The 72,089-nt window shown below is 37.1% G+C and overlaps 2 protein-coding genes across 2 annotated transcripts; both read right to left on the bottom strand.

Annotated features, from left to right (window-relative positions):
• Positions 1-25,719: 25,719 nt before the first annotated feature.
• LOC127091315 (cysteine-rich receptor-like protein kinase 10) lies at positions 25,720-28,710 on the bottom strand. The gene is made up of 7 exons (XM_051029927.1): positions 27,835-28,710; positions 27,363-27,497; positions 27,152-27,273; positions 26,855-27,065; positions 26,503-26,740; positions 26,235-26,385; positions 25,720-26,157 (listed from the first exon to the last, which is right to left on the bottom strand). Exons 1-7 carry the CDS (start codon positions 28,658-28,660, stop codon positions 25,843-25,845), a joined length of 1,998 nt encoding a protein of 665 aa, XP_050885884.1. The 5' UTR covers positions 28,661-28,710; the 3' UTR covers positions 25,720-25,842.
• Positions 28,711-54,783: 26,073 nt separating this feature from the next.
• LOC127091314 (NDR1/HIN1-like protein 26) lies at positions 54,784-55,910 on the bottom strand. The gene has a single exon (XM_051029926.1). The coding sequence runs from the start codon at positions 55,671-55,673 to the stop codon at positions 54,984-54,986; it is 690 nt and encodes a 229-aa protein (XP_050885883.1). The 5' UTR covers positions 55,674-55,910; the 3' UTR covers positions 54,784-54,983.
• Positions 55,911-72,089: the final 16,179 nt, after the last annotated feature.

Raw genomic sequence — 72,089 nt, 5'->3', positions numbered from 1 at the left:
GGTCAAAAGGGGATGAGAAAGTCAAAACAGCAAGTGGAATCCAATCAAAATCATATTCAAACAATCAAGAAGCAAACTCAAGTGGTTCCATGTTCATATCAATCATCATCATCATCATTTCATAAGCAAATTAGGTCAAAGCATGGCATATGGAAGCTCATAGAAGTCAACAGCAAGACTCAACTCAAAACCAATCATAAACAATTCAATAAATCATCAAATAATTCATGATCAAACATAATCCATAGCATGATAAGCATATCAAATTTCAGCTCATTTGGATAAAGGGAAGTTGGTCAATGAAAATCAGAAAGGCAAGGCAAGTTCAAGCATGCACAAAGAAGTCAACCAAACATGCACCAACTTCAATAAATCATAAATCAGTGACAACATATGAGAAATGAATGGGATTAAAACCATGATAAACCTTAAGATGTCTACTAATCACATGTCAAATTTCATGTCCATCCAATAATGTATGAGAATTTCACAAAACATATGGCATCAAGTGTCACAAAAGTCAACATTTTGGTCAAACAGGGGAGAAATTATTAATCAAATAGAAAATGTATTCCAAAATTCCAAAAAAATTCATACACATTCTCAACATCCATAAGCATGTTCATGAAACAAATCAGACCAATTTGAGTTCATTAGGCAAGGTAATAAAAATCATGAAGTTGGACATCAATGGTGTGACACAAATTGTCACACCCTAATTCAAAAAATCATAACTCACAAACCAGCAATGATAAATTCACAAACTCTATACCAAAATCACCATGAATGTGTCTAGTTTAAGCACAAACAATTTGAGAATCAATGGATAAGGTATCATCATTTCACAATTGATTTGGCAAAGTGTACAAAAAATGGTCAACATGAACAAACCCTAACACCTTTTAAAATTCACACGTGCAAAAAATTTGGAGAAAATATCATAAAAAACTAGAGGTCAAGAGAAACATTTTTCAAAAAATCCCATGAAATTTGGATTAAAAATGAGTGTTCTATGATTTTTGTAAGATTGTGATCAAAATGAAACAAAATTGTGAAATAAAATGATTTAATGGAAAATAATAAGCGACCGGTGGCAAAACGGTAATTATGGAGTCCCTTAAGTGAAACGCTGCGTTTCACTTAAGGGAACGGTGCATTCTGATTGGTCATGGCCAATAGCACAGTATATTCTCATGCAAAACAGAAAAATCACACAGCCAAACGCGACCTGGGTTTTCAACTAGGGTTCATCGCCACTGTTCATCATCATCAACAATTGAAATGAAAATTTGGTTATAGTTTTGGACAACAAGCATAGCATTCGAACCATCTAACAACATACATCCATAATCCAACAACCATTTTCATTAAATCATGCTAACTAAGAAGAATCATGCATAAACACAAATGACAACCAAACTTTAAGTCAACATAACTCTCAAAATATTCCACCATTTTTCTTGGTTCAAAGCTCAAAACACTCATGGCAAAGAGATCTATAAGAAGCATATCATGGTTTGGAGAATAGAGAGATTCGAAAACTCACTTGATTTGAAGTGCAGTGGCTATGAAAGGTTGAAACAGATGTTCAACAAGCTTCCAGATGATGATTGAGTGAAGGAATTTGGCTCAGCTACCTTGGGTTTTGCTCAAATCGAAAGTTGCCATGGATGAGCTCTTGATGCAACAGTGCTTGCAATGGCTTTACAGCTGGGAAATGATCCTTGCAAATGCTTCCAAATGGTTGGTAAATGATGGAACCAAACTCAAAAACACGAGCTCTTTGAAGATTTTAGGAAAAAAGTTTAGATGAAGAATTGATGTGATTTGAGAGCAAATGAGTTTTTTCTGTTTTGTGGAGAGTGTGGCTAGGGCTTCTCAGAATGGAAATGAAGAATATATACCCTGTTTAACATCTGTTAATCCTGATTAATTGAAGTGTAATTGGACATGGCTTAATTATGTGTGTTTTGACCAATTTGCTAAAATCCATCAATTTGCATGGGGGTGCATGCTCATGCACGAATTTGGGCTTCAAACATACCCCAAATACCAATTCTGAACATTTGCCAATGGTACAAAATGTTGGAAATGATTATTTTAAAAGTCCATTTTTTTTACTTCACTTAATTAATTCATGCTACTTTGAAAATGGCCATTTTGATTGGTAAACTTTTGATGAGTTGTGATGACAAATTTGGAAAGAGGGCATCAAATATGACTTGTAGCAAAAAACCCCACCCAATTTGGCCAAATGGTTTGGAAGATATGCCACTTTGAAGTTCAAAATTTTTTGAGAATGATTTGATCATAACTTGCCAACCATACATGGGAATTGAGTGTTCTTGGACTTTTTGAAAATGGGAGAACAAGATCTTCAACTTTCATGTTGGGAAAAAATTCATTTGAAGCTTTTATCATGATGTAATTTTGAGGAGCAAGACTTTCCATTTTTGGCAAATTCCAATTACAGGTCAACTTTCTATTTTTGGAAATTTCTTGTTTGACTTCAAATTCTTCCATGATGATGTTTGACATGTTATATGAGGCCTATATGGACATGAATGAACCTCTCAAACCAATTCCCACCATCAAATCCCTGATTAAATGCATAATTGACCAATAGTTGACTTTCTAGGGTTTCTGGTGGACTGCACACTGACTGATGACTTCTGAGCATCCAATACTTGACCAAAACTCTTCAAAAGGACCCCTAGGTCATGTGAACATGTTGGACCAACCCTAGGGCCTTGCCTCCTTGGAAATTGTACTTGCTTGCTTGACTGACTGATCTCCTGACCAGTTTGACCTAATTTGACTGATGATCTTGCACTTGGGGCAAAGGACAATGCAATGCTATGCAGTGGACTATGTTAAATGTTATGACCTAATATGAGAATGTATGTACAAAAGGTAGGTGCAAATTTGAGGTGCTACAACTAGCTGGAGTCGGTAGTTTCAAATGTACACACTAGCCATGCGTTAGGTTTCACCGATTATGACCTAACATCTGAGGGCAGGAATCACAACAAAGCCCTGCATATCACAATGGAATGCAAAGTGACGATGCTTTCCCATGTTTTGGTTGATACAGGTTCTTCTCTGAATGTTCACCCAAAGAAAGCCTTAACGAAGTTGGATTGGGATGACGCCACCCTGAGGCCGAGTAATTTAGTTGTAAGGGCTTTTGATGGCTCTAAGCGAGCTGTTTGTGGCGAAGTTGAGTTGCCAGTTAAGATTGGACCGCAGGTATTCAAGAGTACCTTTTATGTGATAGATATCCAGCCTGCCTATAGTTGTCTGCTAGGTCGACCCTGGATTCATGCTGCCGGTGCTGTTACTTCTACTCTCCACCAGAAGCTCAAATATGGACTAGAAGGTCAGATCGTCACCGTCTGTGGTGAAGAGGATATTTTTGTTAGCCACATGTCTACATTTAAGTATGTGGAGATGGATGGCGAGATGCATGAGATGCTATGTCAGGGCTTCGAAGCCATAAACATCAGTGAGGTCGCGCCCGAAACTGTCTTTTAACCTGAGTCTGAGAAGGTCGGGACTTCTATCTCTTCATACAAGCAAGCTGTTGAAGTGGTTAAGGCTGGTAATACCCAAGGCTGGGGTAAATTTGTGGAGCCAATCATAAAATAAGACAAGTTTGGATTGGGGTATACTCCGGGGTCTCAGAAGAATGAAGCTGGTACTTTCTCCAGCGGGGGTTTGGTTTCTCCCCACACCGTCAATGCTGCAGATGAAGACAAGGCTGACAGCGACTGTGACTTAGATAGCTGGATTCGCCCATGTGTCCTAGGAGAAAAGCTCGACAATTGGTCGTCTGAAAAAGTCGTCCGGTTTACTCTACTGAAGGAGTAATTTTTATTGTTATCCTTTTATCACATGCATAACAAAGTCTTACACTTTGACCAAGGTGTAATGACTCATCTGTAGGGCCATCCATTTAGTTACATTTCGCAATTATTTTCATCATCAATAAAGGACAGCTTTTGCAAACAATTTTGTGTTCTCTTTCTTTCAATTATTTTTACTTTTACAAAAACGGCAATGTTTCTTTTTCATGTTTCTTTTTCGTTTTTCTTTCCAAAAAACACCTCGTAAAACTGATCACCCGGATCTCACTGCTAACGACACTGCTATGGCCAAGTATGACTTCGACAATCCTATCTATCAAGCCGAAGAAGGGGTTGAGGAAGATTGTGAATTGCTTGAGGAGTTAGCCAGGTTGTTGAAACAGGAGGACCGAGCTATCACACCTTATCAGGAGGTGGTTGAGACCATCAACATTGGTACCGAAGACGACAAGAAAGAGATCAAGATCGGGGCCAATCTATAGGCCGAGAGGAAAAGACCGTTGATCATGTACTTGACTATGTAAGAAAGGTCAATGGGTTGTGTGCTCGGTCAGCATGATGAGTTAGGTTGAAAAGAGCATGCAATATACTACCTTAGCAAAAAGTTTACCGACTGTGAACAAAGATACTCACTGCTCGAGAAAACTTGCCGCGCTTTGGCATGGGCTGCTCGCCGACTAAGACAGTATATGTTGACTCACACGACTCTATTGATATCAAAGGTGGATCAAGTCAAGTATATTTTTGAAAAGCCAGCAGGATTGCTAGGTGGCAAATGATGCTGACAGAGTATGACATCCAATACACTTCACAAAAAGCCATCAAAGGAAGTGTCTTGTCAGACTATCTTACCGCGCAACCGATTGATGATTACCAACCTATGAGGTTCGACTTTCCTGATGAGGACATCATGTTTCTCAAATCGAAAGATTGCGAGGAACCACTCCCAGAGGAGGGGCCTGACCCTGAATCCAAATGGATTATGATGTTTGATGGGGCGGTCAACGTCAATGGTCGCGGAGTTGGTGCAGTGTTGATCACATCGGAGGGGGTTCATATGCCATTTTGTGCCAGAATAACTTTTCCCTGCACCAACAATGAAGCCGGACGAAGCAGAATGGGTCCGTTCTCGATACAATCAGCTAAGCCTAGTTGAGGAAAAGAGACTAGCAGCTATATGCCATGGCCAGCTATATCAGAGGCGGACGAAGAGAGCGTTTGATCAGAAAGTGCGCCCTCGGGAGTATCGAGTCGGTGAATTGGTACTCAAAAGAATTCTTCCTCCCAACACAAATCATAGGGGCAAATGGACACCGAACAACGAGGGTCCATACGTGGTTAAAAGAGTTTTCTCTGGCGGAGCTCTGATGCTAACAACCATGGATGGCGAAGACTTCCCGTCCCCTATCAACTCAGATGCAGTTAAAAAAAATACTTCGCATAAAATAGACCCGCTGGATAGTAAAAAGAATAGTCCAGGCAAAAAAGGGGCATCCCGATGAACCAAAAAAAAGAATGAAGAGGTTCGGGCAAAAATTAGGGATATAAAAAAAAATGTACACCCGGTGAGTCGAAAACCCGAAAGGGCGGCTCAGGCAAAAAAAGAGTATCTCGGTGGATTGAAAACCCAAAAGGGCGGTCCACGCAAAAGTTAGGGAATAAGCGAATAACTACGATCTGAGTTCATCTGTGTTATATCACCGTTTCATTCAATCCAGCAATCTTCGAAGGTAAAAGATCGACTAATCATCCACTTCAGAAAGCAAGATGAGCAGAGCGTCTTGAGGACATATGAGCCATAGTAGAGTCGAAACTCGGTGGGACCCCGTTTCCACATTGCCATTAGGATAGTTTCTCTTGTTCAATTTATAGCGATAGCCTCTTTCCAGGGATCAGCTTCCCGATGTACTCGCCTATTCAGTTAAAAAGCCTCTTTACTTTTCATTTATCAGTTTGTTTGCAAAAGATGTCTGAATTCTTGAGGAAACATATTGCATCTGAATGTAATGGTGGCTTTTGCAGATGACTTGCGCCGGAAAACCGTCAAAATTTCTTTAAATGTGCTTAATCCCGGACGGTGAATTCAAACCGAGTAATTCCCCGGGGCATACGCGTATTTTTTGGTTACAGGTCACAGGAACCGGATGCCAAGTCATGAATCCTCACCCCCAAGCGGTTGACAAAGCCTCTCCTCTGCAGAGCAGGTTCCCTAGTAGAGTTGACAGTATCCAGACTATATCTTCCCAGCAACAGCGGAGTAGTCGCATACCCAACAGACAAGCGGGTGGTGTTCCCAGTGTTCATCTCGTCCCCAGCAGATTATTTTTTTTAACTGATTTGTTTTAATCCCCAGCCTGAGGACGATTAGCAAGTTCATATTCCCAACAAAGGTCGATTCCTACGACATTTCCCCAAGAAGTGCTTTCCTCACAGACTCTCCTCACAGAGCCTCGCCAAGCAAAGTTTCCATAGTTGATACTTCCCCAACAAGGTCAACTTTTCAAAAAAGGCCGATTTATTTTCGGTGGCCCCCCAGTCCCGGCAGACGGATCGTTCCCCACAGAGCATTCAAGGATTGATACAGCGATCCTCTCCTTGTCAGAGTTGCTTCCCCAAGCAGATTTCTTTTTTCTTTTACACCATGCATAACATTTGCATTTGCATTTGCATGCATATCAAACATACACATAAGCTGATAAACAGGTTCTTCAAAGCAGACTGAAAAATTACTTTACAACCAAAGTCATGAGATTCGGCCAGAGGATCAAGTGTGTGTGTGTGACCCAGCATGAGGGTCATTTCGAAGATTCAGCCTGAGAATCGTTTTCCAGAGATCCAGCCTGAGGGTCATTTCGAAGATTCAGCCAGAGAGTCGACTACAAGCGTTATTTCCCCAGCAAGCCAGCTGGAGGAATAGATTGACAGCTCAACAGAAAATCAACCTACAAGAGGATCCAGCCCGCGGATTGCATTAAAAAAAACAAAGTCTAATCGAAGAGTCGTTATAACATGTTCTAGCCTGAAGAATATGTACGAAGCCCAAAAGTGGGATATTCTCGAAGCTGCATATCTAACATGAAGACTGTAGATTTCGAAAGAGGGTCAACCAGCGCATGCCCCAGATGCGAGATCCTGATGATGGGAATTTATCATCAAAACAATCCAGATCTAGCCAGAAGATCAAAGTCAGGTCTAGCCCGAAGATCGAAAAATATATAGATTCAGCCAGAGAATCAATGAAAATAGATTCAGCCAGAGAATCGAAACAATTCAGATCTAGCCAGAAGATCGAAGTCAGGTCTAGCCCGAAGACCGGAAATAGATTCAGTCAGAGAATCGAAACGATTCAGATCTAGCCAGAAGATCGAAGTATATTCAGCCAGAGAATCAAAGGAAATAGATTCAGCCAGAGAATCGAAACAAAGGAGATCTAACCAGAAGATCGAAGAAGATCTAGCCAGAAGATTGAAACCGTATCCAGCCCGAGGATCAAAATTAACATCCAATCAGAGGACTAAATTGAGTATAGATTCAGCCAGAGGATCGAAACTCCAGATTAAGTCAGAAGACTGATTCATATTCAGCTAGAGGATCGGAAGAGAAATAAACAGCGCGGTGTATTTCAGCATTTTTGTGGTGTTCTCATAGCGCAAATTTTCGGTCTGTCTTTGGTATTCAATCACAGCTCACCCTGTTTGTCTGATAAGCTTTTCGCTTTCATCCTGCTTGGGTTAGCTAATGACTGAATAGGGGCAGCTGTAACACCCCAAAATTTTCCCTCCTTATTCACGCATTCATTTTTAGGTCATTTAACATTAGATACATTGCATTTCATCATGTCAATCGGGATTAGCTCCAAGAAGCTTGAACATCATCCAGGACACTTTGTGGGTTCTATTTAGATGATCAGTCAACACAAGGGAAAAACTTGAGTTACTTCCAACAGGGGTCTATTCGTCAGTCAAAACGTTAATCTTGAAGGAACAAAGGTTTGTTCATGAGCTGTCATGCTCGTTAGGCGAAGCCCACGTGTTATGCAAAAAAAAAAAACGAAAAAAAAAAACGAAAAAAAAAACGGAAAACAAAAAAATAATAATAATAAAATAATTTAAATAAATAAATAAATAAAAATATAAATAAAAAAAATATAATAAAAAAATTTAAATAAATAAAAAAATAATAAATAAATAAAAGAAAAAATCTCAGACTTGGACCTCTCTCAAAAGCCCACTAAGCTACCAATATTAGGCTATAAATATTAGAGTTTTCATTGAAACAAAACCCTGGATAAAACCTGGGGAGAACAGACAGAAGAAGGAAGAGAAGCAAAATACTCTGAGGTTTCCTTGGAACAAAACCCTGGAAAACCTGGAGAGAAACCTAGACAGAGAGAGTGAGAATTAATCTGCAGCAACCTCCAGGCAACTCTGAAAGGTTCATTCTGACTCACACACTTTCAGCTCAAGCAAACCCTGACATTGGTTTGCAAATCCAGTCGTGCCATTTGATTTCAACCGATCTCTCCAATCAGGTTTGCCCTTATTCCCATTACCTTTGCTCTAATCTGACTTTGCTTGTGGGATGCCATTTGGGAGATTTATTCTGATTGCCTTGTTGACACGTTTACTTTATACATGTTTGTTTTGTATATGTTCGTATCCCCACAGGTAGCGCGGTTCCTTCGTCAAGGACTTCCTTTTTGCATGAGTATCCCTAACCCTACCAACTCATTGATTTTTCTTCTCCTAAGAACACGTTAACTCCTTCTACTACATGCGAGTAAGTCTCCAAAGGCCGAGCATCCGGTAGATTACGTAGTAACGTCGTTCGTCCAAAACCCAATCCATAACCCCGTAGTTAGCCGAACTACGGCTTGCTCTGATTCTCATTCCAGATGAGATACGTAGGCATAAGACGCGATGTCTTAGCGAGCACAATTTCCCTTAACCCCTAGGTAGCCGAGCTACGAAGACTATGATTCTCATATTCAGATGAGATACGTATGCAGTGGATGCGACATCCGTGCGAGTCATTTTCTTTTGACCCTTTTTTTTATTGTAAATAACACATTAGATAAACCCACACCCTTTAGACAAGAACTACAAAAGTGGATCCCGTAGAGTACTACGGATGCGTAGGAGTGCTAATACCTTCCCTTCGCATAATCGACTCCCGAACCCAAGATTTGGTTGCGAGACCCCGTCTTGTCCTTTCCTTTTTCCAGGTTTACTTCGAGCGTTTCCTTTCCCTCCTTTGGGATAAATAACGCACGGTGGCGACTCTCCTGTCTTTCTTCGCCGGTTGTTTTTTTCGCATTCCATTTTTCAGGTGCGACAATGAGCATAGTCCATTATACTATATCTCTAACATGCATTAACACCAAAATTCTATTGCCCGACCTCAAATAGTTGTGACTTCTACATAAGTCCAATTACGATTGCTTAACATAGCGCTAAATTTGTGACATATAAGGTATAAGCATTCTAGTTAGTGAGATTGTAAGTCTCCCCTCTTTCATGGTATTATGTGGAAACTTGGCCTTCTTTCCTTCCGTTGGAAGATGTTTTGGCTCAAGGGTTCATGCTTGTGATAAGTGGGTTGAGTGTTCTCCAAAGAATGTCTTGAAATAAAAAGCAAAATAAAAACAATATTAACTTCTAACCTATTGTTTACCAGTGATTTCTGATAAACAACCGCCAATCTTCCAAATTTATATATTTTTGATAACTTACAGGATCAACTAGATTGATCCTAAGACATGTGTCTCAAGAACTATTATTACGGTGATTTGAGTCATGGTTAAGTTTGTTTCTGATTTATGGACAACGAAAAGTGTTTTAACAACAATTCTAAATGAAACTTATGACTTTATGAACAAAGTAAATGACAATAACTTTGTAGTAAAGGTTTTTTTTAAAGATAACGAAAATACTTGGAAAGGGTAAAGATAAGTGACTAGAAGTAAATGCTTTAAGTTTTGAGAAAGTACTGGAAATGAAGACTTGGCGAAATGTAAGTGCAAAAGTAAAAATGATGATAAAATACTGAAAATAAGGGCAATTCGACAGAAGAAAAGACAATGAATACTTTTAATTTAAATAACTTGTATGAAATAGATAACATGAACGAAATTTGTGGTGTTCTTCATACATACACTTTCAGCGTAAAACTCTTTTCTCTCGCTCCGGTACTTTGAGTATTTTTGTGAATTTCTGTATATCTGTTTGAAGACCCCTGAAATCTAAAACTAAGACCCCTATTTATAATAATTCGAACCTAACGGCCTCTACACAGATGACTGCCACGTTCGACCTTCTCAAGCGTTGCATATCTCAGATGTTTCCATGTGTTGGCCTGACAAAACTGCTTCGTTCAAATTTTAAATATTTCCCGCTTTGAAGCTTCGATTATGTCAAAACGCCTACGTCAAAGAGAGCTTTGTGGAGACCAAAAAATCTTCTAAGTCTCAGGCTTCGACAAGAAAGATTTGTTTACCCAAGAAAAGTATTCAACAAACAACTTCGACACAACCATTCTTTATTTATTCTCCAAAACGTAATACTTCCAAAGAACTTCAACTATTTGTCGAAATCTCCAGCTAACAAATTGCCCCCAATAAATGTCTATTTCGTATCAATGTAGAAATGGGCATTTTTTGTAGCCACCAGATTTCGACCAGAGACCTTTCATAGACCAAAAAGTCCACATTTGTCCACATTCTTAATACTTCTAACGCATGCAACCTTTCTTCGTCCAAATCTACCAGCTCATTTATCATCATTTCCTAGTATAAGTCAGATGGAGTTTCTCCTTGTCTTTGGATTCTCACTGATTGCAAGTAGATCTCGGCAGGTAATATTGCATCATGTCCAAATGTAAGCTGGAAAGGCGTAGTGTTAGTGGCTTCTTTAGGGGAGGTTCGACAAGCCCAAAGCGCTTGGTCTAAAGTTTTGTGCCAATTTTTTGGCCTCTTCCCTACATGCTTTTTGATTAAACCAATTATTACTTTATTGGCTGCTTCGACTTGTCCATTGGCTTGAGCATAATAGGGTGTGGATGTTAATAATTTGAAACCCATCTCCTTTGCAAACTCTTGCATCTTTCGACCAGTAAAAACTGATCCTTGATCTGTTGTTATACTTTCTGGGATTCCAAATCTATATAATATTTGCCTTTGAATGAATTCGATAACAGTTTCTTGATCCACATTTACTAAAGGTACTGCTTCGACCCATTTAGTGAAATAGTCAATTCCTACAAGTATGTACCTTTGACCTTTGGATGAATTGGGTCGAATTTCCCCAATTAGATCTAATGCCCACCCTCTGAAAGGCCAAGGCTTAATAATTGTATGAAGCTCACTTGCAGGAGCATGTTGAATTCCTGCATGTATCTGACATTCTTGGCAACCCTTAGCAAACTCTATACAATCTTTTAACATGGTGGGCCAATACATTCCATATCTGAAAAGCAACCATTTCATCTTATGGTCTGCCTAGTGTGCTCCACAGGCTCCACTATGTACATTAGATAATGCCAAGTAAGCTTCGTTTTCTCCTAAACATTTCAACAGGATCCCCTCAGGGGTTTTCTTGAATAATTCATTCCCCATCAAAACAGTAAGATAAAGCCCTGTACTTGGTTTTTCTTTCTGTATCTGTCGAAGGGTCCTTAAGATAATTACTAATTGGACTCCTCAAATCTGTATCTATTAAGGTATCAATGGCCAATACTTCAAACTCCTCTTTGTTAGCATATCCTAACTGAGTGCTTTCCAAATCTGTCGGAGACATTCTGGCATTCATTGCCTTTCCTCTTACTTCGACAAGTTCTTCTAGCTTCTCTTTTGAAATTCTATACCCTGAAGCTATTTGTGCTAAGTCATTAGCTTCTTGGTTTTTTATTCTAGGGACATGTTTTATATCGATATATTCGAATTTTTTGAGTAACATATTTGCAATGACGAAGTACATAATCAAATTTTCTTTTATACATTTGTACTCCTTTGTCAGTTGCTTGATTACTAATTCTGAGTCTCCTTTAGTTTTGACCCTAGTTGCCCCCAGTTCCAACAAAGCCTCAAGTCCTGCAGTAAGGGCTTCATATTCTGCTTCATTGTTAGAACAAAGGGGACCTTCTATTCTATATTTGAGTTTTGTTGGAATTCCGTCAGGAGAAATTAACATGATGCCAACCCCACTTCCATCCTTATGAGTGGAACCGTCGAAGAATAATCTCCAAGGTTTAAACTCAACTTGAAGTTGAGGATTTTCGACCACTGCATGGTCTACAATAAAGTATAATACTATTTGTCCCTTCATTGCCCTTAAGGGCATAAAGGTTAAAGAGTATTCAGTGAGTGCTAAAGCCCATTTTCCAATTCGACTGTGCATTATTGGTTTAGATAACATATACTTGATGACATCAAAATGTGAAGAGATGTATAAATCAATAGGTTTTATATAATACTTGAGTTTAGTACAAGAGAAATGCAAACAAAGACACAACTTTTCTATTGAAGTGTATCTAGTTTCTGCATCATTTAAAACCCTACTAAGATAATAAATGGCTCTTTCGACACCATCTTCATTCTCTTGTGCCAACATGCTACCTATGGTAGTGTCGGAAGCTGATATATACGGTCTCATAGGCTTCTTTCCATATGGTGGTACAAAGATATGAGGATTTGTCAGATAATGTTTGATCTTGTCGAATGCCTTTTGATGTTCGTCATTCCATTCGAACTTCCCTTGTTTCAGGCGTAGAAGGGGATAGAAGGCTTGAGTTCGACCACTTAAATTCAAAATGAATCTTCTTAGGAAGTTTATCTTTCCTAATAATGATTGCAATTCTTTCTTGGTTGATGGTGCTTTGGCATCCATAATAGCCTTCGTCTTGTTCTGATTGATTTCTATCCCCTTTTTATGGACCACAAAGCCCAGAAAATCTCCAGCCTGCACAAAGAATGCACACTTAAGAGGATTCGTTTTTAAGCCATGTTTTCTCATTCTTTCGAATGATTGGCTGAGATGGGTTAGATGATCTTCACCTGACGTAGATTTTATCACAATGTCATCTATGTACACTTGCATAAATGTCTCTATATAATCATGGAATATAGAATTCATTGCTCGCTGGTATGTTGCCCCAGCGTTTTTAGGCCAAAAGGCATAACTATCCACTCATAAGTGCCTATTGCCCCTGGACATCGAAAGGCTGTTTTAGAAACATCCTCTTTTGCAATGAAAATCTGGTTATAGCCAGAATATCCATCAAGCATGCTGAGATATTCATAGCCTGCAGCTGAGTCAACCAACATCTCTGCCACATGCATTGGATACTCATCTTTAGGAGTTGCTGCATTTAGATCACGAAAATCTATACACACTCGCAAAGAGCCATTTTTCTTGATAACAGGAACTATATTTGCAATCCAATTGACATACCTTGTGGTCCTAATGAAATTGCAACGAAGAAGTCTTTCAACTTCTTTTTTTGATCTTTGAGAGGATCTCTGGGGCGAATCTCCTTGGAGTCTGCTTGATGGGCTTCTTACCATCCTTGATAGGCAGCTTTAATTCGACCAAGTCCCTCTTTAAACCAGGCATCTCGTTGTAATCCCAAGCGAAGCAATCTTTGTTTTCTCTTAGCAATTCAATGACTCTTACTTTCAACTTGGGGTCCAGTTTAGCGCTGATGTAGGTAATTCTTTTTGTACTCCCATTTCCGAGATCAATTTCTTCAAGAGGATCTTGCGCTAACATCTTCGCACTTGATGTTACTAGATCTTTTTCAAATCCCATAGGCTCTTCGTCGTAGATGGCATCTAACCTCTGTTCTGTTGGTTCCACATGTACTTGTTCGTCAGAGGTTTTTGGTTTAGAGTACTCCCCAAGTCATGTATTATAGATTTCACCATATGTGGCTTTGTTAGCCATGTTTGTTATCTCGGCTTCGAGAGCCGCTTGTCTTTTGTTCTAAGCCATGTAGGTCGTCGAGAAAAGAAGACTCAGTCATAGTACAGGTCTTCATCCTAGCATGTTGGCCGTATTTCAGATGATTCCCATTCTTCTGGATCTCCCATAATCTCCCTATCCCACTGAAGTCCATTTGGATGAAGAGTTAAGAAGTACAAGGCATTTTTATTTGGGGCGTAGCCTTCTTCTGCTGGGTAGCATGGTCCTATGTGAGCCAAGTTCCTGTCGAAGTTTCTCTTGTCTACATGGTTTACTTCTGCCATGAAGTAACTTTGGTCAGCTTCAACATTCTCTACCACACCATCTTCTCTCCAGATGGATATCCTCTGATGCATGGTCGAAGGGACTGCCCCTATTCCATGTATCCATTCTCTCCCTAGTAGTAAGTTGTAATTTGCCTTTGCGGGTATTACCATAAACATTGTTGGTCTTGTGATTGATCCAACAGTCAGATCCACTTGTATGACACCCAAAGTTTGTCCTATCTTACCCTCATAATTTGGCAATACCATGTTGTGGGGTTTGACATCAGTGTCGAACATACCTATCTTATTTAACATGAATTGGGGCATCAGATTGACTGCTGCTCCTCCGTCCACTAGGACTTTATTCACTTCCACCTGTCCAACTTTGGCCCTAATTTATAGGGGCTTGAGGTGACTCTGCATCCCTTGGTGAGGCCTTTCAAAAATAGCGTTCTGCTCTTCGACATCGCCAATGTTGAGAACATAGTAACACACTGGTTGATGCTTCGCCATCTCCACAACATCCGCTTCCTCATTAACTTCAACCTTCGTCTCCTGGTTATATTCGTATGGCAGGACTGAGACTACATTGCAATTCATATTAACAGAAGACACTCCGTCGGACTCGAAGTCGTTAGTGAGCATTTCCTCCTCTCTTACTTGTTCCTTCTGAACTTTTTGACTTATGTTTTCATCTGGAAACAACTTCCTTCCTACAGGTGGTTTGGTCGATTTCGTGACATTTGGGGGAACCTTGACGCTGCTGGATTCTCCAGTCTCTTTTAGATTCATCTCTCTTTCAGCCTTCCTCAACCTCTGATGTCTTCTCCACTGGGATCTTGACATAGGATTCTTTCCTTTGTAGTTTTCTAGCCTGATAGCCTCTCTCTTGGGTTCCTGGAACTGTTTTCTATACGCCCAAGAGGTTCTTCCTCCATCCTCAAAACTTCTCCACTTTCCTTTCTTCGGTCCCGCCTGAGTCCATTTGTCCTCAGGGACTTCTGATGGCAGTTTAAACATAACTCTTTTCGCCCTTGGGTGAGGGCTGTCTGGCCTCCTAGGTGTTCCCCTCTTGTCGAAGCTATACATGTTTGGGTTACCACCACGTCCGTCCCAACCTTGGTTAGATGGGATTCTTTCGAATGCTTCAGCTAATTCTCCGTTGTATACTGCCCCACACCTGGGACACATCAAGCATTCTGTTTCATATTTGTAGCAACGCACAATGAGACCAAGAAGGCTTTCTCCTGGCATGGGATACACCTTCTGTAATTGGCTTTCCTTCCTCCAGTTTCTCTCAGTCTTTGTTCGTTGCCATCTTTCGTAATCCTCAGCCACGCTTTGACATATCCTGATGCTGTACCTTGGGCACAACAACATGTCGGAATTCCTTTTGTGACATCTCCAAAGGTATTCACGTAGGCTTTTGTTCGCTTTGGGATAGCCAAACTTCATCCCTTCTTGCTCCATCTTCAGACATTTCTCCACTTCCTCCATTTCTGGGGGGGGGGGGGGGGGGGGGGTTGTTTCAGGTCCACCATGTTGACACCTAGACTGGCGCCATCAGTGATTGAAATTTCCTGAAATTTATTTCTTAGGCCCTCAATAGCCTCAGTTGCTTTCCCCTTGAGACCTTCAGTGACCCTTGGTTCGATGTTAGCAACCTGTTTACCTTTGATAGAGATTCCAAAGGAAACATCGTTATTTAGGCCATCAGTAGCCTGCTTTCCATCTAGCGCATATCCTTCAGTTCTTGTTGCCTTTACAACCTCCACTTCCCCTACGTTAATCATGTTGATTTCGACAGGTTCAGCATAGTTTGTATCAGCAATGTTAAGGGGATCATCATCAACCTTCATCTGGTTCTTCCCTTTGTCAGCGAACTTGAGGTGGCCATCCCTGATTGCATTCTGAATAAGATCCCTGAAAAGAAAGCATTGTGAAGTATTATGGCCTAAAAAATTGTGATATTTACAGAAGCCTCTTTTCTTTCGTTGTTCTAACGTAGGAATTTTGGTATTAGGAGGCACTATCATTTGGCCATCTTTTACTAATAAATCGAAGATCTCGTCACATTTGGTAACATCAAATGTGTAAGTCTTTTTGGGAAATCTATCATTCTTTTCAGTTTCGACAGGGTTCCTGCCATTCGAAGGTGTAAGTAATTTGCAGGCATATGGTGGTGCTTCTTTTAATTCAGCCAAATCCACTTCGAATTCCTCAAGACCATAAGGGTCCTCAGAGATTTCAGGCTCTCCGTCTTCGAATTTGACATAAGCAACCCTCTCTTTCTTATGATTCTTATTCGCTCTGGCCTTTTCAGATTTTAAGTGTTCGACCTGTCGAACCCTGTCTGCTAATTGGGCCATATCTCTTAGATGCTGGGTATCTAACTTTTTCCTGATGGAATAGTCTAAACCTCCAACGGCCATTTCGACCAACTCGTGTTCAGGCACTATTGTAAAGCATCTAGATTTCAACAAACGGAAGCTATTCAGATAATCATCTATAAGTTTGGTGAATTTTCTTTTGATACTGGCTAATTCCTTAAGACTTATCTTAGTTTGGCCCATGTAGAATTGTTCATGAAACAATCTTTCCAACTGAGGCCAAGCATCTATGGAATTTGGTGGCCAAGTTGTAAACCACGTGAATGCGTTCTTCGTTAAAGAACTGGGGAAATATTTCATCCTTAGGTTCTCACTATTCGCCAAATCCCCTACCTCTGTCATGTATCTGGCTATGTGTTCTATAATGGATTCACTAGTGTCCCCTGAGAATTTGGTGAACTTAGGGATTTTACAACCCCTTGGTAATTCTGTTTGGAGAACATATTCTGATAAAGGAGAGGAATAATTTGGCCGTCGAAGTCCTATATTCAGGCCATTCTGGGCCATGATTCTCTTTATCATACTGGTTAAGTCATTTTCCAAAATGTTTTCCCGCCTGAGCCTATGAATTACTTCGTCTGCATCCTGGTCTCTATTAACCATTATCACTCTCCTAGGTTGTTCTTCAGGGACTTCCCGTCAAATTGGCTGTTGTTCCAATCTTTCCCCCATGACTCTTTCGTCAGGGGCTTGCCCCGGTGGTCGAACCTGATCTATAGTTGGTTCTTCTCCCTGGATTATAACCTGGTTTGGCCTGCGTCGAACAGAAGATTGTGGGGCGCCTAGGAAATCTGCTATGCGTCCCATCTACGCTGATAATTGTTGGTATGTTTGGGCATTGTCAGTGTTAGTCCTATTCACATTCTGTATCAGGGGAGAAAAAATGGTATTCATTTCTCTGGCCAGAACTCCTACCATATCATGGTTATTGGCATCCATTTATTGTCTAAAGGCTGCCTGGTTATTCGTTGTAAGGGTAGGTAATAGGGTGGGGGCTCCTTGTGGTTGGGTATTTCGACCCACATGGTTCATGCCAGAGCCAGAATTTTGAATTGGCGAAATAACCGTATTATGTGGTTGAGTATATATGGAAGAATTGTTTTGAAGTCCTGCCATGGCAGTAGATGGCATTCCATATGGGTATTCTCTCAAAGGCCTAAAGTTCTCGAATCTTGGTAGCCTAGGGGTTGAAGCTGCAGGAGTGTCTGCTACGCCTGACATAATAGGCATTGTTGTAGAATTATGCAAGGCCATGGATCCAGATGTTGGTATGGCCTGTGCATTAGGGATCTCAGTGGATACATCAATTGAATTTGCTCTGATTGTGCCTGTTCCCTGGGGAGGGAATTGTTCCCCTTGACTGGTTGTATTAACCATCTTTTTTGCGTTTTTTCTGTTGGTTATTGGTTGCGAATGGTTAGCTATCCTACCACTTTTAAGGATCATACAACACTAATTTTTAAACCAAAAGAATAACAACAATTTTGTATTGTAAAAGTAAAGCAAACTATTGTAATTAACAATTCTTTTGACCCTGTCCCACTAGGCGTGCCAGTTTGTTTACCAGTGATTTCTGATAAACAACCGCTAGCCTTCCAAATTTATATATTTTTGGTAACTTACAGGATCGACTAGATTGATCCTAGGACATGTGTCTCAAGAACTATTATTACGGTGATTTGACTCATGGTTAAGTTTGTTTCTGTTTTATGGACAACGAAAAGTGTTTTGACAACAATTCTAAACGAAACTTATGACTTTATGAACAAAGTAAATGACGATAACTTTGTAGTAAAGGGTTTTTTTAAAGATAACGAAAATACTTGGAAAGGGTAAAGATAAGTGACTCAAAGTAAGTGCTTTAAGTTTTGAGAAAGTACTGGAAATGAAGACTTGGCGAAATGTAAATGCAAAAGTAAAAATGATGATAAAATGCTGAAAATAAGGGCAATTCGACAGAAGAAAAGACAGTGAATACTTTTAATTTAAATAACTTGTATGAAATAGATAACATGAACGAAATTTGTGGTGTTCTTCATACATACATTTTCAGCGTAAAACTCTTTTCTCTCGCTCCGGTACTTTGAGTATTTTTGTGAATTTCTGTATATCTGTTTGAACACCCCTGAAATCTAAAACTAAGACCCCTATTTATAACAATTCGACCCTAACGGCCTCTACACAGATGACTTCCACGTTCGACCTTCTCAAGTGTTGCATATCTCAGACGTTTCCACGTGTTGGCCTGACGAAACTGCTTCGTTCAAATTTTAAATCTTTCCCGCTTTGAAGCTTCGACTCTGTCAAAACGCCTAAGTCGAAGAGAGCTTTGTGGAGACCAAAAAATCTTCTAAGTCTCAGGCTTCGACAAGAAAGATTTGTTTACCCAAGAAAAGTATTCAACAAACAGCTTCGACACATCCATTTTTTATTTATTCTCCAAAATGTAACACTTCCAAAGAACTTCAACTATTTGTCGAAATCTCCAGCTAACACCTATTAACTACTAACTTTTAATTTCAAGCCTTTACTTCAATGCAATTTACTTTTAGCCCTCTATTTCATTTGCCATTGTTCATATCATTCTAATTGTTTATGTTAATACAGTTTTCACTTTGTCCATTTGGACATATTGTGTAATATATTTTGTTTATGTATACTTTGCTTGTTTGTGTGGTCTTTGACCATTAATGTACATAATAATAACAAAAACCCTAAAAAACTTTTGAGTGGACTGTTGGCTTGATCTTGGACAAATGGACTTAGAATCTAGGTAACCTTCCTATGCTAAAGGACTTGGCCAATGCCAACTTGCTGAGAAATCAAGTGCTTGCAATTTGAACTTCATCTGATACATCTTTGAAGACCTCTCTAAGTTCATCTGCAACATGATCATTGTGAAGCTATTATTTTGAACCTGTGACTTGTGGAATTCATCTGTTACATGGGCTATTTTGGAGAAGATCATGGAATGGATAAGCTTGGATGTGGACATCTTTATTTGATGCCTTTCTCTTCAAGATAATATAATTGTGCATTTGTGTGTTGCTTAATTCTAAAAGTCCAAGGGAATTTTGGGTTTCTATTGACATTCTTGTCTATCGGATTGCTACCCACATGGTCAGATCTTTTCAACTCTTAACTTTTAATTTTGTACATAGGATAGTCTCTTCATCTTCTCCCCATTTCTTTAATTTCAAAATCTCTCCCTCCATTTTTCAAAATCTTTTTTGTGTGAACTACTTTTGTTATAAACTTAGACCACTTTTGCAAAAAGATAGAAACTTTGGCCTTATGCCATTGCATTTTCAAACTTCTTTTCTTAAATCAAACTGGTAAATAAACTTAAATATACTTGACTTAAACTTTCAAAAAGCCAAAAAAAGAACTAACACATTCAAACCATTTTAGGCCTTTGTGCCTTTCAAATTTAATTTTTGTTAAAAACAATGCATCCATTTTAAAATTTGTATCACAAACTACGAGGCTTTGATCCCTCATTTTTATGTTGGTACGTAGGCACAAGACCGAAGGTCTTGTCAAACACAAAAATATAATTAATAAATTCTTTTCTCACCCCCCCATTCTATTTGTTTGTAAACATCACTTTATACTAAGTACATATGCACACAAAAAGGGCTCCCTAGGAGTACCTAGAACACTTTGGATGCTAACACCTTCCCTCTGTGTAACCAACCCCCTTACCTGTGATCTCTGACTTTTTATTAGTTTTGATTTGAAAACTTCTTACTTTTGGGTTTTGTTCGTACTTTTTCCCTTTTCCCTTTGAAACAATAAAAGCGCTGTGGCGACTCTTGTTATTTGATCTCCAGCTTGTCAATAGCTTGATGATCATGAATCTCCCGCGACAAGGATCATGACAATAATGTTAGCACTATAATGAGGAATAATCCAATCCTTCAAAAAGAATTGAGTGACAACATTTATGACATCAACTTTAAAAATTTCCCAATAATGTTGGCAAAAGAAAACATTAAACCCATCAGGTCCAGAAGCAGATTCACTTTTAAGCTTCATGACAGCCATGTGTATCTGCTTTGTAGAAGGCACATTAGTAAGCATGAAGTTAGTTTAATCATCCACCAATTTGGAATATTGGCTTGTATCAGAGCATTGCCCTGCAAAACAATATCTTGATCAAACATGTTTTTGAAATGATTCTCAGTATGATCCTTAAGGATTCTCTTGTTAGTCACAACATGATTATCATTAGATTTTAGTGTCTAATAATATGAATCTAGTTTTAAATGACATGATATCTCACTTGATAATGTGTTAAAGTTTAAGTAGAAAAATAAACTGATATTGCGGATTCAAGATAGATTAAGGAATCTGATCTTGAAGGACCGATGAAGACATTCAGTTGATAAGATGACATGCTGTGAGGAGAGTATCACCCAAAAAACGAGAGGGTACATTATGGTGAAGTAAAAGAGTCTGTGTGGTTTCAACTAAATCACGTTCTTCCGTTTAGCAACATCGTTCTGTTGTGGTGTATGAGCACATGATGATTGGTGAATAATTCCATGTGATGTTAAAAAGGATTGAAACTAGGATGACATATATTCGCGAGCGTTATCAGTTCGTAAAATTTTAATGGAAGTGTTAAACTAGTTTTTAATATCAGCATAAAACTTTTAAAATATACGAAAAACATCTGAACGATTTTTCATTAGAAATAACTAAGTGCATCGAGAGAAATCATCTATGAAGGTTACAAAGTAATAATATCCCAAAGTAGACTTCACACGACTAGGACCCCAAATATCAGAATGAACTAAAGTAAAAGGTGATGCAACACTTTTATGTGCTCGTTGACAATAAGTAATACAAGTATCTTTGCCTAATTGACAAGACTGACACTCAAAAAATGAAATCTTCGAAAAATTAGGAACTAAAAGACGCATATTATTAAGACTATGGTGACCCAAATATTGATGTATAAGGTCTTGAGAAGCAATAGAAGCACATACCACAGGTAGAGATAGGTGATATAATCCCCCCATTTTATTCCCTGCTCCAATCGTCTGTCTTGTACGTCGATCCTGAACATAAAAAGATTTATCATTAAAAAGGACAAAACAATTAAGATTATGAGTAAGCTTGTGAACATATATTAGATTAAAAGGACAACCAAGAATGTAAAGGACAGACTGTAGAGACAAGTTTGGAAGTGGATGTGCTTGACCAAGGCCATGAACTTTGACTTTAGAACCATCTGCCACAGTGAGAGAAGATAAAGAATCAGAATAAGACAAGTGAGATAAAATGGATTTATTACCAGTCATATGATCAGAGGCACCCGTGTCAAGGACCCAAGGACCAAGAGAAGATGTAGAGACGAAAACTACAGAATTACCCGACTGAGCAATATCGACAGATGATGATGGTTGATAGGTTGCTTTGAATTGAAGGAAATCATTGTAATCAGTGAAGGGAATAGTGATGTCTTTAGTGATATCCGGTTAAGCAATAACAATGACCCGTGGTTATCGTTGTTGGTCTCTAGCCTTTGTACAACAATCAACTTCAATATGACCGTAATGATTGCAATAGTTACAACGAATACCATGACGATGTCCACCCCGTCCTCCAATTCATCCACAACGACCATGATAGTGGCAAGCAAGAGAAGATGATTCAGTGGGAGATGGGGTAAAAACCGGTCCAAAAGCATGAGGGGTAACCAAGCGCAAAAATTGTTCACTAACTACTTCATAGTTAGGAACATAAGTTGTCGCCTGATAAAATTTGGTTCCATACAAAATCAAGTTTTGATGGTAGTCCGACAAGTGCCACGATCATGAAATACTTACTTTGTTGTTCAACATAAGTTGTTGCATCTTTTGTAAAAGGCATTAGGATTGTGAAAATTTCCTTTAACGTGTTAATCTTACTCACTAACTACTTCATAATTGGACCCTGATAAAATTTGGTTCCGAACAAAATCAAGTTTTGATGGTAGTCCAACAAGTGCCATGATCATGAAATACTTACTTTGTTGTTCAACATAAGTTGTTGCATCTTTTGTAAAAGGCATTAGGATTGTGAAATTTTCCTTTAACGTGTTAATCTTACTCAAATAGGCTTGCATATCCATATTCTTCAATTTCAAAGAGTTGAGTTTGGTGATGACACTGTAAAGATTATAGACATCATTAGAGAAGACTTTCTTAGCCTTTTCTCAAACCTCATAGCAAGTGGTAAAGGCTTGGTACTGTGTTTGGAGATTAGTGGCTATGGAAAACTATAACACAATGCATAAATAAACATCGATTTGTTTCCACTTATCGCGTTTGGCGGCGGAAATACTATTGGATTTTGTAGTTAAGTGATCTTCATAGCCTTGACCGTGAAACCATATTTGGATAACACTAACCCATATGTTGTAGTAGACTGTGTAGGAGAATAGCGATCCAAAACGCAACAGAAATTAAAATTTTATCCTTTAGTGATCCTTACAAATGGGCATGATCAGTGATAGAATCGTTACCTCTTATGGCGATTGAAACCTTTGATGCAGATCTAAGGAGTGATCACGAACATTGAATGGTGACAGCCTCTACTCAGTCCACAAGAATGGATTCCTTCAATCTCAGTGCTAGCTGCTACGAATGAAGGCTTTGAGTGAGAGAGAGAGATAGAAACAAAATTTCATATGCACAAATGCTTCTGCACAATGGTTTTATTTATAGAACCACTTGTGTGGGTTGTAAGCTAAAAAACCCACTTAAGCGTATGTGGCCCATATCTTATGATATACCAAAATCATTTAAGCATGTGGTATCTTATCATATTTCGTATTCTACTTAAGTGCATTGTACCTTACGATGTTCTACAATTCACTTAAGTGCATTGTACCTTACGATGTTCCTTATTTACTCTATCTCTCATCAATCCGTCCTTTTGTGTGTGACCCTGTAGGCTCTTGCGACATTGGAAATTATATTAAATCACATATTTAACATAATAAACAGTGAGCGGTATCTAGTAACACATCACTGCTACCCAAGACACGGAAATGTCATGTGATCTGAAAAAGCCTTTTGTGATAATACTTATGTGTACAATTACCATTTCCCCTTATGTATATATTGAACACAAGGCATAAACCGTGTCATCCTTGTCCAGTTCAATATTGGGCCCTTAGACATTTATCCTGTTACGCAGGATGGGCAAATTCCATCTAGGTCACTCATGTTCCTCAACATGCTTCGTGAAGTACCATCAACTGTCTTTATGGTCATCCAGTTACGAACAACGTTTGATCAACAATAAGGCTCTCGACTCTACATCTAGGGTCCATAGTAGTTTCAGGTCGAAGGGTGGTGTACACCACTATCACCATGAGAATAACTTATGACACTTTGTACGGGTCAATCCAGTATAAATATTACTCATAATATTCATACCTATGTTTAAGACTTGATAACTCCTTATCCATGATCCATGAGATGTGATCATCAGTCTATATACATAATAGTCTTAATGCTTTAATGTTATCCCACTTCACAACAAAGCTCGACTACAGATACTTTAAGAATAATGTCCTTATGTTTAATGGGATCTCATGATTAAGTCACACTTGATACATTAAACGAACTAGCTATTCTAGGGACTTTATTAAACATACATAATAAAGAAAAAGTCTTTTATTATTAATAAATAATTCGATACAAGTACCAAAAGTATTGGCCTCTAGGGCTTACACCAATAGACTGTTCTGGTTAGTTTCTCACACGAGATAAGTGGAACCTTAGTGAACGTACCGAAATCGGTATCTTCCATGATATTTGATGGCTTGGAACAGAAAATTGAGAGCAGATCTGGAAAGAGCGTGGGAAGGCGGTGCCGACGGCAAAAACGACAACAGAAGGGCCGGCGAGTCGCACTGCCACACGCGGTTGGAAGGGATACGCGTAAGATCCATGCGCGGGAGGTTGGAGGGCACATGAGGGCGCTTCAGATGGTGGAAGGCGGCAGGGTTTTCAGATACTAGCCGATTGGAAGAAGACGAGTCTGGCGGTGTGGTTATCTCGCCGGAATGTCTTCGGGAGCGGTGGGGCGCTCGTATCAGTGCCATGGATGGCCGAAAAATTTGTCGAAAATCTTTTTTTTTTGTGTGGAAGACAATAGATTAACCAACTTTATATACCATCTTAAACTGTGTGGGTTGAGCCTAACTAATCCTTACAAAACCGACTTATAAGGTGATGATTGCCCACATTTATAAACACATCTTCGGATCATAGATTATTCAATGTGAGACTCTTAACAATATCAAATGTTGACTTTCACCCACACCAAAAATTGTACAAGTTAAATGGTGATTTCCTAGTTATAATGAGATTCAGTGCAATTCAAATGAAATTTCAAGAAAAAATCTTAAAATCTTAATATTTTTAAATTCAAAATATATCACATTTTTAAAGAGTAAAATGTACATGTATAAATAAATTTGATAGATCAAAATCTTTCCAAGAATGCTTGAAAGACATATTGGTTTCGAAACAAAAAAGTTGGACCGGGCCATAAAGAAAGAGCAAACAGAAATTATATAAAGTTAAATTAAATATATAATAAATAGAATCATTTAATTATACATAGTTCTTTTATATATATTTACACAATTTATGGAGATAATAATACTATATTTAAAAAATTATTTTTTAAAATAAAAAACTGTTAATTTGTCATCAGGAAAAATAAGATTAAAATAATAATATTTAAAAAATATTAATCTAATTAAAACGGTCGACATGAAAACTGCGATGATCAATGTCGACATGCTGGACTGGGCAATTGATAACCCTCCACCTAATGATGTCGAATTTACTTACGCCATCAATCACCTCCTATCGAGGAGCAACTATGAAAAAAAGAAAATGCATTATCGCTAGTTTAGCTGCTACGAGTGTATGGCTTCTGATTATGAGGTTTATGCTGAAAATTAACATAAGTTATAACAATAATCTTGCTGATGTTGCTGATTATATTTTACACCCCACAACTGTTTGATAAAATGTGTCTTAAAATTATGGCTGTTAATGCCTTTCCCTTTTCTATTTAAGACGTTCTTAATTTAAGGTAGATTTCTATACACTCATGAATACAACGGCCTGATTTCAAACTTCTATTTTGTATTCCCTGCCTTTGTCAATTATTTTTATATTTGAAAATGTAAAATCTTCTCTAGTATATTCTATGATTTAACATTGTCTGTTTTCAAACTCTGGGAGATTTATTCCAACTGTACTTTGGATTGTTCAATTCTATGGTATTTAGTCATTATGTAACAACAGATGATAATACTTATACAGTGAAGATTGTTTTCATCCATATCTTAACGAGGAAAGAATTGAGTAATAGTGATTCCGTTGGTTGAATCACCAATATTGGCTGATTCTTTGTTGGGGGCCATGTTTTCTTCATTTCCGCTACGCTTAAAATACGGTGGTTCAAGAGGGGATGGCAAGTTGATCGAAGAGCTGTTCAGGTAGAACGCAATTGTTGCCATTGTAGGTCTTTCATCTGGATCTTCCTGAACACATAACAGACCAATGTGGATGTACTTGATGACTTCTTCTTGGGAGTAAGTTCCTTCTATACTAGAATCCATTAGTTCAAGTGGTGTTTGCTTTGCCCATTTTGTCCATGCCTGCAATATTCATTTGTTAATGAAGAAAATCATTTTTTCAACTATATAAAGAGAAGTCAAAGAAGTTTGATACTCACATATCTTCGGATGTCATCAACACACTCTGATTCAGTAGAACAGCCTTTCCTCTTTCCACTAATAATCTCTAAAACCATGATTCCGAAACTATACACGTCGGATTTCACAGAAAAGTATCCGTGCATTGCATATTCTGGAGATATATAACCACTATATATGAACAACAAAAAAGTTTGTTTAGCAGGCATCAATGATAGTGATTGTGATTGCTAAGTAAAGCAGGTATGTGAGAAAGTGAGTAAAGTAAAGTAGGAATTATAAACTTACTATGTCCCTACAATAGTGCATGTGCTTTCTTCAATTTGATCTATAGATACAATTCTAGCCATGCCAAAATCGGATATTTTTGGATTCATATTACTATCTAACAAGACATTGCTAGGTTTCAGATCACGATGTATTATTTTTAGGCGAGAATCTTCATGGAGATATAGAATTCCACGGGCAATTCCTTTAATGATCTTCTGACGTTGAGACCAAGATAGAAGCTTTCTCTTCTGGGGATCTACATCATTAGTTTCTTTGAATGGTCAATCATCTAATTCGAATCATAATGGATCCATTAAGGTAATTCATTTATCAAGACATGCCTTTAGCTTAAAGTTTAGAAATGACATACCAAATAAAAAGTAATCAAGACTCTTGTTTGGCACATACTCATAGATAAGTATTTTCTCCTCATCTTCCAAACAAAATCCTAGTAATCTCACTAGATTTCGGTGTTGAAGCTTGGCTATAACTTGAACCTCATTTTTAAACTCTACTGCACCTTGTCCAGAGCTTCTTGTAAGCCTCTTCACAGCAATTTCTTGTCCATCCGAAAGAATTCCCTAAACAGCATATAAAAGAAGTCAATATGGAAAATAAATATTGTCGATATCATCGTTTAATGTAGTACTAGTTGATGCATTTTTACCTTGTAGACTTCTCCAAATCCACCTTTGCCTATCCTGTTTGCTGCCGCAAATCTGTTTGTTGCTGCTTCAATTTGGGCAAATTCAAATTGCAAGGACTCCAAAGTGGTAATGTCATTTCCAACTACAAAAACAAGTTTGAATTTTATAAGTTATATGGCTAAAGAAAAAGCTTCTTTTTGTTCGAAATAGAAGTATATTTTTCCATCTTACAGCTTTCTTTGAGAATATCATGCTTGCTCTTTCTTCCTTTTCTATATAGAAAGCAACAGTATCCCAAGACTAAAAGCACCATTAAAACAATAGTTGGAACAATAATCTCAAATATTGTTATTGTCTTCTGTTTTCCTGCGTCAATATCAGTACTTTTGTTATTTTCTGTTTTCATTAAGAAAAACGAGAAAATGCTTATGCAGAAAACCAACAAGAAAATAGGAATTTTACTTTTAGTGTCTTCTATGAATTAGCTTATTGTGTGTTCAGGAAAGCTAATAATAATCCAAATGATCATAGAGCATTTGATTGTAAAGCTGATTATTACAGAAGATATATCTCTTGCTAGATATCGCAATCTTGGGTTGATAGTAATACATGGTATGATAATAACTTGATTGCTGTCTTAGTGTGTCAAAATTGATAGTAAAATTAAGGAAATGTATATCAGGGTTAGTTCAAAAGTTTTAACCTGGTGGAGCTAAAGAGCGAGGACTTGTGGGTGACGGTTGCACCCAAGAAATACTGTCGTGTATCTTGTGGAACGGATATAATTCGAATCTAATACCACAACTGGGATACAATATTGTGCCTCCAGATTTTCCTCTGCAGCAACTGGTTGGAACTTCTGCTATGGCATCGCTAAGACACCAGCTGCAGTTCTCTGCAGATAGGTATGGGAGGCACCAAGCATAGGCATATAGTTTTTGGTTTTCTGTGAGATTCGCCGAGTTGTCAGCCGACTTAACAGAAGAATTTGCTGCTGCATTTCTCAAATCGTTCAACATATCCCAAAGAATGTTGTTGAAGCGTCCAACCTGACCGACATAATCATTATCGTTCATGAAAGAAAGTTCTGGAGTTTTCTCAACGAAGGAAAAGAAGCTATTATCAGAATAACGCACATAGCACACTCTGTACCAAACTATGGCTTCTTTTGCAGTGGCGCAGAGTGATGATATGAGTTTGACTGCTTCTATCACACACATGTTGCAGATTTTGGGGTCAATGTCTCTAACACAAAGGAAGAGACCGTAGACAGTGTCCACGTTGTTATCGCTACCAACCGTGGCGTTGTAGAATCTGGCATTGTTACTACTATTGGAGGAGAGCAAACCCAGGAGTGTTTTGATGTTGGAACGGTAAGTGTTATACGTTGCAGAAGTGCTGTTCTTTGTGCAGTTATAGTAAGCACGTGTGCTATTATCAAGAGCAGCTTGCAAGACGGGAGAAGAAGAGCACTGGACAAAAAGGGAAGAGAAAGTTGCAAGTAGAAACAGCAAACTGAAGGAATCCATACTTTGCAAGAGGGGAATCAGGAGCTCAAATAATGCATTGCCATGTTGGTGGTGGTAGGTATGTGTTTTCTTCTGTCAACTTTTAAGGATTTAGATAAATGATCCTATGACAAAATGATTCTGTTAAATGATACTTAATGTAATAGTTATGATTATATTAGCCCCAACCCACTATGTTTTTATTCATTTTCATTCTCTTGATTGAGTTTTTATAGAAAACTTTTCTTTGCAATACATGATGCTATCTCCACTCAATAATTTTATACTCAACAGTCAACACTACCTTCAGAAAGCAATGTGAAAACATCAAGTACCATCGCTTTTCATTCACTCACTGCAATTATGAATTCAATCTTGGCTGCTTTTGTGTCCACATAGAGTATATATTTATATTTTTCACTCTAAAATAGGACACATGGCCTTAAACACAGTTGTTTATTTTAAAAACATAGGAGAGACTAGTGGGAGGAAATTATAGACAACAAAGGAGATCTATCATTCCAAACCTCATCAATGTACTGAATCTTAATAATAAGTGGTCTTAGGTATTATAATGGCTAATTGATATATGGTCCACCCCTTTTGAGCAACAAGCTTGAGCATTGTATCTAATCTTGTTATCTGTGTAAAGACTTCATTATAATCGACTATGTGTTATTGAGCATATCAGACTTCATTATAATCGACTATGTGTTATTGAGCATATCATTTTGCCACAAATTTTTCTTTATACATTTCTATTTCTATATTCTCATTGAGATTTGTTTTGAATACCTATTTCACATGGTGTACTCTAAATTAACTTTAATTGTTTCCTCATACCTTTTATCCCAATCCCTACTTTTTCTTCTTCAAACACAATGTCTCTACTGATGATCTTACGAGAAATCGGATCATACATCTTATACACCGCCTTTGATTCTTCACATACTTAAAGTAGAACACAACTCATACTATAGCTATCTAACTTTGTTCTTTTTATTCAGGGTATGTGGACATGAGACACACATCCAAAAAAATCTAAAGTATTCAATTGATGGCTTAAAAAGCACTCAAGTTTTTCTTCTGTCTTGGGTGCTTACAACAACTATTGGACACCGATTTAGCACATGAAAATCAAATTGGCAACTCCTGGCCAAAGTTCAAGAATATGTTTCTCATAAAACATGTCGTGTCACATGCAAGTGGGCGTGTTCTTTAAAATAATAAGTAATATAATAGTAAATATGTTAAATCCAAAGGGAGTGGAAATAACTTAGATTTATTTGTAAAACTATCTTTTGTAACGAGCATGAGAAAAAATAATGATAGTTGATGGTTGTCACAGAGTTCACTTTAAAAGTAAACAATAACATGAATAACATTGGTTAAATAAGTGAAATAAGTGATGGAGAATATGTTGGACAATGATCCATTAATATAACTTGTCTATTGTGTGTACATGATGTGCTATGCCGTGCCAGATGAGGTTAAAATGTGATCTATGGGTGTAGTCCTACGACATCAGAAACATATACAATAAAGTAAGGGGACAAATTTCTAAGCCTCACATTTAACTTTAATGCATGTTTAGTTTCATTCCAAAATTCCTCTATCATTGTAGCTATTTATTTCTAAAGTAGCTAATCTAGTGAATATTCATATCCTATTATTTTCAATCACATTTATCATGAGTTCCACTTGGTGTTGGATTCCTCACAACAACAAGCTTGCATTTTTTTGTAATTTGATCAACCAAATAATCATATTTATAATAGTATAATGCATGATAAAATAAAGCACTAACAACACATAATTATCACAAAAGATTAATTTAAATTAACTTCACATTGCTCAACATAAAGAAGTTTAGATCATGGTGTTTAGTACTTACATCAATACTAGATCCTAAGTTAAACATTCTTAGCCACATAATAAAAAAGAATGAAAATCTAAGAGAAACTTCTTCATCTTCTTGCAATCTTCAACCAATAAGAGACGAATTCTGCCATGCCAGATACTGGTAGCATACACTTGAGATGAAGAGATAAGAAGCTTTCCACTCTGATTCAACTTGCTTTCACACCAACTTTTACCAAGTGTTTCTATCCGGGTCTCTTAGTTTTTGAACCTCTTTTGCATTTCCTCGAAGAGGTCCTTTTATAGTCAGCTTCATTTAGGGTTCTTGTGGATCCTTGGATCACGTGCCTTTGAATATTCATTATATTTGGCCCATAAGAATCAACAAGTTTCCCTCCAATTCTCCCTTTTCATTCTATTGTTGAACAAGCTACAACAACATGTGGGAGACGAAGTGTCTTGTGGCATGCAGGTGGTGTAGGAAAACAACGACAATGCCTTGCAACAGTCCTTTGTAACAGGGAAACAAGTTGTGCATGTAGTGGTTGTATTATTGTGTAGAGTTTTATCTTCTAGAGCCTTGATCTTATCTCTTTCCCAATTGATTCAAATGTACTCCATTCTACTAATTGGTGCCACACATGCCCTAAAAATGTGAATGCCCACTCTTTGTAACTTCCATTACATCATGTTTTCCACTTACAATTGGGGTTAATAGGTTACTCCGATACTATCATGCTAGGACTTATCAGAAGTCATTCTCTACACATGTAACAAATACATAAAAAATCACAAATGAGAGCACATATTATGCTCTTCACAACTTACCTAAAAACAATAAAGTTACACTAGAATTAAATTGATAGATGATTGAATAGAAAGATAAAATCAAGTATTAAAAGCCATAATACGGCATACATAGTGAGTTATCAACACACATCAAACCATTTTCACTATTGTTTTATTCTTCCTCTCTGCTACATTATTTTGTTACGATGTATGTTTACCAAGTGACTTCAAAAATAAGACGGAGTGAATTGTGATATAAACTTTTTTTCAAAAAATTCAAGAAAAAAAAAAGAAACTTAAAAAGGTAATTTAAAAAGAGTGGAGTCAAATAAGCAGACCAAAAAATAAATTCTATAAAATAAAGAGATAATGGAAAGGAAGAAACACCAAATTTAATCTAATTCGGATGAAAACCATGAGGCCTACGTGTAGTACCAAAAAAAACACCTTAACAATTTGTACTATCAATAAAATTTTTACATAGGTTCCACTGACAACCTTTACACCAAGCTTTTTATCGAGTTCAACTTGAAACCTATAACACCAAAGGTTTCGCTTGCATACTCTTACACCTAATAAGTTCAAGAGAACAACCCTATCTTAATCTTATAATTAAGTTTAGAAAGATAGCAGTGCTTACAACTTTGTATATAATGATTAATCTCTCTCTCTCTCTCTCTCTCTCACACACACACACACACACTCTCTCTCTCTCTCTCTCTCTCTCTCTCCACTAAGAATAATGTTATGGGTCAGCCAAATGCCCAAATAGTTAAGGCCCAATTCATCTCAAATCCTATCCACCTGACCCAATGTATAAAATTAGTTCACACGCAAAAAGTAAGGTACATTCTATGATCAAGTCCACCATGCGCCGCGGTAAAGGAGATTAGCAACACCGTTCAAGATCATCGGCTCTCCAATTGCATCCATTTCTGGTTCCTGGACGGAATAATGACACCATCTATGGTATATGATTTCTGATTCATATAATTTCCATGATTTAAGATCTAAATCTTTGATTTACCATTTTGTAACCTCTTTAGGTCTCTCGAGAGCTTCACAAAACAATGTAAGAAAGAATCCTAGATCCAGATCTTGGTCTACACCAGAGACCGAAGGAATTTTCCTTGAAGATCATGCCAAAGGTTCACGATCCATCTTCCAATATAAACTCAATGATACTTCCTTATTCTAATGAGGTACTCACTGGGTCGGTGACGAAGATACGAAGAGTTCATAGTTAATTATATCGGGAGGTGACGAGCTCATAGTTAATGTCAGGCATAGACCTAGTACGCCAGTACCTTCTATAGATACCAAAGGATCTTTGATCGGTGGACATGCCTTCCTAAGGTTGAATATGGTGTTTCCCATATTGCTTGGTCCAGTCCTGTCCAGGAGGGCCGGCCTGGGGAAATGCATAAGGAACAGGGATGCCTGAGTACAAATACAGTCTGCCTTATAAGTGTAGTAGTTCCACCAGAGACAACGTCCATACAAGGTTTCTTATAAATAACATTCCCCTAGCAACATTGCATATCCTGGATAAGTTGGCGGTCACATCCCTATAGTCGTGCCAACAAAGTGAATGGAAATCAAAGACTATAAGCTCCAGGAGGAGGCACTGCAGATTCTAGCAGCTACCTCAGATCACCGCTCGACTTCTCCATTTTAAAGGAAAAATGGATGAGAAGAACAATGTGAGCCTTAAACAGAGGTCAAGGAGGGATGTCTCTCAAGGAACGTCTTCCATATCTGACCATCCTCTTGGATTCAAGGGAAGTCGACCGTAAGGCCAAATCACCTATAAGAAGATTGTTAGACTCGTGTTGACCACTTGAGGTAGATATCAAGTCCGTAACAATATGTGAGACGGCCTACCCTAGGGAGTAAAAAGGGTCTCACAAGATAATTCGACAAAAGTAATTCCATGGATCTAACCTCCCAACGATATGTCGACGGGAAAAGATAAGGCGGGATGCTTTGGCATCGCATCCGACCAAAGGAGATACCATAAAGAAGAGAATACACTTTATAGAGCCCTGAAGGAGGACAGACATCGGAAGCTCGGGACATCGTCCTCCCATAATATGGTTACTATTGAAGATCTATCTTTCTAGTCATTTCGTTGTAACAAATTCAATTTATTATTAATATAAATATCCATACATATTATCTTTCTTATTTTGTTATGTGCTTCCTTGTCTCTCTTTATTTTAGAATCCGCAAGACAGGGGTAACAAAGGTGACATGCATGACCATGTACCCAATACAGATTAAACACATTTATGCATATATGATACAACTTAAACACATTATTCGCATGACTTCTCATCGAATACAAACCACACACTTGATTTAACATATGATATAGACTAAAGTAATTTCTATGTATCTGATATAGACTAAATGTATTCATATGTATCTGATACCGACTAAGCGCATCTTTGCATACTAGGTGCGCCGCCCTTTGGATCTAGCCAATCCAAGGGTATATGCGGTGGATCCAAAAGATGTACATCTCAATCCAAGACAAGCCTCGAGGGAAGGGACGGGATTCCTACCCTTGGGTGAGTGTCGAAACGCGAAAAATGCGACCACGAGTGCATCACACACCTAGGGTGATAACATAGTCGCCACCGAACTTTATTTATTCCAAAGAAGAAAAGGTAAAATATCGATAAAATCCCTAAAAGATGACAAAGATATGGTCGTCTCAACCAAATTGAGTTCGGGAGTCAGTTATGTGAAGGGATGATATTAGCACCCCTCACATCGGTTGTACTTAACGAGAAACATTTAGTTAGTTTTGTGTTAAGTGTTAGCTTAAAAATGTTTATGTTCCTCGAGTTATTAAAAGTTTGAGAAAAGGGAGAAGGACAAAAAATAAGTTTTTTATTAGGATGCCTGACGAGACTTTGAATCTCATTCTACGTATCTCTAGGTGTGATGTGGAACTCAAGGCTACGTAATTTTGGGTAAAAAATGTTTGTTTGCTGGTCGATTTTAGCGAAGGCTATTTTTTCACAATCGAGCGGAAAATATTGCTTACTATCCAAAACATGGAGAAGTAAACATTTGCATAGCATCAGAATAGATAACATTACTTGGATTCTCACAAAGTTATTTTCTCATCTCACTTGAGCGAAAAGCATTCTAACTTCTTACACATGGTAGGATCGAAGCATTGTTTGCATCGTCTCGGAAAGGAAAAAAAATCATTCGTTTATGAAAAGGGTTTGAGGTTTGAAGCAAAAAGGCAAAAAGGTTTGAATGTGTTGAATTGTTTTTGAGTTGGAAGATAAGTAATCAGACTTGCAAGCTATTATGACTTGGGTCCAAATACTCGGAAATTGGGATTGAATATTACATCCAATTAATCCTTTTTAATCCATTTTTATTATGAAAAGATTCAAAACATTTACAAATGTTTTAAGTGGAAGATAAATAGTATAGCAGACAAGTTATTACGACTTGGGCTTAAGTATTCGAGACTAGGATTGAACATTACACTCAACTAGTCCTTTTTAATCCATTACACCCTATGAAAAGAAAAGAAAATTGTTTTGAAAAAGGTTTGTATGATAAAAAGAAAAAGGAGTTATGAAATGAGGAAAGTGTTGTTTGAATTGTGAAAGTATTTTTTGGACCAAGAGTGTGTTGTTGAACCCACAGAGTGGTGGCTGAACCGAGAAGAAAATAAAGGTGGTGTTTAAACCAAAGATAAAAGTAAACGTGGTGTTTAAACCAAATAGAAAATAAGAGTGATGTTTAAACCAAAGAAAAAATAAGAGTGGTGTTAAAACCAAAGAGAAAATAAAAGTGGTGTTTAAACCAAAGAGGAAATAAGAGTAATGTTTAAACCAAAGAGGTGATAAGAGTGGTATTTAAACCAAAGAGGGTTGAATTTAACCAATAACGGGTGATTAGCCAAAGAGAAAAATAAGAGTGGTGTTTAAACCAGAAGATGTGTGGTTCAAAGATGAGTATTTTAACCATAAGAAGGAGATTAACCCATAAAGGAGGTGATTAACCAAGAGAAGGTGGTTAATCTCAGGAGTGTATGGATGTCCAAAGAGAATTGTGTTTGGTCCAAAGAGTAAAGTTCTATTGATGTTGATTATTGAAGTGTTGTTTGTGGGGAAGAAGGCTTGAAAGTTATTTGATTTGAATTGCACTAAAGTTTATGAACGAATGTGAATACTTTGAATAACTGGGGTCTACGTCCCATATTCAAAGATACTCAAAACAAGGATAGGAGTAATCCTCTTATTCTTCTTCGTTGCTTAAGGCTCGTGGCGCGTAATTCGCGTTACAATTATAAAGTGTTTGAAGGAATATAAAAGTATTTTTTGTTTTGCAAAGCAAGGTATGCTTGAATGAAGCTCACCAGTGATCAAAGTCTTGATCAAAGGTCTAAGACAAGTAATCAATTGATTAAAGGAAACTTTGATCAACTAATTAATCAGGGGCATGATCAAAGTAAGAACCATCCAATAAGCATATGGATCAATTAAGGACTAAAGCATTAAAAAATGGAATTAACATGAACCATAATTTCTAATGAATTAAATGAAAATAAAAAGAACTAATCTAAAATTAATTCTAATTAAAACCTAATATGTCGTGAAAATGGCTTTTAAAGCAAAAACGACAATTAAACTCAAAATTAAGAAAATATCCTAATCCAAGCCTAATTCAAAAGACTATTTATTTTGTGTATTTTCAAGTATTTTTAATGTGTAGAAAATATATGTATATATGAATTAAAATGTGTATAACAAAGGTGCGACAAATAGAAAATAAAAATAAAAATAACAATTAATTAATGAATCAAATAATTCAGCGGTGGGGGTGCATTGGCCAAAAAGGACGTGTGTTAAGAAAACAGGGTGTTGGGCTTTATGCTGAAGGTCCAAAGTGTTATTGTGAGGTTCATAAAGGAGATGTACAGGTAAACAGGGGGCGTGTGAGGCAATTTCATGGGACCAGTGGTTTTGGGGCCCAAAGATCAAAAGCCAAAGGATATGGGACCCTTTCGCAAGGTTCATTTCATCATTCCCCTCGTTTTCAAATCTCTCTCTCTCACTCTTAAACGCGTTGCCGCCAAAGTCTTGCTCCACCATTCCGAAAGCGGAAAATCTGGCCATTTTGACCAAATACCACATCAAAATGCTTCTCCTAACACCCTGTCTCTCAATCATGCCTCAATTTAATCAAAAACTTAAACAAACTTCAAAATCGGACCAAGAAAGAAAAGAACCTTAGACTACCAGAAATGAAATTAAACGCCAACGGAGGTTCAATTCGAACTCAAACCTTAGGGGTTTGTTTCGGATATAACAAGGCTACGTTGCAGTAAAAGAATTCGAGCAAGAAGAAGAGGAATTTCGAAGGAACTACCAATCTACAAGGCATAGGTAGTGATCACACTGAATCACACCGCGTTTTGACTCGGATTTCACATGTTTATTAGGTCTTTATTATCATTTTTCTTGTGTTATGCTCTCTTTTATGTTGTTTTCAGATATTTAGCTCTTTCATGACCTTTTTAGAAGAAACGAAGCAAAAAGACCAAAAATTAGGGTTTTTCGGCAAATATTGTACACATGGCGTTATGCATGGCAGGCGCTATAGGAGAAGCCATGACTCATCATAGAGCATTGTCACTCTTCGCCCTATGGTGAACATTCAAGCACATCCAAGACATACGCTAAGATCCTTCAAGCTGGTCTTTATTGGCCAACACTATGGCGTGATTTCCATACTTATATTGTCCAATGTGACCGGTGCCAGCGCGCTGGAAACATCTCAAGACGCGATGAAATTCCTTTGAAGAACATCCAAGAAATGGAATTATTTGATGTTTGGGGTATTGATTTCATGGGACCTTTTCCATCTTCGATGGGAAACAAGTATATTTTGATAGTCGTTGACTATGTGTCCAAATGCATAGAAGCTATAGCCTCACCCACTAACGACACAAGAGTAGTCATCAAGATGTTTAAAAATAATATTTTTCCCAGATTTAGAGTACCACGACTTGTCATAAGTGATGGTGGATCACATTTTATATCCAGGATATTTGATAAACTCTTAAGAAAGTATGAAGTAAAACACAGAGTAGCAACACCATATCATCTCCAGACTAATGGTCAAGTGGAAGTATCTAACAGAGAGATTAAGCAAATCTTGGAAAAAACTGTTTCAATATCCAAAAAAGATTGGTCTGAAAAGCTAACAGAAGCATTGTGGGCTTATAGAACTGCTTACAAAACCCCTATTGGAACTACACCATACCAGTTAGTCTACGGGAAGTCATGCCACTTAACTTTTGAACTCAAGCACAAGGCATATTGGGCCATCAAGACCCTGAATTTGGATTACCTGGCATTTGGAGAGAAGCGAATCCTCAATATCCACAAATTGGAGGAACTCCGCCAGAACGCTTACGAGAATGCCATTATATACAAAGAAAGGACCAAAGCATGACATGACAAAAGGATTGTGAAAAAGGACTTTAATATAGGCGACTCTGTTCTCCTTTTCAATTCGAGATTACGACTTTTTCCAGGTAAGTTGCGTTCGAGATGGACAGGCCCCTTTAAGGTTTCCAAAATCCTAAAATCTGGAGCAGTTGAAATCTGGAATAATTCCTGTAATTCGTTTGTGGTAAATGGACAAAGACTGAAGCAATATCAAGGAGGTGACATCCCCACTGAGTGCCCTGGCCATACTCTGATCGACCTTCCGGTTCCTACCTCTGATATATAAAGTTCGAAACGTCAAGCTAACGACGTTAAACAAGCGCTGCATGGGAGGCAACCCATGATTTCTTTTCCTTTGCTTTACTTTTACTATTTCAATTTACATTTTCATTTGTTATATATCTATATATATATATATATATATATATATATATATATATATATATATATATATATATATATATATATATATATATATATATATATATATATATATACACTAACATTTACAATATTTGCGATTTCAGGTGTCCTCTGTTTTTAACCTAACTTTTCAGGATGGAGAATTTCGACACTATGCCAGTGATCTTTCGTGACCCAGTTCAGGAGAAGCGCTACACCATGCTTTCCCAGCGTCCAATGCTGCCCACCAGATATCCTGATTCAAGCTGCATTGAGGCATTAGGCATTGAGCCTAGTGTCAGGCATTTGTGCAATCAGTTGCAATGGGATGAGTATACTGATGTGATGCATGTGACTTACAGAAACCTCACTTTGGAGTTCTTTAGCTCGCTGAACTACGAGCCCTATGTTGGTCACGCTAGTGATGGTGGCTACATTAATTTCAGGTTGTTTGGGACAAAATACATCTTCAACCACAAGCGTTTCGATGACTTACTTGGATTTTAGACTGTGAGCCCTATACACGTTGGAAGCACGATGACTCATATAGCCTTCGCCCTAGGACTTGATAGAAGGCTATTTCACCTGACGTCTTACTGCAGCTATACTTTGATGGATATTGACTTCTGTCTGGACCGTGGCCTCATGAGGAGATCTTCCTTCCAACCGGATCAATACAGGCTCTTGATCGAGGGTGATACTATTCACCACTTTACTCTACCGGACCCTCAGGTAACTTGTGTTTATGATCAGGCCAACTGGGCTTATGCCATAGAAGGCTAAGGTGAAACAATAGATGAGCAGAGAATCACACCTACCAGAATCAAAGTCCTAACCAATAATCCAAATCTTCAGAGTCCAAGCATGCATTCTGAGTTGGTTATGCTTCGTATGGAGATAGCCCAGCTCCGCCAGGAGCTCACTGACGTTGCTTTGCAGGTCGAAGTATCAGATACCACACATGCCATTGAAGCCGATATACTGAATAATGAGATCGCCGACCTCCGACACCAGATCGCAGAGCTTCCAGGATACGAAGTCGAGGAGACTCCATTATTCCCTGAGCATTGATGCTATCACCGACCGAGAGATGCCGTTTGATTTACCTATTTCCCATTGTTTATTATTTATGCTTGTTTTTATTATTCCTTTTGACTTTATGCTTGCTTTTTCTTTCCTAGGATCTCTCGACCCGTGACTTATTACTAACTCTTCATATATATATATATATATATATATATATATGTATATATATATATATATATGTATATATATATATATATATATATATATATATATATATATATATCTATATATATATATATATATATATATATATATAATATATGTATATATATATATATATATATATATATATATATATATATATGTATACATATATATATATATGTATACATATATATATATATATATATATACATATATATATATATGTATACATATATATATATATATATACATATATATATATATATATGTATACATATATATATATATATATGTATACATATATATATATATATATATATATACATATATATATATATACATATATATATATATACATATATATATATATATATATATATATATATATGCATTGTTATTATTATATTTTTATGTCCATTTTATCTCACTTTACTATTTTATTTTATTTTGTCAAGCTTAATAAAAAAACAGCATACCATAGAAACCTATGTGCACCCCCCTTCTTGCAAAAATGAAGACAAAAAGTTGTGGACCAAGAAGCAATGAACAAATCCGGCCCAACCAATTCCGAAGCCATGGCGGGCGCCATGAGGTCTGAACATTTAACGGGACAGAATCCCTAATTTCACCATTTTCACCTTCTTCAACCTCTCAAAACCCATTTTCTCCTCCTCCCAACTCCTCCAAAGTCCACGAAAAATCTCAACTTCCCCATTTTAACTCCAAGCCATTACCATTTCTAAACTTCACTCAATCATTTCTCCACCAAAAACCCACAAAAACTCCATTTTTCACTTCCTTTCCATAAACACCCATTTTTCTCTTCCCTCACCATCAATGACCGGAATGGAGTTCAACAACATCATTCTTCGCGGAGGAAAACCCGGAGAGCGATAAAACAAAATTTTACAAAAATTGCAATCACGGGAAATTCTCGCTACCAGGTATGTAGACGAAGATTGTTTGCATACTTTAGGGACATACCATAGTGTTTTTCATATGCTTGATACTTTAGGATTACATGATATTTTTGCTAATAAAGCACCCACCTATGATAGGCTGACTAAGGAATTTTTGAGTTCCCTAGTTTACACTGTTCACCCGGGCACTGCTAGCACGGTTGGTATCGTTTGTTTTAGAATGTTTAATGTGGAATACGAGTACACTACCAATGCCTTAGCAGGTTTGTTAGGAATGCCTTACGGAGAGGGTGTCATCTGTAAGACACCCTTAGATGCTGAATGGGCACTCAAAGCATTTACTTTTTGGAATAGATTATCAAATGTGGTTGTCACTTCCTTTGAAGGAATTTTAGCTTCCAATATTCATAACTCGACCATCCATATTTTTTGATATCTTTTGGCATGTACCATTTTCGGTCGGGAGAATTCTAATAAAGTAAATGCTCGCGAGTTGCTATTTTTACAGGGTTGCCTCACTAATCAAAGGATCAATCCTGTTCCTTTTATGATTGCACATATGTCCGCCATTCTTAAAATGGGAGGAACCATTTCTTTCGGTGGTTTAATTACTTCTATTGTTAGAGCATTAAATCTCAACGCTGAGTTAGCCACCTTATAACCACTCCCTCACCACACCATTAACTTAACATTTTTGAAGGATATGAAATTATGCAAGGTGCGGCGGGCAGGTGGTTATCACCTCATGATCCATGGTGTAGCTATACCCAGTGTTGTTTTACCTTGCTCTCAGCGTACATATGTGTGACATGCAAGGAACTGGACGTATGATCTCGATGCTCCACCTTTTACCGGTCATTTGCCACCTAATGTCCCTATGGACGATAAGCAAGGGACCGATGATGAGTATGACCGGCGCGACCAGTCACCTGCTTATGATATTCCTACTGCATCACCTGCACACACTGCACCTTCTTCTTCTGACCATTTTGCAGGTACCACTCTCGGTTTTTACATCATTGAGGAGATGTGGTGTGAGCACTTGGCTCGAGAGGAAAGGCGTGACACCCTTCTGAATTGACAGATAATATGAGTTTTATGGTAGCCTCCCGGTAGCGCAGTGAGCAAGCACATCGGACTATCACTGAGTCCTTACTTGCGATCACTAATGAGCAGCATCGCCAACGACAGGCTACTGAGTGTCACTTTGCACTTATCAAGGCCAACCAAGGGTCTCTCTTAGGTCACTCTAGGAAGCTGCAGGAAGGACTTAGTACTCATAGCAGGAGTCATCGACCCAAGCATCCTGACCAGGGCGATGACGGTACCGGTGATCACCCATAGTTCTCTCTCTCTCTCTCTCTCTCTCTCTCTCTCTCTCTCTCTCTCTCTCTCTCTCTCTCTCTTCCAGGTTACTCCTATCCTATCTCATATTGAAACATTGAGGATAATGTTCGGTTTAAGTGTGGGAGGAGATTTTATCGCTTTTTATCGCTTTCCTTTATCTTTAGTATATTTTGTGCGTTTTAGTTGTTTGCCTTTTCTTTTCAATAAAATAACACGTGTTTGACGAGTCATCTATGTAGTGTATCCGTATTTATCCCATTTCTTTAACCTTACCAAAAAAAATTGTGAGCTAAGACAACAATGTATCTTGAATATCCAGGCTATAAGACAGGTTTATGACGGGATGTAAAAGACTTGGGAATTTTTTTTCTAAAAATCGATATTGTCTTAACACCGTAGGCTTCATGATTATAAGAGTCGACCCCGATACCCCATATGATGTGGCCCTAATTTTTGTTCCAAATAAGTCCTTAAGTAGTTTATCCTTGCAGTCAGCTCCGGCTTAAGCATGCTCTACGTAGGGGACCGATGAAAATAAGTGAATGATCACAAAAATTCCTGCTTTGTTCTCTAGTTGTATGAAAATCCGAGCTAGGTAACTCTCACACAGTCATTTAACCCAGCAAAATAAAGGCATTTACGAAACATGCAAAATAAATAAAAATAAATATATATAATGATATGCCTATTGTTGGTTGGTTCAGAGGTATCTGGTGCTGAACTTGGTAGGATGGATTACGATCCAATCCCCCACAACTGCAAACTGGGTTAAATAAAGGGGTTACACCAACTTATGTACTAGAGCCCCATGCTTAAGATCATAATCACTAACCGGTCACCTTACTACGAGTATGTACGGATAACGGGCTTAATGTGATTGCACCTGAACGAAAAAGACTTGAAGAAGATCAAAAGAAGGCCTAGGTATGGTGGGGTGATATGGATTGATTTGTATAGGAACGAAGCCTATAACCGCATTTGCGGGAAGTGTCACTCAATATCCTTAGTTCGATTCGTTAGTACCTATCGATACATTCCTTTAATGAACATATAAGCCTTTTTCCGTGAGTTAACTTTGGTTGATACTGTTTTTCTTGCATGAGCTATAAAGAGTTTTTGCTTGAGGACAAGCAAGGGTTTAAGTGTGGGAGAATTTGATTACACTGAATCACACCGCGTTTTTGACTCGGATTTCACATGTTTATTAGGTCTTTATTATCATTTTGCTTGTGTTATGCTTTCTTTTATGTTGTTTTCAGATATTTAGCTCTTTCGGGACCTTTTTAGAAGAAACGAAGCAAAAAGACCAAAAATTAGGATTTTTCGGCAAATATTGTACACATGGCGTTATGCATGGCGGCCGCTATAGGATAAGCCATGACTCATCAGCCCTCAACCAGGAGGTAACCGCCACGATCCCATGAACTTTCCCATTTCCACACATGGTGGGCGCCATCTTTGCATTTCACGTTCCCACTAAGGAGAAGTTGAAGGACACCATGGTCTTTGCAAGCTGCTGAATTCCTCTATAAATAGGTCGTTCTAGTTCATTTCCAAATCATCCAACTTAGTTTACAACACTAAGACTATATTATCATCTGTAAAAGCGGTAATCCGTCACATCGAGGGGTTATCGCACCTTAGTGAGATTGAGTTGGAGCACTTTGATTTTGCTGTCGTCTTTATCTTTAGAGTCAAAAGTTTATTTTCCTTGTACCAGATTTAAAGCCTCTGTTTGGAGCAGGTTCTAATTTAATCGCTTTTATTTATTTTACTTGTCATGCTTTACTTTATTTAATTTCTTGTTATGTTTTACTTTATTTAATTTCTTTCTATGCTTTACTTTATTTAATTTCGTGCTATGCTTTACTTTATTTAATTCCTGTCATTGTCTTTACTTTATTTAAATTTCTCGCCATTATCTTTATTGCTTGTTTTAATTATTTTACACGCTTTACTTGTTCTTTTCGCCTTACATTCTAAAACAACTTTTCATCATGATCAATATCATTGTGTTTGTTTGTATTACCATGTCTGGCTAAATCTTTCAAAGGTTAGAATGTAAGGATCGCGGTTAAAGAGATGTTTCACATATTGAATATGTAGAAATGCTTTAAAGGCTGTTTTGATTTTTAACTCGAGTTTTCTGAAACAAACTTGGTTAGTTTTAACTATTCAAGGAGTGCGAAAGCACCATGGCTTAGTTAACTAGGAATTTTTATCACTTTAAGAAAAAATGATTTTTGAAACTGTTTTCGGGCGCGTTGATAGATTTAAAATCAGGAAACTCCTTGGGTAAACTTTCCAAATCAAAATCACTTTTCAACTAAGTTTACGAGTCTTATTTCTTAAAAATAAGTTTACTACTTTAGCATTCTGTGCACCTTTTATAAGTGACAATAAAAGGCCTTAATTTAAGGGTAAACTCGGTTCTGAATACGCGAAAGTGACAGTTCCTGTTAAATGGATTCTTTTCAAGAGTAGAAAATATTGTCCCATAAGTAGTTATATTTAGACAATCGAAACATCGTTTAACTAACGTGAAATACATTCAAACCTGTCTTTATCTGCACTGTATTTATTATTTTCTTTATTTTCTGTTATTTTTCAACATAAATATCTCTTTTATACCGCCTTAGATAAACATCGTAACGATAGTAATCGATAGATTGACGATTCGGTCTCTGTGGGATCGATATTCTTTTACATTACTCTGACACGATTCGTGCACTTGCGAATAGAGCGATCAGGTAGCCTTAGAACGCGTTGAATGTGAAGCTGATGAAAATGGAGCAAGAAAACCAGAGGATCTTCAATGAGGTAAGCAAGTTGAACTCAAATCTTCTTTGACAACGTAATCTTCTTCTTCTTCTTGAACATTTAGCCTGTAGGATGGGGATTCTATGATACTCTTTATTGTTGTTATTGTTGATGAGTGTGGATTGGAGAGAGTAGAGTAAAGAATTTGATGAATTGCAAAGAAAAACTTCAGAGTGATTGAGAGAGAGTGATTATGATTTTCTGCAGAATCACTACTCTGTGGGATCGATATTCTTTTATATTACTCTGACGCGATTCGTGCACTTGCGAATAGAGCGATCAGGTAGCCTTAGAACGCGTTGAATGTGAAGCTGATGAAAATGGAGCAAGAAAACCAGAGGATCTTCAATGAGGTAAGCAATTTGAACTCAAATCTTCTTTAACAACGTAATCTTCTTCTTCTTCTTGAACATTTAGCCTGTAGGATGGGGATTCTATGATACTCTTTATTGTTGTTATTGTTGATGAGTGTGGATTGGAGAGAGTAGAGTAAAGAATTTTATGAATTGCAAAGAAAAACTTCAGAGTGATTGAGAGAGAGTGATTATGATTTTCTGCAGAATCATTGGTGATCATGAATGTAGGTGAATAACTATTTATATAGAATGGTTGTGTAATAATTTCGGACAGGCTTGGGGGCAATGATCATTAAGAGTTAGGGCAACCATTTCTGTTAGGTTAATTCAATGAAGAAGTTAGTTGTTGATGTTAACAGAGTTAGCTTTTCTTTTAAAGTTAGTTATTGCATTAGTTAGTGTTAGGATAGTTAGAAGATTAGTTTTTATAGGATGAAGTTAGTTATGTAGTTAAAATTGGGGGCTGTTATGAAGAATTGAAGTGTGAGTTAGATTTGAAAATTAAACTAGGTTAGTTGAATGGAAGATGTTAGTGAGTCATGAGAAACAGTTAGTGAATTAGCACTAATTAGCAATGTCATGAAAAGTGATTAGTTAACTAATTCTGTTAGAGTTATTAGAGATTGATCGAATTGAGATGAAAAATGTTAGTGAAGAATTGAAGTTGAAGGTGAATGAGTTAGTATTGTTTGAATTAGAGTTAGTTAGGGACTGCTGTTAGGAAATTCTAATGCGTAGGTTAGAGGAATTAAATTGGGACTTCTATAAAAATGGTTTGAATTTGATGTTAGCATGAGTGTTTTTTTTATAAAAAAGAGATAGTTAAATTGTTAGCTTAATGTTGATGGTTAATGAATTAGTTTTGGAATGTTAGTTATGATTATCTTGTAAACAGTTTGGGAAATGATAGTGAATTAGTGCTTGTTAGTTGAAATGATATGCTAGATGCTTGAACTAATGTGAAACTATTTATGTTAGTTTTTGATCGCCATGTCAGTTGACCAAATGTGGTGTAACTGTCATAAAAGTATGAACTAACCCAACTTTGAAATTGTCAAGGCATGTTAATTAGATTGGTTTGAATGTAGCGTGAATCAAAGTTATGCTAGGTTATGTTATGTTAAATGTGGTAGAAATCAATGTCATGTTAGGCTAATGGTTTTGAACGGAACTATGTGTGAATGTGGTACCTTGGTTTTTTGTTTGGATTACATAGGTTGCAGCAAGCCGAGTTTAACTAATGTAAGGCTTATGATGTCATAACGTTGAATAGTGATAATATGTATGGCATGACTTATTGAATTGTGGCATTATGAGTTGGTTTTAAATTATGATGATGTGTAAAAGTATGAATGCTAATTATGTATATGATGACTTGTTTGATTGAAATTTGGCCTTGTTTGCTGCAGGTATGCACATAAGATGACTTGGCTTGCAAGGCTTGATCAAGGAGGGCATGACATAGATCAATGTGCTTTCATGAAGATACTTTGGAGGCTTGGAGAACCACAAAGATGGGATGACCTTAAGGATGAAGGAAAAGTGGAATTATGGCTTAGGATTAGGTAGTTGACTTTGGTCAACTGTTTGACCAAAAATCAATAGTTGACGAAAAGTCAACTGTAGGTCAAAAGATGTATTTTTTTGTGTAATTTGCTTTAGGACCTTTTGCAATGTAATTGGACGCTTTTGAAATGAAATGACCTTTTGAATGAATTGTGTCTTGTACTTCAAGAAAATATGGCTTCCCTCCAAATTCCAATTTTTAATATTTGAATTTGTCTTGAATATAAACTTGAATCAATCTTGAATTTGAATGCTCTTGATCACTTGAATGAAGTACCATGCCATGAATCAAACAAAATTAAAGCCCAAGATAATCACTTAGTAACCTCAAAATCCAATGCCATGATGTAGCTAACATAATCAAAAACGTATACCAAAGATTAGGGTTCCACAAGACTTGATCCATAAAGAATGAACCAACCACCATTGTTGTGCCAAAATAGTCAAGACATAGCATAATGAGATCCACCAGTTTGATCCATATCTTTGTATCATAAATAGCAAGACCCTTGAATCAATGATGCTTATTTGAACATGTAATTGTAAATGAATGACTTAAATGCCAATGAGTATGCAGATGAACCATAGATCAAAAATCATATGAAAAGTAAAAGGGAGTAGGACAATTTTGGGATATTGTTAGTTGTATTTTTAAGTGTCGGGTTTTTGTTCTCGTATCCACAGGGATTGTAAGATATCACCGCCGTTCGATGGTTGTATTAATTCTAGCTCAATGTAACAATAGGGTTTTGGTTGGTTGTCACGTTATCTTGCATAAAAAGGTAATAAATTGCGGTAAAAGTTTTGGTTTGAATAAATGAGAAATATTGCCAAAGTTAGGGTTCGATGATCACTTTGCATGTATTTGTTCGGTCAACAATCTTATAAACTCCTTTAGATGATAAATCATTTCACAAAGTCCTCCCAATATGTTTCTCTCGAACACACATTGTGAGTTTTCCCATTTTGATCCATTGTTTCTCTCGAACACAATCTATCAAAATGACAACTTTTTGGTTCAACCTTATGGTGAACAAAATCATTCATTACTATCTCTAGCTAACAAACAAGATTGGATGAAAACCTATGTCAAGAGTTGGTAAACATCTCTCGATCATAAACCAACACAAAGAGTTTTAAATAGAAACAAAGTTTTCATCATATATTCACCATTAAAGAGTTTACACATGAAGATCCTTACATTTACACACAAGCTAGTAAACACCTACATCTAACCTTGACAAATGGATGACTTAGCTACTCATTTTCATGGTAGCTTGGTCGGCAAGTTTCGGAAGAAGGTTGATCAACATCCAAGTCGGATAATCGAGATTGGATGGGAATCCACCTTCTTTTTGTAGAAGATGGTTACAAGATGAAGAGAAATGAAATCTAGGGCATAAAAGATCCTAAGAACAATGCTGGAAAATATCTCTAAGAAAGTACAAAAGTGGAAAAATTAGGTAAAACTAAGGTATGGCTCTCAAAAGTGGCACTTGCTACTTATAGAGCTGTACTGGGCTGTCATGCTCGCTAGGCGAGCAGAATGGCTCGCCTAGCGAGGGTCTAATTGAGGCACAAGAGGTACCTGCGCCCAGAGACACAGTTTATCTCAGACTGTCATGTTCGCCTAGCGAACAAAACCTTCGCCTAGCGAAGGGCACGCTTCAACCCTCGCTCCAGCGAGGTTGAGAGGTTTGGCTACTGGAATCCTCGTTGGGAACTCGCTAGAGCCTCGCCAAGCGAGTGAGTGCTGGCTGCGCTTTTCACCAAAACTGAACGAACTCGCTACCACCTTCGCTAGCAGCTCGCCTAGCGAATTTATTGATATTTTACTGGAGCTTTTCGCTGGGCGCTCGCCTAGCGAGTGCTTCGCCACAGCCCTCGCCTAGCGAGCAGGCTGATGAATGCTTGTTTTCTTTGGTTCCTTTGCCAACTTTCTTGTGTCTTCATTTTCAATTATTTCATGCCTTCTTCCTGCACAATAACACACAAATCAAAGGTACCAAGATCGTTTATCAATGTAATGCATTTCATCTAAAAGAAAGGTGGTTTTGACAATCTAGCAAGGAAACAGAGTGAAAGATGCCCACATATGATAGCTCAAATAAGCACTTTTGGGTATCTAACAACTCTCCCCAACTAGATTCTTGCTTGTCCTCAAGCAAAGTATGCCTCTTGAAAGACAAGAGGATTTGCTTAAAGAAAAAGGTTTCTCCGAAGTTGGATAAAACGGCTCAAACACAAGCGAATCAGCATATACAGGTGTCCAACGGTTCGAATAAAATACTACACAAGAACTAAAACTTAATAGCTATGTGAAATATTTATCTATCTACAACAATATTATTCTGAATGAATCACCCTATCTCTCCTCTTCGAATAAGGAATGAAGAATTTACGCGTTTGCAACCGCGGGAATAATCTCACTCTCTAACAAATAATGAAGAAATCAATTCGATTCATACAATGTCTAACAATTATAAATGGTAATGTGGAAGCACGAAGATCACTAAGGGCTTTTCGGTTGAAGCTTGGTCAGGTTAACAAACAAGGGTCATTTCTAAGGCCATTGAAAACGAAATTGCCGATGCAAAAGAGACATTGACTGTACACATATTCACACATCTCGACTTCGTTCCATCTGTTTCTTATTTGAAACCTTCACAACTCTTATTTCACAACTCAATTTTTATTTTTCACTATTTTTCTTCCAAGCAAGCATTCATTTTCATTCTTTCTATTTTTGTTCTTTTCTTTCACATCATATTTACAAAACAGATGTTTCTTTTCTATATTTTTATTTTCAATGCTTGCTTGGTTTTTCATTTCTTTTTTCAAGAGTTGTGGTACTTACCGATTCTCCCAAACTTATTTCTTACTCACCCTAATTGAATGCTCTTACTTTTTACGGCAAAAGAACAATAATCAAGATTTTCCGGGTTGTAAAAAAAAGATTTTTGAAATCTCGCTTTATTTCAAGCTGAGATTCAACTGTTTAAGCTCAAAGGGGTTAACAAATACTCTCTCTGCTCACAGGTAAGTTGTTTTTGGATGTAGTTGTGCTCGATAAAAAACAAGTGCCTTGATCATTTCTAATTGCTTCCACATATTCACAATAATAAAAGACAAAGCATGAATCAAATGAATCAACAAAACTTATTAGAATCCAGCATTTAAGTGTACAATGGAGGTTTTCTCACAATTTGTGGTTTTAAGTTCTATATGAAACATTCATTCAATTATGTTGCAAAAAGACAATATTCAATTTACCAAAAAGAGTAAAGTTCCTAATGCATTCTAACATTCTAGCCGAAGGTAACCATGTACCTTAGCCTCATTCACTTGTTTATTCTTATCATTGTCATCCAAGCTCGGATGCACCTTCATTGAGTACTTCTTTGAGGAGCAACCAATCTAGAAGGTTTGCCACTCAATCAACCAAAAATTTATTAAACAAACAAAATTTAAAACATAAATAATAATATAAACTTCAAAATATAAAATTGTTCATGGGGGACAAAACACCCCAAAGGTACAAAACCAAAGTCAAAATACAGAATCCGAAAATACAATAGAAATAAACATAAAAACTGAAAAATACAATAACTTAACCCTCTAAGGGCTCAGAATCCTCCTCGCTACCGGCATCAGAACCGGTAGCCTCATCATCCTCAACATCATCATCTTCATCAGCTGCAGCACCTGAAGACGCACCAGCGCCCACCCCCTCACCATACACAGGCCTGTCCACAGGCCAGTTGGCGTTAAGCAGAAACTGCTCACGCGTCATCAAGGCATGAGCACCACTTCCCTGCAGCTGTAACCGCTGCATAGAGTCGTGCATATCTATCATGGCACGCTGGGATGCCGCCATCCATTCAAAACTATAATCACACACAGCCTGCAGGTAAGGATCTAGTCCAGGAGTAGAAGTACCAGGACCATCAGAAGCCCGGGTACTCTCTGTAGCTGCACTGCCTCTGGCATTCTTCGCTCTACAATATTTGGCCACGTACCGGTCATCGATAGGTGGCGGGATCCTGACCTGACCCCGAGACGGTAGTCTCACCCTTGCCTGAATGCACAAACTCATGATCAAGCACGGGAAAGCTAGGGGACAATTCACACGAGCCCCCGACTTTAGCCCGCTTTCGATCACGTACTTAAGCTCATTAGCGATGATCCTCGCCACATCGATCTGGACGTTGGAGAGGATACTGTGAACCAAATGTGCCACTGGGATCGGCACTGTAGACGTGTGGGACTTTGGCTGGATGTTTGTCAGCATCATCAGCAGAATCAGTTGAGCCAAGGGAGTCATGTCCTCCCTATGATACCTCATTGGAACCCCAGATGGGTTCCGCTCAACAGATTTCCCTGGTAATAGCAGGGCGGCAGAAATAGCTTCAATATCCCGGTGAAGCCGTAAATCAGTGTGGTATGTGTCTCTTTCCTCAGCTCCCAGCTGGAGCGGCCTGCCAAGGACTCGGTTAATGGCTTCCCTATCAAATGCAACTGGACGGCCGACCACCCTAGATTTCCAAGTAAAGGGCTCGTCGTCATCAGGCAGTGCGTTTGCATAAAACTCACGCACCGTTGCTATGTCATAATGCTCAAGTGGGGAAATTAACCGATCCCACTTCATAGTGTCCATCAACCCCGCAAATGCTCTGTTTGTGCCTTGGGGGTTGATGAGGAATCGCTTCTCCGGAAGAATTTTCCGTTTCTCCAGAGAAATGTACCTGGCGGCCTGCTTCTGGCCGACAAATTTGTCGTTATCAAACTGGATAGGTACAGACCGGGAAGTGTTTCCTCCCTTCCTCTTCTTTGGATTTCCAGACCTTGATTCCATCTGCAAAATATAAAAGGAAACAACACACACCAAACAAACAGATTAGACAGCAAAACCAAAATTCAAAGGACTGTCAGGCTCGCTGCTGCTTCGCCTAGCGAAGTGGCAGCGAACGCTCGCCCCAGGTTCGCCTAGCGAGTGCTAGCGAACCTTACGGGTTTTTGGGGTTTTCAGCATGTTCAAAGAATATTTCCCAAAACCCATACTCTAACGGTTTCAATTTCAGAACCTAATGATTTATCGATTAAACAAACGTTCTATGGCTATTGGGGATTACACATTTACATGTAAAACCTAAAATCCCCAATTCCAAAACCTAAAATCCCAAATTGCAAAACCTAAACTCCCTCATGCAAACCTAAAGTTTCCCATACCACAACTCATCCTAATTGTCATTCAAATTGGAAATACAGAGTTCAAACATAAAGAAAATGTAGTAGGGCAAACCTTAGTTACAGTGATAGATTGAAATGTGAAGTGGAGTAGGGTTTGCAATCTCCAAATAGGGAACCAAGTTGTTAGTGAGAGAGATGCAAATGAGAGAGTGTGGAGAGCTCTGAAAAAATTTCCTCAGCAGAGTCGAAAAACAGAAAAATTGTGTTTGGGGCAAAATGAGTGCCCTGCTGAGATTTTAAATAAGTGCTGTCATGCAGCGCTCGCTGCTGCTTCGCCTAGCGAGCAGCTAGCGAATCAGCTCGCTACTGCCTCGCCTAGCGAGCAGCTAGCGAGAATGACAGCAAATGCCTTTTCAAAGGCAGCAATTCATGTTCATACAACATGGTTTTAGCACTAGGAAACCCAACACAACACAACACAAAAAAAAACAGTAAATACTTACAATGTTAGGGTGCCTCCCAACTAGCGCTTGTTTAACGTCGGCTAAGATCGACGGTGTGATGCTCACAGAGGAGCATCAAGCGGAATTGCACAGCTCTCACGATCCACATGACCGCCGAGATAAACTTTCAATCGTTGGCCATTCATGGTCCAACTATCTTTCTTGTCCATGTCTTCGATGACAATAGCCCCGTACTCCTTCACCTCTTTCACCCGAAATGGCCCGGACCATTTTGATTTCAACTTCCCGGGAAACAATTTCAACCTGGAGTTGAACAATAGGACTAATTCTCCGGGCACAAATTCTTTGTTACGGAGCTTCTTGTCGTGATACTTTTTTTCCTTTTCCTTGTACAACCAACTTGAGTGATATGCGGCATTGCGCATCTCTTCCAACTCAAGTGTCGGGTTTTTGTTATCGTATCCACAGGGATTGTAAGATATCACCGCCGTTCGATGGTTGTATTAATTCTAGCTCAATGTAACAATAGGGTTTTGGTTGGTTGTCACGTTATCTTGCATAAAAAGGTAATAAATTGCGGTAAAAGTTTTGGTTTGAATAAATGAGAAATATTGCCAAAGTTAGGGTTCGATGATCACTTTGCATGTATTTGTTCGGTCAACAATCTTATAAACTCCTTTAGATGATAAATCATTTCACAAAGTCCTCCCAATATGTTTCTCTCGAACACACATTGTGAGTTTTCCCATTTTGATCCATTGTTTCTCTCGAACACAATCTATCAAAATGATAACTTTTTGGTTCAACCTTATGGTGAACAAAATCATTCATTACTATCTCTAGCTAACAAACAAGGTTGGATGAAAACCTATGTCAAGAGTTGGTAAACATCTCTCGATCATAAACCAACACAAAGAGTTTTAAATAGAAACAAAGTTTTCATCATATATTCACCATTAAAGAGTTTACACATGAAGATCCTTACATTTACACACAAAGCTAGTAATCACCTACATCTAACCTTGACAAATGGATGACTTAGCTACTCATTTTCATGGTAGCTTGGTCGGCAAGTTTCGGAAGAAGGTTGATCAACATCCAAGTCGGATAATCGAGATTGGATGGGAATCCACCTTCTTTTTGTAGAAGATGGTTACAAGATGAAGAGAAATGAAATCTAGGGCATAAAAGATCCTAAGAACAATGCTGGAAAATATCTCTAAGAAAGTACAAAAGTGGAAAAATTAGGTAAAACTAAGGTATGGCTCTCAAAAGTGGCACTTGCTACTTATAGAGCTGTACTGGGCTGTCATGCTCGCTAGGCGAGCAGAATGGCTCGCCTAGCGAGGGTCTAATTGAGGCACAAGAGGTACCTGCGCCCAGAGACACAGTCTATCTCAGACTGTCATGTTCGCCTAGCGAACAAAACCTTCGCCTAGCGAAGGGCACGCTTCAACCCTCGCTCCAGCGAGGTTGAGAGGTTTGGCTACTGGAATCCTCGTTGGGAACTCGCTAGAGCCTCGCCTAGCGAGTGAGTGCTGGCTGCGCTTTTCACCAAAACTGAACGAACTCGCTAGCAGCTCGCCTAGCGAATTTATTGATATTTTACTGGAGCTTTTCGCTGGGCGCTCGCCTAGCGAGTGCTTCGCCACAGCCCTTGCCTAGCGAGCAGGCTGATGAATGCTTGTTTTCTTTGGTTCCTTTGCCAACTTTCTTGTGTCTTCATTTTCAATTATTTCATGCCTTCTTCCTGCACAATAACACACAAATCAAAGGTACCAAGATCGTTTATCAATGTAATGCATTTCATCTAAAACAAAGGTGGTTTTGACAATCTAGCAAGGAAACAGAGTGAAAGATGCCCACATATGATAGCTCAAATAAGCACTTTTGGGTATCTAACAGATATGACACCTTCATGTTATTATGTATGCAAGAGGGCTCAAAGTACAAGTATGTGCTTGACTTGTTAAAGGAGTGATTGAGGTGAGTCATACTATTATGTTTAAAATGAGGCCAATCAAATGAATAAATATTTCAATTATTCCGAAGGAGTCTTATTTTACTGGCTTAACACGAGATTTACTACTACCTTTTACAAGGGCAAATGGGCCTGATTAGATCACATCAAGGCCGGCCCTATGTATGCCCTGCAGGACAGGGCCCCAAATTATAGAGGGCCCTAAATTTTAAAATTTTCAATTTTTTTTCATAAATATTAATAAAAATAAATAAAATATTATTAAAAAACTCAATAATTAAAAAAAATGTTATGATAAAAATTTAATACATGTCTCCGATATGATTTTGTCGGCCCTAGATCACGTGCTCGCCATATGATGTGCCATTTACTATATTGTTGGAGAGTTGGTATGTCAACCCCCTTATGCCTCAATCGAAGATATCGTAGTCCAACACTAATTTGAAGACTGATGCCGACAATATCAACTAACTTTTCAGTTTTTTTGGGTACAATTTTCTTCTACACGTTTTCATGATTTTAGCTAATTATTTCAAAGTGCAAAAAGCGTTGCTGTGTTTGTTTAGTGAAATCTCTAAAGTTGAATTTGTTAAGACAAAAAAACAAACATGGTTGTTCATACTTTAACATGAGTGGTTAGGCAGTTAAGATAGTTATGATAATAAAAGAAAATGATAGTTACATTGGTGCCATGCAATATAATTCTTACAAACTAGTAGACTCCAATATATAAAAATCATGAAGATAATTAAATAACAGAGACAAACAACATAATTACAAACCTCAACAACAGTGAATTATTTGAAAATAAATAAAAATAATAAAATCAATATTAAAAATAGTTGGAAAAAAATGGTAGACAAAGAAAGAAAAAAAAGTTAATCAAATTAAAAAACAAATAAGTGAAATTATAATCCCATTAAACTCCTTAAGCAAAGTAAACTGGACACCTCTTGTCTTTGTAAATATGTAAGAGAGAACCATTAGCTGCAATACCCACATCACAGTTAGCATGCATCTTGTGGCGCTGGCTTTCCCACGAGGATATTTTAAATTTAATCACAGACGTCAATTCCAAACTAAACATCACACTTCCATCAGCCCTATCGTTCTGGATTTCCGTCCAACCTTGACTACTAACCGTCAAGGTTGGACCAGTAAAAACTGCGATAATTTTTGTTGTGTTCTTCGGCCCCTGATAAGAGGGAAATGGTATCGGTGTTGACCCGATGACGTTCTTTCGGTAATAAACCGACCCGGCCATAGACTCGTAATAAACTCCGATATTTAGGTTGGAGTTTCGCGCATCTACTTTGAAGGCTAGTTGGGCTGCTTGGACTCCGGATTGGGCCTGAAGGCCCGCAACGGTGACGTCACGGAGAAAGAACCTGGGCCGGTGTGGACGTAGGCTGAGCCAGACGATGAAGGTGATGAGACCGATGATTGCGAGGAGGCTTAAGAAGATGGTGCAGACCATTTTGGAGACACGGGTTGTGAGGCTGTCTTGGACACGTTGGAGGTAGTATTTGGTGGAATGATGGCGCTTTATGGGCTTCGGGTGTTGGTTAGGGCCCGAGCCCGTGACATGGTGGACGGGTATGTGGTCGTTTCCGTACATTTTGTTGTTTCTGTGAGGGTTATTGTGAGGTGATGAATGATGAAGTTTGAGAAATGTGTTGTGGTTGTGGTTGTGATTTTGTAGTGAAGTTGCAAAGGGAAGAAAATATAAAAGTATAGGAAGGGTATTATGAAGTTTGAGTATAGTGCATGGAAGAAGGAAAGAATAAGCTTTATGTGTTAAAGTTGCATGTCATTTCCTAGTTTATAAGAAAAACCACATTCTTTTGCTATGTTATGCCTTTTCTATCAAGTTTGAATCTTTCAGGAATTATGACTTATAACGTTTGCTACATGAACATTGAACACCACATTGATCATAACTATTAATTAAGAAGGTGGGAACATTTCATACAAACAAATTCTTTTCTTTTTAATTCTTTTTTATGGATGATTATAGACAAGGTTGTTAATTAAAATCATGAATTAACTCAAGGAATTATCTATTTCTAAAGTTTAAATACCAATTTTAATTTAACTAAAATGTAAATTCAGATTCTAACAAAGTCGAAAATAAAATTGAATTTATCAAATTGACTAAATTCTTAAAGTTTTTTACAAAGCTTTTTATTTTTTTAATACAATTTTTTTCTTTTGGTTTATTCTCTCTTTTTCTTTAGTTTAAAGTCGTCCATGTCAATTGCGGATTTGCTGAATATGACAACTATAGACTAATTGTTGAGAAAATTTCAATCTTAAAGTTATCCAAATCAATTTTAAAGAACAAAAATCAATCTTTTTGATTGATCACGCCTCTTGTTCTCCACCATTTACTTAGATGAAACAACCACTCCTTGATTGCAAGATGATTCTATACTACAAAGAGAATTAAAGAAGAAGAAAATGCAATTGAAAGTGAGAGAAGAGAGACTCTGGAGGAAGAAGATGAATGTATGTTGTTGTGCGCACTGCACTCAAAGTGTTTGTTATAATGTGTGTTAATCACAACTGTGATTTCAGAAATTACACAATATTTTCTTACACTTGATTACAAATAAAATGAGATCCCCTCTATTAATAGATGAGATTACTTGCACTCCAAATAATCACAAAATAACTAACTCAACTAAAACTAAACTAAGTTAACTATTTCGACTCCTTCGATAATTGCATTCTTCGACAGGCTATATTTGACTTCCTGTCAAATATAGCAAATACAGACTCAGTTCGATACAGACTAATTTCGACACCCGTCGAATACAAACATACTATTTGGACTTCGAAACAAAGAATTACATATTTAACACACTATCTAATTCATTGTGTCTAAACTATCTACATTCATCATTGTTCTTAACCTTTTGAAAAATTTGACCTGCACAACCTTCGTCATTAAATCTGCAATCTGATTCTCAGATCTACAATGCTCCAGGCTCAACTTTCCATTCGCTACCTGCTCTCTCAGGTAATGAAACCTCATTTCGATGTGTATGCTTCTTCTGTGTGCTATCAGATTCTTCGTCAGGTTGATAGCTGACATGTTGTCGATCTTCATGGTCATTGTCCCTGATTCTTCCCTGTAATTTCTTTGACTAGATTCATTATTCATGTTGTTTGGCATGCACATAAAAAAGATGCTATGTATTCTTCCTGACACGATAATAAAGCTACCACCAGTTCCTTTCTTGAACTCCATGCGACCGGCGCACCACCTAACATGAACATATATCATGTTGTCGATTTTCTATGTCCAGTATCACCACACCAACTAGAGTCAGTGTAGCCCACAAGCTTGTATTATTTTCCTTCTTCGATTGAAGGAAACAAAATATCATAGTCGAGTGTTATCTTGTGATATGTTAGTATCCTCTCGGTGGCTGAAAGATGAGATACCTCTCTGTGAGTGCAAATTTCCGTTAGATGTATTTTGTATGATGTCAAAACTAAGATATTTTAGCGTTTATGTATATTGGACGGTATCCTCTGAGTCTTAATGTGCATCTTAGCATTAGGGAGCATAAAAATATTTTGGAAATGGTTTAGAAAAGGTTTCATGCATTAAAAACAGGTTTTTATGGGAAAAACATGAGTATATGTGTAAAATCTAAAAGCCTATTATGTGTTCTTATATATCTCCCCATTTGATTTTTGTTTGTTTATCTACAGCTTCTTTAGATTGAACTCTTGAGATGCTGTCATTACACTCAATGAGGTTTAATTGTTTCCAACTAGCTGGATAAACTAAGGAATTTTACAACAATAGTTTATGTATCTTGTGATAAGGTTTAACTGTTTGGTGTTTTATTGTTTGTTAGTTTGCTCCACAAACCTGTGTTTTTTCTCTATATTTGCATTCTAAATTTGTCACTCAATCATTTCTCTAGTAGTTGTTAAAGTATTCAATCTAAATTTGGTTGAACTTGTATGCTAACCAATATGGTTGATTTTATAGACACATTAAGAACACCAATGAAAGAAGAAACCTTAGATATTACTCCCGTGGAACGGGTAAACTCATTGATGATTAGTGGCATTGTGACCCTAATTGGAAACAGAATAGGAAATGTATGGCATACTGTGGTATTGGTTTTGGAAGAAATGGTATTGTTAGCCGCAATGGAAGTTGTATGTTGCCACTGACCTAAGAGACGGGGACGACGACCCTGTTCATTCATGGCCTTCATATTCATGATTGTATACCAACTGGCAATGCTATGATGAAAAGCTAAGAAACACATTTTTGGGTTGATCATAGTTTTGTCTCATTGTGTTGATGGTCTTGTTGATATTGTTGTCGGTTCGGAAGTTATAAAAATTTCAAACAACCATTTCACCCACCATAATGAGGTACTTTCTTTCACTGCATTTTCGAGCACTTCAAACTAAATGTATGTTTGGTGAGCTTCTCCAACAAAGTTAACACAATTGAGTTGTATCATATGACTCATTTTATAATTTTTGTATTAATAATTTATTTGTTTTTGCAAATCCATGTGATCCTGTTGGGCCACATTGACTCCTACGTAAGAGACAAGAAAATGCAAGTGACCATAGCTTATAACCATCTTGGAGAGGAACTTATCCAGAGAATACATCGGTAATATTTAATGTCACTTTAATTTTGACACTACTTTTTTCCACTTTTTCTATTTGTATGATTTAAATGCTTTAAATGGTAAACCATATGACAGGTTTGACACCATACCAACATTCTTCTGGTGTGATCCCTTCAGCTTCTTTGTCGGACATCTATTTAGTATGTATGTTGTTCTTGATACAACATCACCCCATAACTCATTTAGGATATGCTTTTCATTTAACATACTTCTCACCATATTCATAATGGTTATGTTCTTTATTTCAGCAGTACCATTTTATTGAGGAGTGTATGGTGACACCACCTCATGCACAATTCCTTCTTTTGTACATAGAGTGTCAAAATATTTTTACATGTACTCTCCACCTCCATTTGTACTTAGAAACTTAATCTTGTGACCACTTTATCTTTCGACCATTGCTTTGAACTTGGTGAAAACATCGATCACATTATTTTTCTTCTTGATTAAGTAGGTCCACAACTTTCTACTGTAATCATTAATAAATGTAACAAAGTACTAGTTACCTCCAAGTGAATCTACCTGGAGATGACCACTCAAGTTTGAATAGATTATCTCGAGAGTGTATTTTGACTTGCTTCTTGCATCCTTGCTGAAGTTATTCTTGTGTTGCTTTGCTTGAACACATTCTTCACATACTTCTTATGGAATATGGATTTCTAGTAGGCCTGAAACCATGTTCTTCCTCTTCAGATTATTGATGTCATTAAAATTCAAGTGACCAAGTTTATAATGCCTTAACTATTCATCTCTGCTAGCTGCAGTTGCCAAGAACTTGTGTTCCAACACATCCAGTTCAATCCTGAAGGTTCTATTATGAGACAAAGGAGCCTTCAAGATTAACTGTTACTCTAGTCGATCACTCTAGTCATTCTATCTTCAATCAATACTTTGTGATTCCTCTCGATTAACTGACTTATGCTTAGCAGATTACTCTTCATGTCGGGTATGTATAACACATTGGAAATTACTGATCTTTTATCATCATTTCTCCTGATAAGAACATCATAAATACCTTTACTAGATAGGGTATTGTCGTTTGCAAATTTTACCTTGTTCTTCGGAGAGGGACTGATGTTGATAAACCAAACTTTTCTTGCAGTCATGTGCGATAAATATCCTGAGTCGATATACCATTGATCTTTGAATCTTTCTTCTTCTTTTGTTGTGACCATCAACATTACTTTATCTTCTATAAGCTTTACATCACTTTATTGATCTTTCTTGCCTCCTCGACATTGACTTTCATAATGGCCATATTTATGACAATTGTAACACTGACTATGAATTTTATTAGGTTTTCTTCCATCGCCTCTTCCTCTACCTTCACCACCACCTCTCTAATTTCCTTGGTTAGAAGATTGTCTTTGATTTGATGAACTACCCTCTTGGTGGTTTCCTCTATCAATCGAATTGTTGTAACTTCCTCTTCCCTTGTTACCATTCCATCTTCCTTTGTCTTTCTTTTCTTTAGTCAGATGAGTTTGTAAAGCCACGTCACTCTTCGACTTGCTTGCAGTTATTTCAGCCATTCTTTGTTCGTGAGATTCAAGTGTCCCTTAAAGCTCTTCTTTTGTCATACTTGAAAAATTCTTTGAATCTTCTATGACTACTACCACATGATCAAACTTTGGATGCAACAACCTCAAAATACTTGACACTACATATTTTGATATCAACATTTTTCTGTGCATTTAGATTTGATTCACCAGTCTTGTTACTCTGGTGAAGAAATCAATCATGTTCTTATTGTCTTCAATCTGAAGCAATTGATACATTAATTCTATTGTGAGTTTATAACCTAACCTCATTCACTTTCTCAGCGTCTCCAAATGATTTTTCCAGGATGTCTCATGCTTCCTTTGTTGAATCTACATCACCAATTTTTCAAAGTTGTCTTGATCAACGCATTGATGATAAAAAAGTAGAGCCTTGTAATCTTTATTCTTCAAGTCTTTGTATGCATCCTTTTGTTCACCCGTACCATTTTCTTTCAAATTGGTGTTACTCCATTCTTCACAATATCCTAAAGATGTTGATAACAGAAAACAACTTTCATCTGCTTACAACATTTTTCGTAATTCTTACCATTCAATATTGGAAGATTCTCCGGAAAATGCTTGTTCTAATGATTCATTGTGATTCAATGCATCCCAAAGATCACACAACCAGTGCTCTAGATATCATATGTTGGGAAAACTCCAATCTTGAAGTTATCCGAATCAATATTGATGAACAAGAATCAATCTTTCTGATTGATCATGCCTCTTGTTATTCACCTTTTACTCAGATGAAACAATTACTCCTTGGTTGCGAGATGATTCTACACTACACAGAGAATTAAAGAAGAAAATAATGCAATTGAGAGTGAGAGAAAATAAATTTTTGAGGAAGAAGATGAATGTATATTTTTGTGCACACTGCACTCAAAGTGTTTGTTATAATGTGTGTTAATCACAAGTGTGATTTCAAAAACTACACAATGCTTTCTTACACTTGATTACAAATGAAATAAATATTCTTTCTATTTATAGATGAGATTACTTGCACTTCAAGTAATCATAAAATAACTAACTTAACTAAAACTAAGCTAAGTTAACTATTTCGACTTTGTCGACTCCTTTGACAACTGCATGCTTTGACATGCTATATTTAACTTCCTGTCAAATATAACAAAAACAGACTCAATTCGATATAGAATATTTCAACACCCGTCTAATACAAACATAAAATTTTGACTTCAACACAAAGAATTATATATTTAACACTAATATCCCAAATTTAGAGACACGGTAATAACATCTTGGACACACACAATCTATCATATTTAACTTACCAAAACTGAGACGAGGTTCAAAGGCTTTTCTCATAATGTTTTGTGAGCGGTGGAATCATTCTGGCATATACAAAAATTAGTTCCTCCCTCTTAAAGTATTGGATATCGCACTATCAAAGAGAGTTAAACATTTTGGATAGATTTTAGATTGAGCGCTGACCTAGAAATACTCCCAAGATTATCACGATTATGTGGCTAAAATCTAATATGTCCATATGTGGTGGACAAAAATAAACACAGACAAGTCAATTCAAAATAATCTAGCCTCAGGGAGGCATTCCTTAAGACCATCTGAGAGAGATCCTATGTGTGTTTGTTGTTAACCTAGGGATGCCTAATGTCCTATATGTAGCGTTGCTTTCAATTATGGCACCCCTAAAAAATTATGGTTAGTGGATGGTCAAGAGTCTGGATAGAGAGTGACTCTCAATGAGCTCTTCATTGCATCATTGATGCCATGGGAGCTCTAGAACAGATGAGCAAATTGTTAGAATCTTAATATAGTTATGACATTCACTTAAATTTACAAAGAAAGTAACATAAGTGTTGATAAGCTCTCTAATTAGTGTCATGCGATTCTGGATTTTTCAGTGGTGAGTTTTGGTTCCTCATTTCATTAAAGAAAAGTTCTATAAGGTTAAGTTGAAACTATCTAATTATTGATATGCTTGATTTTATCTTTAAGAAGTGGGAGACAGATTGACATGCCTGAGGTATTGTTCGGTTCTTGTCCCTAATTTTTATGTTTATTTTAATTTGTCAGATTTATATATATATATATATATATATATATATATATATATATATATATATATATATATATATATATATATATATATATATATATATATATATATATATATATATATATATATATATATATATATATATATATATAATCCTTTTATTATTATGTCAACTTTTTATTTTATAATTAAGTTAAAGTTTTAAATTGTTAATATATTTATTATATTATTTAAATATATAATAAGATTGATAATTACCCGCATTCTTCCTAAAATGCTCTTCCACTTATACAAAATTAAACTAACATTGATCCTTTTGGTAATTAAAAATTTAGTCACTCTAAACACTCACAAGCAATCTATTACAATGAGATGGCATCCTCAAGTCCCTTCAAAAATTGAAAAAAAAAATCACTAATTTTCCCCCTCCTCGTGCTTTAAACCCTATATTTGAAAAAATTCTCCCTCCTCCTCTGTCACGGTAACAAGCAAAAACGTCTACTTTTCATATTAGCTTAAATCTCATCTCTTTTCTTTCTTTTTTGTGTTGTTCTTTCCTTTCCTCATTGTTCTTGAAATGTTATTTTATTTTATTTTATTTTTTGCTTTTTATTTCCTTTCTTCTTGCAATCAACTTATATAGATGGCAATTGACATGAAGGACAAACAGTTGGACGATTTAGGTTGATGGTGGAGGTTGTCGGTAAGCTGTCGATTGTGGTGCCCCGAAAACATAGAAGAAGAGGAAGGAACACAATTGGAAATGTTCATTCTTCTCCAACATTCCATACTCACACTCACCATGTAAGTTAAGCTTCTTCTGATTTTCTAAAATCTCAAGTTTATTTTCCAAGTTTCACAATAAAATTCAAGATGTTGACTTCAACCTTTATGTTTGGAGTGATATCTAATTCAACTTTTATGAGCATGTGATATGAGGTTACATTATAGGTCATTTTTGACCTATGAACAAGTGATTTTTCCAAACTTCAAAAATGCATAACTCTATCATTATAAATCCAAATTACATGAAGTTGGTGACCATTTTGAAGGTATTTGAAAGGGATACAACTTTTATGAAGAAACGTTTCTCATTTGAAGCTCACATAAAAAGTTAATTAAGATGGAATATTGAGGTATATGGCTTGACACTTAGAAAAATTTTCAACATGTTGAAATTTCCAAACTTCCACGTTAAAATTATCCATGTTCCAAGCTCCAAATGAAAAAGTGTTCAACATAAAACTTGTTCCCCTTGATCCAAGCTTTCCAAAGAATCTAAGTTCATGCATTTTGGACAAAGATTGCTAGGTCTGTGCATGGCTTTAACAGGGCTGCATCATTGGAAAGAATCAATTGCACAAACTTCAGTTCACAATGTCTTGCCATCCAAGCTTCATTCAGACCTCAATTGGAATCATTTTGGACCTTATTGCATTACATCATGGGCCTGTACATGCCCATGCACTCGTGTCATCCACATTGCCAATTTTGGACAGATTTTGAAGTGTGTAAATATCATTCTCTTTTGCTATAAATAGAAGGCCTCTGAGCTCATTTGAACAACACTTTGTGTGCCAGCTTTGCCCCCATTGAAACCCTCTCATTCTAAAGGAAAACCTGAGAAATTCAATTTGAAATTTGAGTTTGAATCTCAACTGTTGAAGATTCAAGAACTCCAGGATCCAAAGTCTTGCAACCTCTCTAATCACTTCCTGCTAGCTTCTCAAGTGTGATCAGATCGTGTTTGGAGCAAGCCACATCAAGAACTGCATAGCATTGAAGATAATTTTTAGAAAACTTCATCTCTTCGATTCTCACTCAATTCTACTCAGTTCTCTTGGATCTTTGGTTGTCTTAAGTCCTACCAATATAGGCAAGAAGATTGAGTTGCTTAGAGGTCAAATCGAAGCAACTCAGTTGACACACCTCAAAATTCAACTCCTCATATCTTTTTATATATTTGGAGTTAGTTGAAATTGAGGTTAGATTCGGGCTCTACACTATTTTTTCTTTCAGATCATGTTTTCCTTTTTCATTTTCTTGATGGTGATGAGTGAACCAGCCCGGTGGACCTCGCATGAGAAGGTAACCGGAGGTCCAGCACCGGTGGTGTGCTAGATAGGTTCTGAGCCATTGATCTCACTTAAAACGTTTTAATCTCACGCATTGCTTGTAATTACCATTTGTGTTACGTATTGACTCGTGACTATGGTGGAAAGCGCGCTGATGGCCACTTGATCTGCCACCTCAATTAATGAGGGAGATCAAGTGGTCCACGTTTTTTTTTATTATTTGAATTTCATTTTAATTGTTTTATTTTCATTAATTCGTATTAATTTTAATATTGATCCAAAATATATGAGAGTTTCACCAAAAAAATTCAAATAATTTCCTCTTTCATATTCTGAATTAAAATTATTTTTTGGATAATTATTAACATTTTTCATGATTTAATTGATTTTGTGATTATTTTTAATTGTTTAAAAATACTTTTATGTCTTTAAAAATTCTGAAATTTTTTCTCCAAGGTCCTTTGACCTTGTTTGACCTATGATAAATCTCATGGCCATTTCATTGGCGTTTTGATGAGGTTTTAGGAATTTGACAAACCATATTTAATTTAAATGTATTATTTTAGTCTTTTTAATTTTAATAAATGCCAATTAATTGTGTTGACCAATTGTGATGACTTGTTTGAGTTTGGCTCTTGTTGTTGGGTCTTGGTCAAGGTTGATTTGACTTTGTCAAGTTAATATCATTGGATTTAGGGGATTGATGGAATGTACATTCCATCTCCCAAAATGAATGGATGATATTAATTTGGTAAAAGTCCTCATTTGACCAATTTGAGTTTTGATCCATTCCCCTCCCTCTTCATCTTATTCCCATTCTTTATGCATTCATATCATTTCGTCTATGATATCTCAAAGTCCTAAGGCTAGCTGATTGAAAAATAAACATGAGTATAAATGAGATTAGGCCACCTCTTTTGCATATTCTTTTTGTGTGTGGTATGTTTCATGAGCATAGTCCATTATACTATGTCTCAAACATGCATTAACACCAAAATTCTATTGCCCGACCTCAAATAGTTGTGACTTCTACGAAAGTCCAATTACGATTGCTTAACATTTAGCGCTAAATTTGTGACACAAAAGGCATATCATTCTAGTTAGTGAGATTGTAAGTCTCCCCTCTTTCATGGTATTGTGTGGAAACTTGGCATTTTTTCCTTCCTTTGGAAGATGTCTTGGCTCAAGGATCCATGCTTGTGATAAGTGGGTTGAGTGTTCTCCAAAGAATGACTTAAAAAATGAAAAGCAAAAGCAAAATAATACTAACTTCTAACTCATTAACAACTAATTTTTAATTTTAAGCCTTTTACTTTAATGTCGTTTAATTTTAGCCTTTATTCATTTGCCATTATTCATACCATTCTAATTGTTTATGTTAATGCAATTTTCACTTTGTCCATTTGGACCATATTGTGTGATATATCTTGTTTGTGTATACTTTTCTTGTTTGGGTGATCTTTGACCATTAATGTACATAATAACAACAAAAACCCTAAAAAACGTTTGTGTGGACTGTTGGCTTGATCTTGGACAAATGGACTTAGAATTTAGGCAACATTCCTATGCTAAAGGACTTGGCCAATGCCAACTTTTTTTGAAACCAAGTGCTTGCAATTTGGAACTTCATATGATACATCATTCAAGATCCCTTTGAGTTCATCTGCAACATGATCATTGTGAAGGTTTTATTTTGAACTTGTGACTTGTGGGATTCATCTGTTACATGGGCTAATTTGAAGAAGATCATGGAGTGGTTAAAGCTTGGATGTAGCTATCTTTATTTGATGCCTTTGCTCTTCAAAATTGATATAATTATGCATTTGTGTGTTGCTTAATTCTAAATGTCCAAGGGAATTTGGGGTTTATATATGGCATTCTTGCCTATTGAATTGCTACCCACCAGTCAGATCTTTTCAACTCTTAACTTTTAATTTGTGCATAGGATTAGTCTCTTCATATTCTCCCGATTTCTTTAATTTCAAAATCTCTCCCTCCTTTTAAAATTTTCTTTATTTGAATTTATTTTGTTCTAAACTTTGACCACTTTGCAAAAAGATAGAAACTTTGGCCTTATGCCATTGCATTTTCAAACTTCTTTTTCTTAAATCAAACTTGTAAATAAACTTAACTATACTTGACTTAAAATTTAAAAAAGCCAAAAAAGAACTAACTCATTCAAACCATTTTCAGACCTTTGTGCCTTTCAAACTTAATTTTTGATAAAAGCAATGCATCCACTTTGAAATTTGTATCACGAACTACGAGGTTTTGATCCCTCATTTTTATGTTGGTACGTAGGCACAAGTCCGAAGGTCTTGTCAAATACAAAAATATAATTAATGAATTCTTTTCTCATCCCCTCATTCTATTTGTTTGTAAACATCATTTGTACAAAAACACATATGCACACAAAAAAGGGCTCCCTAGGAGTACCTAGGACACTTTGGATGCTAACACCTTCCCTCTATGTAACCAACCCCCTTACCTGTAATCTCTGATATTTTATTAGTTTTGATTTGAAAATTTCTTACTTTTGGGTTTTGTTCGTACTTTTTCCCTTTTCCCTTAGAAACAATAAAAGCGCGGTGACGACTCTTATTATTTAATGTCTAGCTTATCCATAGCTTGATGATCATGGACTTACCGCTACACACCCCTACTAGCTTCAATTGCATGGCACTTAAGCTACATCAAATTAAGTTCAATCTTGAAGGTTCGGTTTTCAAGATTAACCTTCCACCTGATTTGAGAACTCTCATCATCTTGTCTTTGATCGACACTTTGTAGTTCTTTTCGACCAACTACCTTATGCTGAGAAAATTGATTTTAATGCTTGGTATGTATAATACATTGGAAATTATTGACATTTTCCCATCTTTCCTCATAATCAGAACATCATCAATACCTTCAACTGCTAGAGTATTGTCATTTGCAAATTTTACTATGTTCTTCATTGAGGGCTTCATGTTGACAAACCCATATTTCCTACCAATCATGTGTGATGAGCATCCTGAGTCCAAGTACCATTGGTCTTCGAACCTTTCTTCATCTCTTGTTGTGACCATTAGCAACATCTCTTCTTCTTCATGCTTTGCAAACTTTTCATCATTATCTCGATTATTTTGTTTTTCAGGACAATGGCTAGAGTATTGACCATACTTCTAAAAATTGAAACACTGAATGTGACTTTTGTCCGATTTTCGACCATCACCTCTTCCTTTACCTACAACACCCCCTCTTTAGTTGCTTTGGTATGAGGGATTTCTTTGATTGACCAACCTCCTTCTTGCTAATTTCGACCAGTCGAATTGTTTTAGCCTAATTTAATTTTTTTATAGAACCACTTCCCTTTGCCTTTCTTTTCTCTTGCTGATTGCTCCTAAAAAGCCACATCACTCTTTGACTTGCGTGCAACTCTTTCATCCATTCTTTGTTCATAATATTCAAGCGTCCATTGAAGCTCTTCCTTTGTCAATACTGACAAATATTTCGACTTTTTTATGGCTACTACCATGTTGTTGAACTTTGAAGCCAATGACCTTAAGATCTTTGCAACAACTGATCTTGATGTCAACACTTCTCCACATACTTTGATTTCATTCACCAGTTTTGTAACCTTAATGAAAAAAATCAGTTATGCTTTCATTTTCTTCCATCCGAAACAATTAATATGTTCTTTTATGAGTTAGTAACCATATCTCTTTCACCTTCTTAGCACCTTCAAATGATTTTTCCTGAATTTCCCATGCTTCTTTCGCTGTTTCGACATCACTCACCTTTTCAAAATTGTCTGCATCAATGCATTGATGGATCATAAATAGAGCTTTATAATCTTTCTTCTTCAATTCTTTGTGTGCATCCTTTTCTTCATCCGTCAATTTTGCTGCAAGCAGCATCACTCCCTCCTTCATAAGATCCCAAAAATCTTGATAGCAAAATACAACTTTTATCTGTTTGCATCAATTCTCATAATTCCGATTCTTCAGAATTGGGAGACTCACCAGAAAATGCTCGTTCGGATGATTCATCACCATTGTATTTTGCTTCCCATGAATCGCTCAGTCAATGCTCTAGATACTAAATGTTGGAAATTCACAAAAACTTGTGGAGAATTCCGCTGCAATCTTGATGAACAAGATTCAATCACACCGATCGAGTTCATTCTTATTCTTTACTCTTCATTCGAGTGAATCAACCGGCCTTCGTTGCAAGATTGCGTTATAAAATTTCAATGGAAGAAGAAAGAAAAATTGAATTTAGGAAGAAAAGAAAATTTAGGATTTACGAGAAAAGGAAGAAGAAGAAGAAGAAATTTATGCAGAGTTTCTCTCTGTTCTCTGACTGAGAATTTTATTCTTTACAACTACAAGTATGTGTTATAATACAATGATATGGGTTACTTCCTACTTATAGATTTTGGTTTTGCTTTCTCCTCAAGTAAAGCCTAAAATACCTAATTCTTCTAACACTACAAACGTAGACATAAGTCGAAATTGTTGGAAATCCCCTAAAACCTATGGAGAATTTAAATCAATCTTGATGAACAAGATTGTTATTACCCACACAATAACAACGAAAAGAGAAGAATAATGGAGAAAAAGAGTGTATAGAACGATGAAGAGAAGAAGAATTAAATTCTACAGAGTTTTTCTCTTCCTACAAACTGTGGAAAACTTCTTATTCACTTTGCAACTGCAAAATACTGTGAATACAATGTTATAAATGCTCTATTCACCTCTATTAAAAAAATAAGGGTTACTATCTCTATTTATAGATTTAGGTTAACTTGGACCTCAAGTCAAAGCCCAAAACTATAAAAGCCCAAAATAGCCAACACTACTTAACACACTAGGTGATTGGACACTTCCTTGCTCTGTCGAGCAACCTGCTTCGACACAAGGAATTATAATTCAACACACCACCTAATTCATTGTGTCTAAGCTATTTACATTCATCATAGCTCTTAGCCTTCTGAACACTTCGACCCGCACTCCCTTTGTCATGATGTCTGCAATCTGATTCTCAGTTCTGCAGTGTTCCACATTCATCTTCCCATCTGCTACCTGCTCTTGAAGATAATGGAACCTCATCTCGATGTGCTTGCTTCGACCATATGTTATCGGATTCTTCTCCAGATTGATAGCTGACATGCTGTCAATCTTCATGGTAATTGCTCCATGACTCTTTGTTGTTATTTCTTCGATCAGATTCACCATCCATGTTGCTTGGCATGCACAAAGAGAAACAACTATGTATTTTGCTTCGCATGACGATAATGCCGCTACGGGCTCATTTCTTGAACTCTAAGCACCTGATGCACCACCTAGCATAAACACATAACCAACTGTGGATTTTCGATCCTCATCATCACTACACCAACTTGAGTCGGTGTATCCCACTAATTTGCATTCTTTTCCTTCATCAGCTGCAGGAAATAAAATGCCATAGTCGAGAGTTCCTTTCAGATACCTTAGTATCCTCTTCGTCGCTCCTAGATGTGATACCTTTGGCTTCTGCATGAACCTACTCACCATACCTACAATGTATGCTAAGTTAGGCCTTGTGTGACTGTGTGACAAAGGTATCGAAGTGACCCAATAAGTCTTCTATATTGGTTTGGGTCGACATCATCTTCATCTGAATCTTTCGACAGTTGTAATCTGGGCTCAGTTGGAATGGAAGTTGGGTTGCAATCTTGCATCTCAAATCTCTTGAGAATTTCGCATGCATACCTTCTTTGGTGCATCATCAAACCTCTACCATTCTTGTAGAATTCGATGCCAAGGAAATATGAAATGTCACCCAGATCTGACAGTTTGAATTCCTTATTGAGATCACCTTTGAAGTCTTCGATCTCCTTCTTATAGCTACCTGTTATCAACAGGTCATCGGCATAGAGACATAGTATAAGCAATTAACTATTGCTTCTTCTTACATATACTCCATGTTCATATTAGCACTTCATAAATTCCTTATCCCTTAGAAAATCATCTATCTTCTTGTTCCAAGCTCTTGGAGCTTGTTTAATGTCGTATAAGGTTTTATGCAGCCTATACACCTTTCTTTCTTCACCTTGTTTCATAAACCCAGCTGGTTCTGCAACATAAACTTCTTCTTCTAAGGGGTTATTAAGAAATGCATATTTCACATCCATCTGGCACATCTTCCAGTTGTTCATGTTTGCTAGACCAACAACCAACCTGATTGTTTCGATCCTAGAAACAGGTGCAAAAACTTCATCGAAGTCGATTCCTTCTTGTAAGAACAAAATTATTTCTACAATAGAATTCCAGGATTTTGATGATAACAAAGGATGAAACCAAAAACGGCACCCTAACGAAATTTTTCTAAGTGTGCAGGACTCTGAACAACAACAAAGGACTCTGAGCATTTTATCAGATACAAACATTGATTAGATACAAAGTGCTAGAAGAGTAGACGCATCTGAGGAAGAAGTGCGCCCAAGAAGCTCTGAATCTCAGCAAAGCAAGATAGTAAAAAAAAAAGAACCAGAAGCTCTAAACATCCACTGATCTTAGTTCTGATGATCTAGAAGACTAGTACTCTGAGAAGCTCTGATGTAACTTCAACATAATCTCCTTCTGACGCATGACTCCGAGATAACAAAGACTCTGATGAAGATTCACCAAATCCAGAAAGAGTAACGGAAAGAATCTCTCAATATGGAAATAAAGTATTTTAAGAAAGAAGTTATTCAGGGAGACAAAATGGTTATGGCAAGAAACACAGAAGTAATGACATTGAATGCTCATCAAAGACCAATATTCTGTCATCACTCCAACGGTCCTTCTCACTACTATATAAAGGACAACCTACCTCATTGAGAGACAACAACAACACATAGAAAAGTCATTCATATTCTCTCTCAATTTTTCACGAGCTACTGCTCATACGTGAAAACTCTTGCTCAATTATTCTACTATAATACTTGCTTACTCTTAGAAGCACCTTCTATTACAAATCTATTTTTGCTAAAATTGTTTTTGTTCCTCAAGTGACTCTGCGTAGTCTGTATACTTGAGAGGACTAAGAGATCATTCTCTTAGACGTTTGGTTGTATAATCTTTCAAGATTAATGGATTAAGTCCTTTTTGAAGGCAAAATCACCTTGGCCGGGTGGACTGGAGTAGCTTTGTTTTCTAAGCGAACCGGTATAAAATTCTGTGTGTTCTTATTTTTGAAAAAGCTTTTAATTTTCTAAAACAATTCAAACCCCCCTTTCTTGTTTTTCTCACCTTCAGTTGGTATCAGAGCTACGACTCTGTTATTGATTTTATAATCAAACACTTAACAGTGTAGAGAGATCCAGAACGAGAAAAACTATGGCCAACACAAATGAAAGAGATAGTTACAACGCTAAGCCTCCAGTCTTTGATGGAGAGAAATTCGATTACTGGAAAGATAGAATTGAAAGTTTCTTTCTGGGCTACGACGCTGATCTCTGGGACATTGTCACAGTTGGATACATACCTCCTGTAACAGATGCTGGAGTTGCCATTCCCAGAAGCAAAATGGCAGATGATCAGAAGCGCGAATTCAAGAATCATCACAAAGCCAGAACGATACTTCTCAATGCCATATCCTACAATGAGTATGATAAAATCACCAACAAGGAAACAACTAAAGAAATACTCGACTCCCTGAGGATGACTCATGAAGGAAACTCTCAGGTCAAAGAAA

This window comes from Lathyrus oleraceus, chromosome 6 (assembly GCF_024323335.1).
Source record: "Lathyrus oleraceus cultivar Zhongwan6 chromosome 6, CAAS_Psat_ZW6_1.0, whole genome shotgun sequence".
NCBI lineage: Eukaryota > Viridiplantae > Streptophyta > Magnoliopsida > Fabales > Fabaceae > Lathyrus > Lathyrus oleraceus.
The sequence above is the reverse complement of the archived record's forward strand: the minus strand, read 5'-3'. Positions and strand labels throughout refer to the sequence as shown.

Coding starts and splice junctions, on each gene's coding strand:
- LOC127091315 (XM_051029927.1), bottom strand. CDS start 28,660: ATGGATTCCTTCAGTTTGCTGTTTCTACTTGCAACTTTCTCTTCCCTT. Junction 27,274..27,362: donor TGATATTCTCAAAGAAAGCT/GTAAGATGGAAA, acceptor TTGTTTTTGTAG/TTGGAAATGACATTACCACT. Junction 26,741..26,854: donor TCTTGATTACTTTTTATTTG/GTATGTCATTTC, acceptor CTAATGATGTAG/ATCCCCAGAAGAGAAAGCTT.
- LOC127091314 (XM_051029926.1), bottom strand. CDS start 55,673: ATGTACGGAAACGACCACATACCCGTCCACCATGTCACGGGCTCGGGC.